This window comes from Thalassophryne amazonica, chromosome 9, assembly GCF_902500255.1.
Source record: "Thalassophryne amazonica chromosome 9, fThaAma1.1, whole genome shotgun sequence".
Classification (NCBI taxonomy): Eukaryota; Metazoa; Chordata; class Actinopteri; order Batrachoidiformes; family Batrachoididae; genus Thalassophryne; species Thalassophryne amazonica.
The window spans coordinates 106,506,006-106,578,094 of record NC_047111.1 but is presented as its reverse complement, the minus strand read 5'-3'; the positions used below and the strand labels follow the sequence as shown (position 1 = coordinate 106,578,094).

Sequence of the window (72,089 nt, the reverse complement as noted above, 5' to 3'; positions counted from 1 at the left end):
TCTCATGATGCACTGAGTGTTTCTTTCTCTTTTTGCTCTGTATGCACCACTCTGCATTTAATCATTAGTGATCGATCTCTGCTCCCCTCCACAGCATGTCTTTTTCCTGGTTCTCTCCCTCAGCCCCAACCAGTCCCAGCAGAAGACTGCCCCTCCCTGAGCCTGGTTCTGCTGGAGGTTTCTTCCTGTTAAAAGGGAGTTTTTCCTTCCCACTGTAGCCAAGTGCTTGCTCACAGGGGGTCGTTTTGACCGTTGGGGTTTTTACGTAATTATTGTATGGCCTTGCCTTACAATATAAGGCGCCTTGGGGCAACTGTTTGTTGTGATTTGGCGCTATATAAATAAAATCGATTGATATTATGCTTCCCTTTTGTGATAACTGCAGGAGAAAATAAAGCAGAAGCGGCGTGGAATGCTCTGATGAGGTGTGCTCTTTCACCAGGACAATGCTCCGGCCCACACGTCGGTCATCGCCAATGGCTGCCATTCAAGAATGTGGCTTTGAATTGCTCCACACCCAACTTATGCACCTGATTTGGCTCCTTCAGACATCCATCTGTTTCCAAACATGAAAAGGCATCTTACTGGAACTCATTATAATACTGATAATCATGTCATATCAGCAGTGGATGATTTCCTTGAGCTCCAGGATAAGATCTTCTACGATAATGGTCTTAAGTCACTGTGGTGGCACCTGAAAAAGTGTGTAGACTTACATGGGAATTATGCTGACAAATAAAGAATTACATTAATTCAGTCATGGTTTCTTCTTGGTTGGGCTCAAAACCTTTCAGTCACCCCTTGTAATATATTGGCAACATGATCTCATGCCCGTTCGTGAAGGCATCATGAAAAGTGAATTAATCTATTAGTTCATGATGCCGTCCCGAAATGTGCCACATTTTCACAAGAGCATCAGAAAATTGATTCGTGATTGTATCACAAAATTCAAGGTGACGGGGGGGGGGGAGGGGTTATTGTTAGGGACAGAGGTAGGGTTAAAAATAGTGAACCAAACTTGACCACATCACAAAAATGTGACACATTTTGTAACAATATCACGAAGAAAATAAAGCATGAGACTGGGCGGTATATTACACTTGTTAAAATTAAAAAGACATGACATGGACAAGATCAGTCAGAGAAGACACTTTGTTTTGCTTATGTAATATCCCATAGACCTGCCTGCTGCTTACTGAACAGTGCTACCTTCTGGATGCTGGAAATTAGGAGCAGCTGTAGTTGTCAGTAGCTCCATTTATACGACCATAATAATCCAATAACTGGGAGTAATCAAATAACGGTAATAATCTGATCTGATGCATTTAGATGCACTTCAGAAAGGCAATAATTGGAAAAACTGGTTCACATGATTTTGGTCCATTAGTCAGAAGTGGAGAAAGGAGACAGTGCAGCTCTTGAAGAAAAGACAACGCTGTGGAGGAAAAATGAGGTGAGGAGATGTAACGTCATGCTTTAGACTATGGCAAACTGTTCAAATCCACCTTATATGTTGATGAACAGTACAGACTGCCAAGAAATGTGCTCTTTAGGATGCTAAAACAACGCACAAGAGATGTTGAAGCACTTACTCAGAAACATGCTTATGCTTCATGGGACTTTCTGATCTGATGAAGGATTATGATCCCAGATGAGACAGCAGTGCACCCCGCTGTACCTCTGGAAATGTGAGTGGCAAGTGCTTTAATACATCCACAGAGGTTAAAAAAACCTAAATAAATCAGATTAATTGTATACATGTACCAAAGAAATCAGACTATGGGGAGAAGTCTCGGTGTGTTAATCAAATAACAGCCATTGTCCCTGAAGGAATAAATCCTAAATGTGCTTAAATATGCATTAACCATTTGTGCTTTTTTCCCCATTCAGAATCATCATATTATTATTTATCTTTTATTGAGCCAAGAATATATTGTTACATATATGAGTGTGTTCTAATGTTTGGAGGTGATCATTTATACATTAATGGAGCCTGTTGCTGTTGAAGAATATATTACTCATATGCTCATAGTGATCAATATTTATCAATGCTTATTAAACATGTAATCAATAGCTAAGGTTAATTACATAATATCTATATGTTCAAATACTTTTGAAATATATGTTTGTGTGCTTTTCAACTGTGTATTTTGTGTACCAAATTAAAGTTATGTTTATGACTATATTTGCTTTTGCTTTAAGTATTATTTTAGTTTCTTAGCATGCTGTTACAAAGATGATTTACTTATATAATCATTTTCAAAGTGTTGTAAAGGTGATGTGTCCCTTTTTCAGTGAGGCCCTGAAAGATACATTGAGAAACATCCATATGTTCCAAACAGCGTATGGAACAGGATGCCACTACTGACCACACTTAGCAAGATAAGGAGACTAAACTTGATACGCGGGTATGATTAGACTTCTTTGTTAGAATATTGTGCAATTTTGAGATGTGCCAATATTCTTGTGGTATAACCGCGGTGATGAGACTTGCCGACAGTCCTTCCGTTAGCAGTTTTCTGCCCAAAACAATTTCCTATCAGTTTAGGCGCAGGTGTCACTTTAGGAGAAAGAGGAAGTAAGAAGACTCCACGGCGCACGTGGGCAGGACCAATGCCACGAAGCAGAGGGATGGAGACCACTCAGATGAAGGACAACGCCTCAGATTAGCATGAATCATTGTATTAGCATAGGAAGACAGAGGAGTATAAAAACAGAGTCCAGCCAACTGTTTGGGGTTCCTCATTGCTGAGAGCTTGCTGGAACACGAGACACCATCCATTTTCTTCCGCTTTATCCGGAGTCAGGTCGCTAGGACAGCAGCTCAAGCAAAGCCGCCCAGACCTCCCGATCCACACACACCTTCCCCAGCTCCTCTGGGGGAACCCCAAGGCGTTCCCAAACCAGCCGAGAGATGTAGTCCATCCAGCATGTCCTGGGTCTTCCCCGGGGCCTCCTCCCAGTGGGACGTGCCCGGAACACCTCTCCAGTGAGGCGTCCAGAGGGCATCCAGAAAAGATGCCCGAGCCACCTCAACTGACTCCTTTCGACGTGGAGGAGCAGTGGCTCGACTCCGAGCTCCTCCCGAGTGACATTTAAATTCTGTTTAATAAATCTCTGAGCGGTGGTTTAGCCCTCAGGGTAATTCTGTTTAAATTTAAATAACTGGTCAAAACCTTCTTTCAAATCAGCGGACGCACAGGATAAGAGAGACAGGGGGAGGCGAGGTCCCCTGAGGGTAGACCCCTGAATTATCCCATAAAGCATATCACATTTTTCTGTTTACATGGCCACTTGAATAATCCAACAACTCCAGTAATCAGTAATCAGATTTTTAGTGTGCATGTAAACAGGGCCAGTGAGAGAGATAGACACAGTTTCTGCACAGCAAGGAACTAAGACAGAGAAGTAAACCAGTATTTGTGGATTGTTTCTCATTGGTTCTGTTACATAACTAAAATAAAAGCCATATCTGCACACAACCCTGCAGAAAGGAGTTTGTGTGAATTTAACCACAAAGAAAATGAGGGATGTGGTTGAGCGAGGGACACTGTAAAAAAGTCTGTGAAATTAATGGTGAAATTCTGTGAAACCACAACATAAAGAAATTGTTAAATGAAAAACAATGGAGTGGTGTTTACTTTACAGCAATAATGTGTAAAATGTGGAACTAAACTGTACTGTGAATTTAACAGTACAAATATGTCAAAATAATCATATACCATTGTAGAATTTACAAATGACTGTAGTTTAAAAACAGAAAAACGATAATACCAAAAACTGTACAAATCAGTTAGATTTTACAGATGAGAATTTTCACAAATACAGTAAAATACTGATAATTAATGGTTTGAAACAAGAGGTGATGTGTCTGTTTAAACTACATTTAGAGGAAAATAAAACATGAGGTGGCCGTTTTGCAGAGATCTCATCTTCTAAATAGAAAATAAAATTACAAGAGGTTTACTCTGTAAAATTTACATATTTTATGTAAAATAATTTACACATTTACCGTAATTTTTACAGAATTCTCCTGGTAACCACAGCTGCCAGGATTTTTCCGTAAAAACAAGGGAATTTTTTTTCACAGTGATAGTGAATGGGGTCAGTGAGAGAGAGATTCTTTGCAGACAGAAATGTTATCAATCAGGTAAATATACCATTATATTTCTGATTGTTTTAACAGCAGTTACATTGTTAAACTCAGTAGCATGGTCACAGGTCCACACACAACCCTGTGGAAAGAATTTTGTATGAATGTATGAATTTTGTATGAAACAGACACATCTTCCTTCTCGCTCTCTGTCTCTCTCAGTCCATGTGGATTCGAGCTGACATGCAGCTTATTCACCAGTTTCTTACATTTCCAAAGCCTAGATCCACTGGTGACCACTGCCTGTTTGTTGGCACTGTGCACTATATAAAGTGCAAAGAGCCGGCACATGATTTTTCAGTGTTGTGGTTCTGATGCAGTATTCTACCATATGAATGTAACATCTCAAATCTTACAGCTAAATTCAAAATATAAAAAAGATTTAATCGTTACAACAAGGACTAAACTTGTTTGGTCATTTCTGTTGGTTCTATAGGACTGATACTATTGAATGCTTTGGGTCAATAAACCATTTCTGAGTAAAAGGGCCAAAGTCATACTCTAAGGCAGACCTGGGCAAACTGCGGCCCGGGGGCCACATGCGGCCCTTTGCATGTCTATGTCCGGCCCTCATGAGGTCTGTGATTATTATTACATATATTAAAAATGTCAAGCTTGTGTATTGCAAATCATTCGAGACGTTTATTTAGGTATATTTAAATATTTACATATTACAATAATAAAAATTACCTATAAAAGCTATTAAATAGGTAATTTTTTGTAAAAGTTCTAATGGGAGACAGCTGAGTTATCAATGTGTGGCCCTCGGACATAATTCAGGTTCCCTATGTGGCACCTTGTAAAAATTAATTGCCCACCCCTGCTCTAAGGGCTCCTTCACATATAGCACGAATAGATACGAATCAGGGCGAATCATGGCAAAACAGCCCGAATGAGCAAACCACGAAAACATTGAGCTGACACTGAGAGGGACACACGGTCGGGCAGGCGTGAATGATCCCAGTGCAATGGTTTTGTGCACACTGGCAATCTCAATGTCATGTGTGAGCTTGAAATTCATATCACCAGCTGAGTGTACACATGAGCTGATGGTCCATTTCTCCTGGCACAGCCTGTCGAGATAAGCGCTGTGCGGCTGCTGCAGCCCGTCACAAAGGCGATATGTTTTTATGTATTTCCACGTGAGGACAGCAGGCGCATGCATGCACGCACCTCACGGTGGACAGTTGTAAGGTCATGTCCTTCAAAACACGGTACATGTTCTCCAGCTGTGACGTCCAGGACCAGAGATCTCAACAGCAGCAGCTCGCGCGAACATGCCCATCTGTTCTATCAGCCCACAGAACAAAGTGTCACTCTCCTTTTCTTTGCTCTGTGATTATTTATTTTAGTTATGTGTTATGTAATTGTGTATGTAGTTATTATAGTAATTATTTATATACCTGTCCTGGCTGTGTTCCCTGTGTTTGTAATGTAACACCTCGTGTGCACTGAGCCATCATTTCCAGTTGTCAGTGTGTGGCTGGGTGGCGATCAGCTGAGAGGTGACTTGCTGTGCTGTGTGCGCTCAGACGTGGCTGGCCGGGCCCCATGTGATCAAGTCTTTACATACATATCAGCATTTCATGCAAGTGTGCCTCCCCTCCCCCGCATGCCACATGCGCTCCTGGGGGGCAGCACGAAACACACGCACACCACATGTGTTGCTGGGGGGGGGGGGGGGGGGGGGGCGTGAAAGACACGCACACCACATCTGTTGAGGGAGGAGCCAACAGTCTGGCACGCCACATGTGTGTTGTTTGGCAATGCCACACTGGTGGGGCACTTGGACAATTTTCACAGCCAGCTCGAAAGTGGTTGCCTGCTCTCTATTTTTATGCTGGCTGCACGAATGGCCCCAGATTTCCTAAGTGCTCCGCGAGTGGTGAGAGGGATCGAATGGGCACTCACAGGGCACTCGCTGTCTTTCGGCCGCTGGTGTGCGTGAATGGTTGTGGCGACAGGTGTACGAGATGTTAGAAACGGCTCAGATTTTTCATGAATGGCCTGCACTTCCTCCTTTGTGCATCAATCGGCCTCTTTCGTGCTATGTGTGAAGGGGCCCTAAAAGAGGAAATACATGAGTAAAATGCAGTTTTATCGACACTCAAACTGGGTACTACTACGTTTTCAAATTGGGTTCAGGCTCATATGGGCTATGTGAATACAGCTGCCTATAAAGGACGAGCCCCAACCACACCACCACCCCCCTCCACACACACACACACACACACACACACACACACACACACACACACACTCATTGCTGCTGCCCTCAAGCTATGCAGAGAGGCCGAGCAGACTGCTGAACTCCTGCAGCATCCTGCCCTCCTCCTGTCTCTGCGGCGGCACGCCGAGCCGACAACAGCAGCTGTTTAACCAGAACACTGAGACAGAAGGAGCAGCAGGAGGAACAATGCAATCTAACTGTGTGTGTGTGTGTGTGTGTGTGTGTGTGTGTGTGTGTGTGTGTGTGTGTGTGTGTGTGTGTGTGTGTGTGTGTGTGTGTGTGTGTGTGTGTGTGTGTGTATACACTTTCCTGCTTACTGAATTACGGATGAGGCTCACACACAGCAAAATCCTGAGTATTAAATCAACACTTTTGCTGAGTTTATATCTTTCTCAGTGGTTTTGACAGTCATGTATCAGCTCTTTTGTAGCGTTATATTTTTGCAGCTAATTAGCAAAGCTAATGTTTTCCATTAGCAAATTAGTTAATGTTGAAAAACATTTTCTTTCCACCTTTCCCTTTTCACTCGTGGTCACCACAGTGGATCCAGTTTGGATCTGCGTGTTGATTTGGCACACATTTTACCCCGGATGCCTTTCTTGACGCAACTCAACATGACATGGAGAATGGACACGGGTGGTTTTGAATGGGGAATCTTGTGTTTTGGAAGCAAGCGCACTAAATGCTTAGTCACCACGGCCCCTATTAGCTGACTAATTAGCGTCCACTAAATTTAGTCAAACTAATTACATCAGTGAACTTTTATATATATATATATATATATATATATATATATATATATATATATATATATATATATATATATATATATATATATATATATATATATATATATATATATATATATATATATATATATATATATATATATATATATATATATATATATGACATGTTTAGCCGCATGTTTTCCTTGAATTGATGGCTGGGGAAGCTTCTGGGGAAAACCTGGTCTTGTTAGGAGAGACGGCATCCATCCCATTTTGGATGGAGCAGCTCTCATTTCTAGAAATCTGGCCAATTTTCTTAAATCCTCCAAACCGTGACTATCCAGGGTTGGGACCAGGAAGCAGAGTTGTAGTCTTACACACCTCTCTGCAGCTTCTCTCCCCCTGCCATCCCCTCATTACCCCATCCCCGTAGAGACGGTGTCTGCTCCCAGACCACCAACAACCAGTAAAAATCTATTTAAGCATAAAAATTCAAAAAGAAAAAATAATATAGCACCTTCAACTGCACCACAGACTAAAACAGTTAAATGTGGTCTATTAAACATTAGGTCTCTCTCTTCTAAGTCCCTGTTAGTAAATGATATAATAATTGATCAACATATTGATTTATTCTGCCTTACAGAAACCTGGTTACAGCAGGATGAATATGTTAGTTTAAATGAGTCAACACCCCCGAGTCACACTAACTGCCAGAACACTCGTAGCACGGGCCGAGGCGGAGGATTAGCAGTAATCTTCCATTCCATCTTATTAATTAATCAAAAACCCAGGCAGAGCTTTAATTCATTTGAAAGCTTGACTCTTAGTCTTGTCCATCCAAATGGGAAGTCCCAAAAACCACTTTTATTTGTTATTATCTATCGTCCACCTGGTCATTACTGTGAGTTTCTCTGTGAATTTTCTGACTTATGTTATGGAAATTGAAGACTTAACAGTATTCCCTGAAAACTCCCTTCTGTCTGATCATTTCTTAATAACATTTACATTTACTCTGATGGACTACCCAGCAGTGGGGAATAAGTTTCATTACACTAGAAGTCTTTCAGAAAGCGCTGTAACTAGGTTTAAGGATATGATTCCTTCTTTATGTTCTCTAATGCCATATACCAACACAGTGCAGAGTAGCTACCTAAACTCTGTAAGTAAGATAGAGTATCTTGTCAATAGTTTTACATCCTCAGTGAAGACAACTTTGGATGCTGTAGCTCCTCTGAAAAAGAGAGCTTTAAATCAGAAGTGCCTGACTCCGTGGTATAACTCACAAACTCGCAGCTTAAAGCAGATAACCTGTAAGTTGGAGAGGAAATGGCGTCTCACTAATTTAGAAGATCTTCACTTAGCCTGGAAAAAGAGTCTGTTGCTCTATAAAAAAGCCCTCTGTAAAGCTAGGACAACTTACTACTCATCACTAATTGAAGAAAATAAGAACAACCCCAGGTTTCTTTTCAGCACTGTAGCCAGGCTGACAAAGAGTCAGAGCTCTATTGAGCCGAGTATTCCTTTAACTTTAACTAGTAATGACTTCATGACTTTCTTTGCCAATAAAATTTTAACTATTAGAGAAAAAATTACTCATAACCATCCCAAAGACGTAATGTTATCTTTGGCTGCTTTCAGTGATGCCGGTATTTGGTTAGACTCTTTCTCTCTGATTGTTCTGTCTGAGTTATTTTCATTAGTTACTTCATCCAAACCATCAACATGTCTATTAGACCCCATTCCTACCAGGCTGCTCAAGGAAGCCCTACCATTAATTAATGCTTCAATCTTAAATATGATCAATCTATCTTTATTAGTTGGCTATGTACCACAGGCTTTTAAGGTGGCAGTAATTAAACCATTACTTAAAAAGCCATCACTTGACCCAGCTATCTTAACTAATTATAGGCCAATCTCCAACCTTCCTTTTCCCTCAAAAATTCTTGAAAGGGTAGTTGTAAAACAGCTAACTGATCATCTGCAGAGGAATGGTCTATTTGAAGAGTTTCAGTCAGGTTTTAGAATTCATCATAGTACAGAAACAGCATTAGTGAAGGTTACAAATGATCTTCTTATGGCCTCAGACAGTGGACTCATCTCTGTGCTTGTTCTGTTAGACCTCAGTGCTGCTTTTGATACTGTTGACCATAAAATTTTATTACAGAGATTAGAGCATGCCATAGGTATTAAAGGCACTGTGCTGCGGTGGTTTGAATCATATTTATCTAATAGATTACAATTTGTTCATGTAAATGGGGAATCTTCTTCACAGACTAAGGTTAATTATGGAGTTCCACAAGGTTCTGTGCTAGGACCAATTATATTCACTTTATAGATGTTTCCCTTAGGCAGTATTATTAGACAGCATTGCTTAAATTTTCATTGTTACGCAGCTTTATCTATCCATGAAGCCAGAGGACACACACCAATTAGCTAAACTGCAGAATTGTCTTACAGACATAAAGACATGGATGACCTCTAATTTCCTGCTTTTAAACTCAGATAAAACTGAAGTTATTGTACTTGGCCCCACAAATCTTAGAAACATGGTGTCTAACCAGATCCTTACTGTGGATGGCATTACCCTGACCTCTAGTAATACTGTGAGAAATCTTGGAGTCATTTTTGATCAGGATATGTCATTCAATGCGCATATTAAACAAATATGTAGGACTGCTTTTTTGCATTTGCGCAATATCTCTAAAATTAGAAAGGTCTTGTCTAAGAGTGATGCTGAAAAACTAATTCATGCACTTATTTCCTCTAGGCTGGACTATTGTAATTCATTATTATCAGGTTGTCCTAAAAGTTCCCTGAAAAGCCTTCAGTTAATTCAAAATGCTGCAGCTAGAGTGCTAACGGGGACTAGAAGGAGAGAGCATATCTCACCCATATTGGCCTCTCTTCATTGGCTTCCTGTTAATTCTAGAATAGAATTTAAAATTCTTCTTCTTACTTATAAGGTTTTGAATAATCACGTCCCATCTTATCTTAGGGACCTCATAGTACCATATCATATTTCATTGATTTGAATTAATTTGATATATATATATATATATATATATATATATATATATATATATATATATATACACTCAACAAAAATATAAACGCAACACTTTGGTTTTGCTCCCATTTTGTATAAGATGAACTCAACTTTAAAACTTTTTCCACATACACAATATCAGCATTTCCCTCAAATATTGTTCACAAACCAGTCTAAATCTGTGATAGTGAGCACTTCTCCTTTGCTGAGATAATCCATCCAACCTCACAGGTGTGCCATATCAAGATGCTGATCAGACACCATGATTAGTGCACAGGTGTGCCTTAGACTGCCCACAATAAAAGCCCACTCTGAAAGGTGCAGTTTGTTTTATTGGGGGGGATACCAGTCAGTATCTGGTGTGACCACCATTTGCCTCATGCAGTGCAACACATTTCTTTTGCATAGAGTTGATCAGGTTGTCAAGTGTGGCCTGTGGAATGTTGGTCCACTCCTCTTCAATGGCTGTGCGAAGTTGCTGGATATTGGCAGGAACTGGTACACGCTGTCGTATACGCTGGTCCAGAGCATCCCAAACATGCTCAATGGGTGACATGTCCGGTGAGTATGCCGGCCATGCAAGAACTGGGACATTTTCAGCTTCCAAGAATTGTGTACAGATCCTTGCAACATGGGGCCGTGCATTATCCTGCTGCAACATGAGGTGATGTTCTTGGATGTATGGCACAACAATGGGCCTCAGGATCTCGTCACGGTATCTCTGTGCATTCAAAATGCCATCAATAAAATGCACCTGTGTTTTTCGTCCATAACAGACGCCTGCCCATACCATAACCCCACCGCCACCATGGGCCACTCGATCCACAACATTGACATCAGAAAACCGCTCACCCACACGACGCCACACACGCTGTCTGCCAACTGCCCTGAACAGTGTGAACCGGGATTCATCCGTGAAGAGAACACCTCTCCAATGTGCCAAACGCCAGCGAATGTGAGCATTTGCCCACTCAAGTTGGTTACGACGACGAACTGGAGTCAGGTCGAGACCCCAATGAGGACAACGAGCATGCAGATGAGCTTCCCTGAGAGGGTTTCTGATAGTTTGTGCAGAAATTCTTTGGTTATGCAAACCGATTGTTTCAGCAGCTGTCCGAGTGGCTGGTCTCAGACGATCTTGGAGGTGAACATGCTGGATGTGAAGGTCCTGGGCTGGTGTGGTTACACGTGGTCTGTGGTTGTGAGGCTGGTTGGATGTACTGCCAAATTCTCTGAAACGCCTTTGGAGACGGTTTATGGTAGAGAAATGAACATTCAATACACGAGCAACAGCTCTGGTTGACATTCCTGCTGTCAGCATGCCAATTGCACGCTCCCTCAAATCTTGCGACATCTGTGGCATTGTGCTGTGATAAAACTGCACCTTTCAGAGTGGCCTTTTATTGTGGGCAGTCTAAGGCACACCTGTGCACTAATCATGGTGTCTAATCAGCATCTTGATATGGCACACCTGTGAGGTGGGATGGATTATCTCAGCAAAGGAGAAGTGCTCACTATCACAGATTTAGACTGGTTTGTGAACAATATTTGAGGGAAATGGTGATATTGTGTATGTGGAAAAAGTTTTAGATCTTTGAGTTCATCCATCCATCCATCATCTACCGCTTAGTCCAATTAAGGGTCGCGGGGGGCTGGAGCCTATCCCAGCAGTCATAGGGCATGAGGCGGGGTACACCCAGGACAGGAAGCCAGTCTGTCGCAGTGCCACAAATAGACAAACAGACACACTCACACGCACACCTAAGGACAATTTCAAAGATTCCAATCCACCTAACCCGCATGTCTTTGGATGTGGGAGGAAACCGGCGCACCCAGAGGAAACCCACGCAAACACAGGGAGAACATGCAAACTCCACACAGAAAGGCCACGGGAATTGAACCCATGACCTTCTCGCTGTGAGGCACTGTTGCCGCCATCTTTGAGTTCATCTCATACAAAATGGGAGCAAAACCAAAAGTGTTGTGTTTATATTTTTGTTGAGTGTATATATATATATAAATTTTGAGTCCAAAATGTCTATAAACCCTAAAATCACGTTTGTTCCTGTAGGAGCTTATACACATATTCAATAAATGAAACTGGCTGACGTGTGAAGGCATCGAGGAGACGGAGGAACAGGAAGTCAAGCCAGAGTAAATGCATTATTAAAATTATTTTTTAATTAGTTTGTAATTTGTCATTTGTTTAATACTTTCTGGGCTGTGAATAAATTGTATGTTGAATGTAACCTGACTAATTTAATTTGTTCACTAATTATATACAACATGAGCATTGTATATACAGACGGTTGCCCAGTTCCGGATCACCTTTTTTAAAGTCCCGCTATATGGAGCCATAATGCAACTGAATGTGCTTTAATTGTGTATTGTTGCATTGGGTATTTGGATGTTATTTAGCTGAAAAAGTTTGGGTGGAGTAGCGCTTCTACTTAAAGTGTGAAGCCACATTAAGTGGGGTGCAAACATTTGCCAGTTCCGGATCACGACACTCTGCGTCACTTTGGGTTCATTCCTGGCATCTGGCTGGAGCCCTTCTAATGCAGAATGATACACACTGTGCCCGAGAATGTGTTTTGAACACAAAATGATAGAAATAATACTTATTAAATGAGAATTTACTTTGTTTCGAAAAGCGCCGTTATACGTTTTTACGAGCAAAAAATGACATGTGGAGGTGAGATTTCTCCCGAATTAAAAAGTAAAAGCCCCCACATTCATGTCCATTCGTGATGTCGAGATGACCCCAAGTCCACAAGGCTCACACCTACAGACACGAGGCTGCTGCTTCAGTGATCCGCAACTGGCAAATTTTCGCGTCAGAGATAAATGTGCGCAGCAATTAAACAGCAAGACATAACACACTGACATTTTCTACCCAAGTAAGTAAGTATTTTCCCACTCTAGAACCAAAAACACCGAACGGCTAACTCACCTTTGCTACGTTTTAGAGATTGTTACTTTAAAACTTGCAGGAATGAGTGAGTCAGAAAAAGCGCGCACACCACAGACACTGGGATGTTTTGATTCCTCTGCTGATCACAAGGATGACTGGATCCAGTCGAGCTTGTGGTTGTTTGTAGACAAAACATCAATCTTTCCATTGGTACCAAGTATTAGCTTATTAAACGGCAGCACAAAAACTACAGCAGTGATCCTGAACTGAATTAATATGCTAAACCTTTTTTGGGAACCTTCACTATTGTGCTTCAACATATTCAAATTTCAACTCGTTAGATCAGTTTTTCAGTATTTTAGAGACAAAAACCCAAACCGAAGCTAAACTGATCTCATAAAAGTTAGCAGTTAGCAGTAGCTTTGGCTAAATGTCTGAGCGGTTTAGCATTTTCAGTTAGGTGTTTAGTGATTAAAAAAACTTGTTTTTGACACACTGTTAGTCTATAACATGTGAAAGCGTATTTTCACTAGAGAAAGTGTTGAACTTGTAGACATTCACTGAACTCAGCAGTGACATTTGTGTCTTTGGGTCCTCAGCCTTTCAGACAGAAATGCCTGAGAAGAGCCTATGGAGTCATGAATTTGCTGGACAGAGGTGCTTGGTGACGCCGATATCTTTGCATCAGAATGAAGGTCCACGTCTCCTCATGCTTCCTATAGTTGTGAGAGTTGGATGCTAACCAGTGGCCTAAGGCAATGCCTGAATGTCTTTGCAAGTAGATGTCTTTGAAGCATCCTTGGGTAATGCTGGAACAACTTTGTCAAAGGACTGGATACATAGGGAGACTCAGATGAGGAGTATCACTTGTCTACTATAACATTTTGGCCGTGTGATGCATTTCACCATGTATGATTCAGCTTGCAGATGCCTCCACACTGAGGGCTGAAGCAGCTGGAGAAAACCAAGGGGACAACTACATTTGGCTGCAGCAGATGGTTACTTTCGAGAGGCAGGGATGGATTAGTTGTCTACTAGAGTGGTTGCCATCAAGGACCCAGGGCGTTTCTTTTTTTCTAACCCCCCAACAAAAGAGTTATTTTGTTGGTTTTTAGAAGATGCTTTTAGTAGAGGAAAAAAAAAAAGGAAACTCATTGTGTTATGAAGAAAAAGTCATCTGAAGCAAGAACCTGGAGAGCATTTGTCTTGCAGATGTACAGCGTTCAGCAGCTGCATTGTTCTTCACCACATTCATTATTAAATACATCTGCAGTTTAACTTTCACATCAACGGTGCAACGTTACATTTTAAAGTTAGCACCTTCATTTGATTAATCCAATTAACACACCCAACTGTTTAGAAATCAATAGCTCTGAAAGCATATTTCCAAAAAGATGGGATTTTCAAATGGTTCAAAACGGAAAGTCAAGTCATCCTTAAAACTCTGACAGAGTGTCACCCTGCACAATAGCTTCTGACAAACCTTCTGGATAACCTTAAATACAGCACAGTGAGACATCTCAGACTCTGCAAGGCTGCCCCCTAGTGACACCTCACTGCAAAACTGACAGAACGTATTTCTATTTATAATTCATAGAGGCTGCAAATCCTCTTAGTACCTTGTGTTTACATGTTTACGATTCTTGCAGATATACAGCCTGCGGTACTCAGTATAGAACAAAGCTGCAGAGTCGTCACTTTTTTAACCTACTTTTAACTAGTAGCCTGCCACTGTGAATATTTCTTTCATGGTCACATATCACATAGTCTGGCAATTTTTTCTCGTGACTGATTTTTCCTATAAGTATTTTTTGCTTGATGGCCCACTTAGATTTGAAAACCATCAGGCCTGAAATTTTTGGAAAGTGCACATTAAATAAGCACCTATAGTTATTAACAGTGCTGCCCATCTCTATTGCTGCAGGTAGTTACAGTGCATCCACATCCATATTCACAGCGCCTCACTTTTTCCACATTTTGTTACAGCCTTATCCAAAAATGGATGAAATAAATTTTTTTCCTCAAAATTCTACACACAGCAGTTTTTTTTAAGATTTCTGTTTGTTTTATTAAAAATAAAAAACTAAGAAATCACATGTACGTAAGTATTCACAGCCTTTGCCATAACGCTCAAAATTGAGCTCAGGTGCATCTTGTTTCCACTAATCGTCCTTGAGATATTCTGCAGCTTAATTGGAGTCCACCTGGAGTAAATTCAGTTGATTGGACATGATTTAGAAAGACGCACACCTGTCTACATATAAGGTCCCACAGTTGACCGTGCGTGTCAGAGCACAAACCAAGCATGAAGTCAAAGGAATTGTTTGTAGACCTCTGAGACAGGATTGTCTCAAGGCACAAATCTGAGGAAGGGTACAGAAACATTTCTGTTGCTTTGAAGGTCCCAATGAGCACAGTGGCCTCTATCATCTGTAAATGGAAGAAGTTCGGATCCACCAAGAATCTTACAACAGCTGGCTGGGGGAGAAGGGCTTTAGTCAGGGAGGTGATCAAGAATCCAATGGCCACTCTGTCAGAGCTCCAGCATTCCTCTGTGGAGGGAGGAGAACTTTCCAGGACAGTCATCTCTGCAGCAGTCTACCAATCAGGCCTGTGTGGTAGAGTGGCCAGACGGAAGCCACTTCTTAGTAAAAGGCACATGGCAGCCCACCTGGAGTTTGCCAGAAGGCATCTGAAGGACTCTTAGACCATGAGAAACAAAATTTTCTGCTCTGATCATGAGACACTGAACGCTTTGGCATGAATCCCAGGCGTCATGTTTGGAGGAAGCCAGGCACCATCCTACAGTGAAGCATGGTGGTGGCAGCATCATGCTGTGGGGTTTGTTATTCAGCAGCAGGAACTGAGAGACAAGTTAGGCTTGATGGAAAGACGAATGCAGATTAATGTACAGAGACATCCTGGTTGAAAACCTGCTCCAGAGCGCTCTTGACCTCAGACTGGGATGACGGTTCATCTTTCAGCAGGACAATGACCCTAAGCACACAGCCAAGATATCAAAGGAGTGGCTTCAGGACAACTCTGAATATCCTTGAGTGGCCCAGCCAGAGTCCAGACCTGAATCAGGCTGAACATCTCTGGAGAAATCTGAAAATGGCTGTGCACCGACGGTCCCCATCCAACCTGATGGAGCTTGAGAGGTGCTGCAAAGAGGAATGAGCAAAACTGTCCAGATAGGTGCACCAAGCTTGTGACATCATATTCAAGAAAACTTGAGGCTGTAATTGTTGCCAAAGTTGCAGCAACAAAGTATTGAGCAAAGAGTGTAAATTCAGTTACTCAGAATTATGTGCAACATTGTCGTACATCTTTGTGCAAATGTCTTTAAAAAAAAACATTGTTCACTGTTTAGTGTCACCATTTCTGTACTCTGGCATAATAATCAGGGGTGAGATTGGCAAATTCGATTTTCAGAGGAAAGTAAGCCAGGCTCCAGGGGCCGCATGCCAATTACAGAAATACGTTCTGCAAGCCAAAGCATTTTTGCTGTTTTAAAACATGTAAATTGCACTAAAATGATATTAAAAACTACTATAAATGCTAGGTGTTCATATCTATAATTCAAACTGTAAACCCTTACTAAGACCATCTACTGTACTGTGCATTTTGTGACCAAAATATTTTTTCATAACTAGACTTACTTGATTTTCAGCATTCTCCACTTTCAGCATGGCACACTTGTCAACAAACATACATGTAAGGGCAGGAGAAACGCATATATAACCTTTGCGGATTGGTCATAAGCTTTGTAATAACCAATGAAAACGTGCACAAGTAGCTTCAACTGCGCTTCGATATCGATATATGATTTGTTGGAGGGAAAACTACAGAATATTGGAAGTTGAAAGACTACACAGTTACCTCCCTTACACTACATGCTCATTGTGCACCTACTTCATACTGGTCACTGATCAGCACAGCGTTACTTCCGCGTTCGGCTGACTGACGGACTGACTGAACTTGCTGCGTCAGCGATAACAAAGACCACTCAGTGTTCTGAACAGATGACAATTTTATTAAACAAAGGTACTCTTGGCATTAATTTTTTTTGCATTCCCCCCCCAAAATTTTCTCAACGGATTTGGACGTTTCACAAAATCGACCCCCGGGACTGTCAAATCCACGGAAATCCGCAGAAAAATCTCATCTCTGAATAATTTCCTTCAGAATAAATAAAGTTGATCTTATTCTTCCTTATGTACATGTGATTTCTCAATTTTTAATAAATTTGTAAAAATTAAAAAAACTTTTTCATGTTGTCATTATGGGGTGTTGTGAGTAGAATTTTGAAAGGAAAAAAGTAATGTACGTCATTTTGGAATAAGGCTGTAACATAAAATGTGGATAAAGCGAAGCACTGTGAATACTTTCCGGATACACTGTAACTTAATCGTATAAAGCTACTGTTAAAAACTCAACAAAAACATTTTAACTTAAAAGCAACAGCAGCCTGGGCACACAGGGAAATGTTTAAGCCTTCAACATGCCTGACAGGACAAGAGCATCACAACAGAAATACTGGAGTTATGATGACCAATTATTTAACAATCAAAATGTCAAACTGTAGCAAATTTTTAATTTAAATGAATAAAAAATAAATAAATAACCCGTGACTTCAGATGAACTCACACATTTGACTTTTAAGTTACACCCACAGCAGCACTTCACAGACTGAGAGACAAGACAGACTTGCTTAAAAACATGGCATTTATTCATTTGAAAGGAAACTGTCAAAATTTCTTATGTTGAAGTGCTTATAACGTGTAAAAAAAAAAAAATATATATATATATAATAATAATCAACAATCACCAATTATTCAATTACGAGTATTTTTTTAAAGGTAGCAACTCATATTTTTGAGCATCCAGACACGGAGACCATATAACGGTCACTGACTGTTACAGTACGTGCAGTAACCTCCAAACACTGATACAAGAAAAACTCAACTTAGACAAAGACTCAAATTCTGACTTAGTTAAACTAAGTTCTTGTACCAACATTAAAAGTATCTGGAGTCTATGCAGCGGGTGTACTGTTATAAGAAAAGATTTTAATCAGTTCGTATGAGTCTCACTTTCAGTAGCAAAAAGTTCTCTGCATGTTTTTTTTGTCTCAAACCATTATCTTTTAACCGCACAGACAACAACTCCATCAGTAAAATGCTTCTACAATTACAGCTTTAAGCTAAAACCACAGAAAACCAGTTCAGTACTTTCAAAAATACAGTCAACCAGCAGTATAGTTCAAAGGAATTTAAAGGCTGTTCCACCTCCAACAGTTAGTGATCCGTCGCCGCTCATCTGACATCTTGTTGCTATAACGCCGGACGTCCGTTTAGTTTGTCATGCATGAGGGCGATGGCTCCACCAGTGAAGTCTCTGAGAACCTGCACCATCTCCCGTTGGAGAAGCAACGACTCGCGCACAAACTCCTGCTGAGTCTCCGCCAGCTGCTGCACCGACTCGGACACGAGCTCCAGCGAGCGTGAAACGGTTTCCAGCAGGACGTTGGTGGCGTGCTGCTCCTGGAGGCTTACCGCAGCACTGTGGAGCATGCTGTCTCTCATGTTCTGCGGGGGCTGACCCAGCGCTGGAAGTGCTGAGGATGACGATCCAGAGGTGGATGTCTGAGGCCCAGCAGCAGCAGCAGGCTGTTTCTGGATGCCATTGTTTCCCTGGTGATCGTCTGTGGATTTCACCGCTGGTGTGGATGGCAGCGAGTCATCCCTTTGTTCATCTTCTGAGTCTGTAAAAAGGAGCTTCAACACCTTAATTCAAAGAGGAACGCACATTTGCGGAACATAAATTCATGGTTTTTCATTATTATCACACGTTTCTCATAAAACCCACCTTCTGTTGAAGGTACTTCATAGTGCGTATCAAAGATGGCCTGTGATGACTCTCCTGTAACATATAGACAGTTTAAATCAAGTCAGTGATGATGGAGCGTTAAGAACAAATTCCAACAACATGGGCAAAAATGACAGAGAACATTTCTGATTTTTTTTTTTTTTTGTAAAGGAGGCTGTGTGTGATTGTACATAAAAGCAACTCAGCACTGGACGTTTTTGTAGGAATTAGCAGGAGGTGGTAATGGTAGAAAATATATATATTTTTTTCAAATATGCTTACATCCACTTCAGAGATTGTGCATTGTGTAATTTGGGAGATATTTCATATAGGAAGTGGGTGTCTACCATGACAAAAAAAAAAAAAAACACCCCATGCAAAAAAGAAAACTGCAATATATACTGTAATTTTAACATCTTTTGAAATATTAGAATAATTGTTTTGACTTCATGATTGGTTTTAATGAACCCTGCATTGAACACAACATTCAAGTTTATGATATATAATGCCCCTGACTTGGTAGTACTTGTTTTAGAGAAGTCACAAAAGCTACATAAGTACTGATATTATTACAGTGATCATGCAATTACACATGTAATTTTAAGTCATAGCATGGCAAGTTGTAGTAAATCAAGTGTCATGGCCAAGCCAAAAACAAGATCTCAGGCTAAAGAATTTGATAAAACCTTTGACAATGGTTTATGTTTTTAAAGTTTTTGAAGAGCATGGCCTCCTCCTGAGTTCTGTTATTCACACAGTGTGACTGAAATAAAACCTTTGACAATGGTTTATGTTTTTAAAGTTTTTGAAGAGCATGGACAAACTTTACACATTGCAGAATAGCTAGATACTTGAAAATAGACCATACTTTGTTACATTCAAGGGGTGGGGGGTTATTTTCAAGATATAGGATTAATTTTGATGCCAAAATGCTGGTATTAATATTGTGAATCATTTCCCAAGTGGATGTATTGAAATTCTGACTTGTGATTTTACCACCTCCTGCTATCTGAATGAGTATTAGTCTGGCCTAAAATATATTCAGTGTTCCCCCTAGATTTTTTTTCAGGCCTGGTGGTACTAAGTGAAAAAGAGCATAGAGCAGTAACAAAAACGTGAGGCGCTCAAAGGTAAGCAGTGAGCAAAAAAAAAAAAACAAAAACCTTCACATAAAACAATTCTAGACATATATGACTTTATAAAAAATAAACTGTGTATCCTGTAAACTTCACAAAAATGGCACATCGTGAACACAGTGAGCATGATGCATTGCTGCACTACAAAATATATTTAAACATTTTTGTTGTTGTTATTACCTTGATTAAGGTGGTACTGCATTTTGATGGAGCAATTTTTCAAGTATTTGGGGGTATTTCTTAAAATAGCTTTTATTTCCATACATGCAAATTCATCGGGGACACTGTACATTCTATTCCGAATCACAACATGAGGAAAAATTTATCTAATTTGTTATTACTTTACAGAAAACGACAAAAAAATGAGCATGAGGTTGTTCAATGATGAAATGAAATGATGGTTCTTGGTCCAGTGAGACATCGGCATCAATTTGACCAGTTAACGCTCAGCCTAGGCTTGTGTGTCATACATCACACTGACAAAGTGAGGAAAATTGGGGTAATTTTTGATCCTTCGTTGTCCTTTGGTCTCTATATTAGAAATATTACTAGGACTGCTTTCTTCCACCTGCAAAATATAGCGAAGATTCGCCCCATCCTGTCTATGGCTGATGCTGAGACCCTGATCCATGCGTTCATCTCTTCTAGATTGGACTACTGCAATGTTCTATTTTCTGGTTTACCGCAGTCTAGCATTAGGGGTCTCCAATTGGTTCAGAATGCTGCAGCCAGACATTTGACACAAAGCAGAAAGTTTGACCACATTACACCCATTTTGGCGTCTCTTCACTGGCTTCCTGTCCCAGTGAGATCAGATTTTAAGGTTCTGCTACTAACCTATAAAATTATTCATGGACTGGCACCTCCCTACCTAGCTGACCTAATTAAACCTTACGTACCGGCCCGGGCTTTACGTTCTCAGGGTGCAGGACTACTTTGTGTCCCTAAGGAGAATAAGAAGTCTGCGGGTCACAGAGCTTTCGCTTATCATGCCCCTGTTCTGTGGAATGATCTCCCTGCGTCAATAAAACAGTCAGATTCTGTGGAGATTTTCAAGTCCAGACTTAAGACGCACTTATTTTCCCTTTCATATGGCTAGCATACTGGTGCAGTTTTGTTTTACGCTTTTTACTCTTTTATTTCATGTTATTAGTAACTGAAGTGGGCCGCGGCCTCAACTTCACCTAAATTCTCGGTCTTTTAGTGAAGCTTAGGACTAGTGGCCGGCGATCACCTTAGTATTTCTTCTGTTTTTCTTGTTGATTAATGCGGGCAAATTATACAGTATTTTTTGTCTTTCTGATGCCTGATTCTGTTTTTTCTCTGTTTAAGGTGCAGCTCCATCCAGAGATGGGAGTTGTGTTTGTGTTGGCGATCCTCCTGTCCTGTGCACCAACAGCAATTCTTGTATATTCGTCAGTGAATTGTTCTGTGAATTATTTCTGTAATTTATGATTGTAGCATGGCCCAAGCAGAGGGTCACCCCTTTGAGTCTGGTCTGCTTGAGGTTTCTTCCTCAGAGGGAGTTTTTCCTTACCACTGTTGCTCTGGGGGTTGGTAAGGTTAGACCTTACCTGTGTGAAGCGCCCTGAGGCAACTCTCTTGTGATTTGGCGCTATATAAAGGAAATAAACTGAAATAAATTGAATTGAATTCAAAAATAATAATAGCAGTGTCTGCATTTTCCCACCAAATGTTGCACATGCTGGTTGTTGTGCATTTGTCTCAGAAAAGCTGAATAAAATGGGTTGTTCCAGACATTGTTCAGTAGAACAGAGTAGTATGTTTAAAAAGTTGATTGGACAGGGGAAAACATATAACGAAGTGCACAAAATAAAAGGCTGCTCAGCTAAAATGATCTCAGATGCTTTAAAATGGCAACAAAAACCAGAAAGACGTGGAAGAAAATGGAAAACTGCCATTGAAATGGATCAAAGAACAAACAGAATGGCAAAGTCTCAGCCAATGATCAGCTCCAGGGTGATCAAAGAAAGTCGAAAGTTACCTGTGAGTACTGTAACAATGAGTTAGGTTACAACTGGCTGAATAACACAATGAATGGCCTAAACAGAAATGGCACAACATTTTGTAGACTGATGAACGCAAGATTGTTCTTTTTGGCTCTAGGGGGTCCACTGACCGATTGTCAGATGACCCCCAAAAACTGAATTCAAGCCACAGTCCATTGTGAAGTCAGTGAAGCATGGTGGAGGAAGCATCGTGATATGGGGATGTTTCTCATACTATGGTGTTGGGCCTATTTATGGCATACCAGGGATCATAGATCAGTTTGAATACTTCAAAATACTTGACCAGGTCATGTTGAGGGTGGCCAAATGATAAGTGCACTTTTTTCCAGTGCTGAAGATTCCTGGCTCAAACCCCACCAACCCTGCCCATTCTCCACTATGGAGTTGCATCAGGAAGCGCATCCGGTGTAAAACCTGTGCCAAAACAACATGTGGATCCATCTTGGATCTGCCGTGGTGACTCCAAATGAAAAAAAAGAGAGATGCCAAAGGGACCTACTTACTTGAAGAGGTACTTAGTTGCCTTATGCCGAAGAAGAAACACCCCCTTGAAATGGGTGTTTCAGCAAGACATTAACCGCAAACACACCAGCAAGTGAGCAGCATCTTGGTTCCAGATCAACAAGATTAACATTAGGGAGTAACCAGCCCAATCCCGGTGACGTCAAACATGCAGTTTCTGAAGCAAAGCCAAGAAATGCAAAGAAACTGTGGAATGCAGTCCAGCAGTACTGGGCTGGAATACCTGTTCACAGGTGCCAGAAGTTGGTCGACTCCATGCAACACAGATGTGAAGCAGTTCTCAGAAACAGTGGTTACACAACTAAATATTAGTTGTGATTCACAGGAAAGACAAATCTTCAATCATTTTTCAGTTTATACAGTAAATGTTTGAGTTTGTAAGGAAAAAACAGGTTGCTATTTTTTTGAACAACCTAATATTGCTTTTTCTTTACTTTCTATAAATAAATAAATATAAATTAGATTTTTTTTTTCTTCGTGTTTTGATTTAGAATAGAATCTGCAATGTTCTCAATACACATTTGAGCATTACTTTTTTAAAAACACATTGCTATTATTTTGAACGTAACTGCAAGTCACAGAGATCTCAAATTAGCATTATCAGGCCTGAATGATGTTGACAACAGGAGAATGTCTGCAAAAAGACTCATAGAACTGTGGGACTTTGGAGACATTTAACATTAAATCTCAAACATGAAAATAAAAAAGTAGATTAAAGGGAAAAAAAAATGGTTTTGCACTACATAATTCCTTTAATAATTATATTTTTTATCAGGACAATTTTCAAATCTGCTGCTTGAAATTTAAAGAGATGGAAACTGGATGGAAAAATTCATGAATCAAAACATTTTCACAATTTTACGTTTCACGTACTGGCTGTGTTTAACTGATGAACGTGGAGGCTTAAACAAGCATACACCCAACTCACAAAACAGAATCACACTTGAAAGAAAGTTACTTCTTTAAGAAAAAATGATGAACAGGTGTTTTGACCCACACATGGAGCGCAGCACAGCAGGAAACAAAACCTGAACTCTGTGTCCGTTGAACTGTCTCAGCATGGAAGACTGATAAGAGCGCTGTAGATAAACCAGAATGATTTATAGACTTCCAAATGAATGCATATTTGGACTTACTTTCCCATCATTTCATGAGTTATTTTTTGTTGGCCTTATTAAAATATATATATATATATATATTTCTGGCCTGTGGTGGCCTCTCGTTGGCTGGGCCTATAATATATTAAAGTAAACAATGATGCTACAATTGTATTTTTTTAATGAAGGCATCTGACAGCACAACTCTTTGTGCCACAAATGTCGTCTAAGTACCATTCATCTTTCTTACCCTTCAAGCTTTTGTCCACTCCTACTGCACCAAATCGTTTATACAAAGAACAAAAACTGCGGTTTTGACATCAGCTAAAGTCTAGTTCTGCTTCCGCTTTCATTTTCTGGTCCATGTTTAACACGTGAGACTCATAGGATGCTTTCGTAGAAACCTTGGCCCGTATCATTCCTGACCTTGGACAGCAGGAATACTGCCTTTTTCAGCACTGCTGAAATTGCCGGAAATTGTTCAAAAAAGGAGCCATCTTGTTTCCAAATTTAATGCATTATGCAATAACAATAAGCTGTTGTTACTCTTCATGGATTCATCAGTGGGTGTAACACAGTTAAGTAGATTCACTCGATCATATCAGAGAATGCCTAAGCAGATGACGAGCTTTTACCTTATGTTATGTGCTCACTGCAATTTTGCAATTCATTGCAGCAGTATAACTAAAAGAGATCTATAATTTTTCCATCTTTACAAAATTACCTGCTCAAATAATGTCGGGGGGGCAGCAGTTCTTGAAAAATGTGTAATGTTTTACAAGATATTAGGCCGAATGTAGTAGTATCTGTGAACAGACATCTACAATGCCGGCTGGGGCAAGCTGAGGATGGCTACAGTACAGACTTTTGATGGTCACTATGGTTCAAATATAAATACTGTGGTGACACTTCTTTTGAAACTTAAACCAGATTTATACATTTTCTGTCATGACCATCATTATCGTACTATTAATTAAGCTCTAAACCAATTGCAGATACATCACTGAACATTCTTTGATTACAACTAAGCCCACTTGATCTTTGATACAATTAAGACCACGAATGAATGAATAAATAAATAAATATCACAAAACAGCCCACATTTGTCACTGTTTAAAATACTAAAATTAGAATACGTTGTTGCCTGGCAACAGGGCATGTGTCAATAAAAATATTGACAGATAATGAAATTTTCATTTGTACTTGTTGTATTTACCTTCAAAAATGGTTTACTTATCATGTAAAGATAAAAAATACATATTTAAGTTATAAATGCATGACATATAGACCAAACTGTTTAGCTGGGTTGATATTCACCAGCCACAGAGTCTGGAGGTTTCAGACAGCAGACTCCTAAGGCTAATAATGTAAAGAGAACACATGCGCATGTGTGGATCCTATTGAGACAAGCAAGACCCATAGTTCAGTGCACTGCTTTGGCATCCAAATCCTGAGTTATCATGACTCTCAGTATGAAGCTACTCCAGCTGAAACACAACCATTTATTAAAACTGGTTTCACATAACCTAACTTAATGTGTTAAGAGTCATACAGTTCGACCCAATATTTCCACTTACATGAGTAGAATTGATAAATTAATGACCATTTCATTTTTGGGTGAACTAAACCTTCAGGCACTTACGTGATGATCCACTATAGCTATGCGTGGACTGGTCCTCTTTAGCACTTGGCTGAGAAAGCCCGCTTATGCTGTAGGAGGATGGCGGTGGCATCGAAGTGTCCAAGCAACCATTTGGAGAATTCTGCATTCCAATCATATCCTCCTCCTCCATTTCTTCTTCCTCATCAGGCACATCATCGTCATCTCCCAATGGGCCAAAATCACTCGTGTTCTGGTCTTCATCATCCATCTCAAGGATCTGGAGCACTATTTTCTCGGTTGGGTTAAGATCTCGGGACAGACGTGAGTTAAGGCCTCTGTTGGGCACAGTCCCTGAACGCATGGCAGCCACCTTCCGCTTTGTGTCACACTTTAGATCGGACCACTTTTTGATGACCTCAATGACCTCACGCTGGCACTCACCAATCTCATTGACACGGGCAGTGATCTCCGCCCATGTGCGCTTCTTAATGTCTGTTGGCACACCTCGGTTGAATTTACCTTGAGGAAAAAAGAAGAAGAAGAAAAAAACAAACCAAAACAACAACCATAAATTGCACTTTTGGTGGTCATAGTTTGCATACACAATGAACAGCCCAGTCTAACGTTCTTTTCTTTTTTTTGTGCTCCCGTCACAAAATGAGTCAACTTTTTGTGACAGGTTTCTTTTTTTAAACTCACTATTACTAACCCTACTCCTACCCCCAACCCTAACCTTAACCATAACCTAACCCTACTCCTTCCCCCAACCCTAACCATAACCACCTCGACCGCCCCCCCGCTTCACTTTTAATTTCGTGCAGCCATCACGGAATGAATGAGAATGAATTTGTGCTGCATGACGAAAATGAGGCGCCTTTCGTCACAACATCATGAACCAATAGATTAATGTATATTTCATGCTGCTAAATCACGACTTGCCGTGAGACCAGGTTGCAAGAAACAAGTGAACAGTGGGAAGACAGTTGCAATAATTTATTAGTTTAATACAACACACATTCTCTGACTTAAGGTTCGCACATGTGGTGATTTTCTGCTTTTCTGTTTTAATTTAATAATTCAGTGTTGGACTGCTAAGAGGACAAAATATAAGACTTTATCTTGAGCTCTGGGAAATTGTGACTCTGTTCCTCATTTTTTAATGCTGTACTGACTAAATGATGAACTGACAAAAATAAATCCACAAATCAATTGTAAATACCAATGATTCTTGTATACATGTGGTTTGCTATTCCTGTGTTACTCAACTATTTCTACAAGTGATTTTTAAATGTATGAATCTACTTAATCCATCAACCTTATACCACAACCCTATGCACCCCTGGTTCCCAATCTGTGGTCTGAGTCCCCAGTTCTGTGGGGCAAGAAATCACAGGGGTTGTCTGAGGTTTTGTCTGCCGCGAAGTTACCAAAATTAAAATGTCACATATTAAATAATAACACACTTACTTGACAATCCAAACCAATTAAAAAGATAATTTACTGTGGATGAACCAAAGAGAAAAAGGGGAAACCTATCATGTCTATCCCACCCGACCCAAACTTTTTTGGGAGGAGGGCTCAGTCTTTCTTTGATGCAAGTGTGTGTGTTGTTATACAAACAAACCTTCCAAACCTCCTCTATCTATAGACACTGAATGAAACAACTCTGAAAGGAGTTACTAATTAAAAACACATACCCACAACAACTCCCCGATGTTTCCTCACTTCATCCAAGAGTATGTGGACTTCACTGAAAGTGAATCTGGCTTTTCGTTTCTTGAAGCGAGTAGCACTGTCATGGTTGTAATACAGCGGAGAAGACATCATCTGCACAAAGTGCAAGTAACTTCCAGCTGCTTGGTGGTCGCTGTGCTGCAACTCTGACTAATCACACAATTCAAAGAGCTTGAAGGAGAGAGAGGAAAAAAAGAAAAATTAATGATCATTCAAAGTCATTGCACACAAGAATCACAGCTGTCCTTATGCTTGTCTTTTATTTTTTATTTTTTGCAAAGCTCTAAGTAAGTCGTCCTCACATGGAGGAAGTTAGAAAGGGTGTATTGAAGTTGTATTTTAATTTTTGACTAAATGTACTGATCCCTCAGGCCTGCTGAGGTAATAACGCTGTAATTGTTACCACCGTAGGTGTAAAAACCTTGGTGACTAAAACAATAAAGACAGCTTTGCAATGTGATAAGCTGCTATACAACAGCCCTGTAATAAACAGTACCTTTTAAAATGTTCAGTTTTGTGTTCTGACTGCCATCTGACAGTCATTTGATTACTGACTCAATTTTGGGTCATATTTGCCTTACCTGCGTCTATATCATTTACATATCTATTCACTCATCTTCAACTGCTTACTCCAATTAGCAGCAGTCATAGGGCGTGAGGTGGGGTACACCCTGGACAGGACGTCAGCCTGCCGCAAGGCCACATACAAACAAACACAGAGTCGAAGTGCTGTTGTGATTATCCTGGATGCAGGCTTTCAAATGTATCCGTGTACAATGAAACTGTCATGTGTAGAGTGATTCACTTATCTCGGCAATGACACAAGTCTCAGAGTCGTCGGGCATTAAGATTAAGAGATGATGGAGTCCTGAGGTCACTGGGAAAAGGTGTTTGGAGATGTTGACACCTTTGCCAGAGAAAAAAGATAGTGCATTCTGTCTTACTATATGGTTGTGAGACTTTGATATTAACCAGTGACCTAAGCGACGGGATGTCTTTGGTTCTATGTCCCCTCAGAGGATCCTTGGGTACTGCTGGAGTAACTGTGTCAAACAGATACTTAATGGAGACGCAGTTGGGGCATATTACTTACATTGTCATGGAATGACAACTAACATTTTGGCCAGCAACTGGAAATTGGCAAAAGGATGCCCATGTTTCATCTAGCTGTGACAGACAGATAGATGAAACAGGGGGCGGTGGGGATGGGGATGTTTTGCATCCAGGATTCAAAGCAGTTCCGTAATGGATGCAACACGGCACCAGCACATTCTCTCAGACCTGACAGACTACAGAAACTGCAGAGGTGACTCAACTCCTTTGCAACAGTGTCAACAACTACAAATGACTAGGTTCATACAATAATAAATATTTATTACAGGACTGTTGGTATGTAATCTATTACCTTGAGAACATGTGCCTTTTTTTTGCTCAGTGAACGGCAATATTTAGAACATTTCCATTAGGATATTACTAAAACACTGTTCGTGATTTTAATATAATATATGACTATCGGTTCATAACATGAGATTTGTGAATAACTTTCAAAATCGAGGGCTTTTTATTTACAAAAGGCATAACATATGGGGCTAAATGCTAAGGCTTACTTGTCTTGAAAATGAATCGATATTTAGCGTGATCGTTATCTGGTTATAGGCTTAAAACGTGCCGTACTTCACCGTTAAAAATAAACTAAATAAAGATGTTTTTCGCAAGTAAATCAGTGCTAATCGTAAAAGAGTGAATGAACAATGGACCATGCTAGTCACTAAGCTAGCTGTAGCTATCTAGTTATATTTCAGTAACCAAAGTAAAATGCTGGCATTAAACCTGTTGCTTTTTTAACGAATAACAGCTTACTAATGCGCTTTATTCGTTGCATGGAGCACTCAGACAGTTTTCTGTGAAAGTTTATACGACAGCACAAATTAACTTCGTTAGCTCCCCATAGCGCTGAGCCACGTTAGCTTGCTAATACTAGCGATGGAAAGGCTAATGCTAATTAAGCACTACATTCATTTTAGCGCACTTCATTTTCTTATAAATTAAGAGTACAAAATAGATAAATAGAGTATAAATATACCATCAATCAAGAAAGTGTGGAATTGTTCCAAAAATAAGCCGGAAAACCTTCCTTCGAAACAAAATAGCGTTATACGGCAGTGTCAAGTTAGCCACAGTATAAAATATGTCCGGTTAAGTCGCTGCTAGTTGAAAATGTAGTCCACAAATTTTATTTTGCGAATTTTATGTCATTTCCTGTGGACGTTAGCTTCGTGTGTATTATAATAATGAATTACTCAAACCATTTCACGAGTCAGTTCGTTTTACTTTGTTTCCCCAACGATAATAATCTGTGCTTTAATTTTGAAATACCACAACAACTTACGGTTCTCAAATGAGGCCGGAGCCCGATGTTGACAGGAAATGTATATAAATAAAATAACGCTGAGACACAATTCCCATCATTGTAAATTTATCAGAGGTGTCAAAAGTACACACATTTGTTACTTAAGTAGAAGTACAGATACTGCAGTTTAAAAACACTCTGGTAAAAGTTGAAGTATCAACTTGACCTCTTTACTCAAGTAAAAGTGAAAAAGTATGTGCTCCAAAACCTACTTAAAGTATAAAAGTATAAAGTAACCTTTAAAAAAAAAAAGGTAGATGCCACTATATGAATTGAAAGCTTAATTTAAAAACTGATTCGTTCTACATGTGGCCCAAGACCCAAAACCCCAAATTACCCCCCAAACACCACCTGCACGAAAATGTTTCAATTCTAGAAGCTCTGAAATGCAATCTGGGACTATTCCAGACAATAAACTGCAGTGAGTGCAGCATCCATTTAGTGAAGAAAAAAAAAAAAAAAAACTTTCCTTATTCAAATTCATTCCAGTAGTATTCTGCTCTTACAAGGACGCAGCAGTTTTCTAGTTTGGCAGATAGTTCTGGAGGAAATCACTGAAGAAATTAACACATTGAAAATATGGTTTGACCGAAACAAATTGTCATTAAATAAGACAGGGATGAAGTGGAGGTGTAAAAGTCACTAGGTGTTCACAGGAAACATTTATTTATTTCTATATGTATGTATGTATGTATTTATTTATGTATGATCATTAGTTGCTTTTATATTTTCTGTTGTGTTTCTATTCAGGTTCTTTTTGCCTCTTTCTCTAAAATTGTATATAATAATCATTAGATTATTAATATATAAACAAAAATAAATTTAAGAAATATTACAATTTGAAAACAAATGCACCCGAACGTTATGAGAGCTGCAATTGCTTAATGCTAACTTTTAACATTGAAAATGCCATAGACATGCTAACGCGTTAGCGTCGCTCCCGTTTTGAAGTTATAAAATACATCTATCAACTGTTTCAGAAGACCATAACAGGTCGGTTTAACATAGAAAAGGTAAATAATACTCACAGACGTATGCTCTTTAGGGTTTTAGCGGGCGAAAATTAAGCGAAAGAAAGAAGGAATAAACGAAGCAATAGGTCGAAGCATTGCTTCAATCTGCGAACCACTGCTTGGATTGGTTCAAGGTTCAAAGCAAAGCCGTGCCGCAGAAAAGTTGATTACAGGCGCACATGACGTGAAATATATATATATATATATATATATATATATATATATATATATATATATATATATATATATATATATATATATATATATAAACTGAAGCCAAGAGTAACGAGGCTTTGTTTTAAAAAATGTAAGGAATAGAAAGTACAGATACTTGTGTGAAAATGTAATAAGTAGAAGTCAGAAGTAGGCAGAAAAATAAGTAAAGGAGTAAAGTATAGATACCTAAAAAGTGTACTTAAGTACAGTAACGAAGTATTTGTACTTCGTTACTTGACACCTCTGAAATTTATGTATATATATTTTTTAAAAATTGTCAGTTCAATACCAAAAATAAATAAACTGAAGTTTAGAATGCCAAATCCCCACACCAAAAGGAAAAATTCATCATACTAGATCCATAATATTCAATATATTGGCGCACCCCCAATGTTAGACGTTTTCTAAGTTTTACCAAGTATCTCAGTGGTGAATGACCACGTAAAGATTCCAGTCCTCAATTCTCCCAAAAATCTGCTCATTCTGCCCTAATAAGTTGCACAAAATTGAGTGAAAATCCAAATAAAAATTAACTATCCAACATAAATCTAGATAACTTGAATTGCACATTAGAATATAATTGTAATAGAGTATTCTGTTTGGAGCTAAAACTCTGATCCAGATCTTGGCTCCCTGGCTCCTTATCGTAGGGCTGTGGTAAGGAACCTTGGTGTGCTGTTTGACGACTGTTTAAAATTTGAGAAACAAATTGACAGTGTGGTAAGAGCCAGTTTTTTCCAGCTGAGACTCTTGGCAAAAGTCAAACCTTTTCTAAGCCAAAAGGACCTTGAAAAGGCTATGCATGCTTTTATCAGCTCTCGGATTGACTATTGCAATGCACTGTTGGTATCACTCAAGGCTCCCTACACCGACTCCAACTGGTCCAGAATGTTGCTGCTCGCCTGTTGACCAACACCAGGAAGCACAGCCACATCACTCCTGTACTTTACACCCTGCACTGGCTTCCAGTCCGTTTTAGAGTTGATTTTAAACTGTTAATGTTTGTTTTTAAAGCTGTAAATGGCATTGCACCTTCTTATTTATGTGACCTGTTAAAAACACACAACCCTGTCAGAGCACTTCGGTCTGCTGACCAAAACTTTCTGGAGGTTCCCAGGTCCAGGTTCAAACAATGGGGTGACCGTTCTTTTGCAGTAGCAGGTCCTAAGTTGTGGAATGCATTACCTCATGAACTGAGGTCCATTAATAGTTTGCCTCTGTTTAAAGCTAAGTTAAAAACGTGCTTGTTCAGGGCAGCTTTTTGCACATAATTGCTTTGACTTTTTTTTTGTCTATTTTTATTCTATCTGGATGCTCTTATTATGCTTTTACGTGTTTTTCATACTGTTCTTTTTATTTTATCTTTAGTTGGTGCTATTGGAAAGCACTTTGGTTCAGTGAAAACTGTTGTAAAGTGCTATAGAAATAAAACTTGATTGATAATTTGAAATGTGCTTATGATGAAGAGGACAGGCAAAAAATGATCTGTGAGCTTAAAGCCCTTTGAAGCTGATAGATCTAATGAGCTGGGTTGTTTGTTTGTTTTTTGGTTCAGAAAGCCGTCTCTTTATACAGCAGTGTTCAGAATAATAGTAGTGCTATGTGACTAAAAAGATTAATCCAGGTTTTGAGTATATTTGTTATTGTTACATGGGAAACAAGGTACCAGTAGATTCGGTAGATTCTCACAAATCCAACAAGACCAAGCATTCATGATATGCACACTCTTAAGGCTATGAAATTGGGCTATTAGTAAAAAGAAAAAAGTAGAAAAGGGGGTGTTCACAATAATAGTAGTGTGGCATTCAGTCAGTGAGTTTGTCAATTTTGTGGAACAAACAGGTGGGAATCAGGTGTCCCATATTTAAGGATGAAGCCAGCACCTGTTGAACATGCTTTTCTCTTTGAAAGCCGGAGGAAAATGGGACGTTCAAGACATTGTTAAGAACAGCGTAGTTTGATTAAAAAGTTGATTGGAGAGGGGAAAACCTATACGCAGGTGCAAAAAAGTATTGGCTGTTCATCTACAATGATCTCCAATGCTTTAAAATGGACAAAAAAAAAAAAAAAATGCATGGAAGAAAACGGAAAACCATCAAAATGGATAGAAGAATAACCAGAATGACACAGGCTCACCCATTGATGAGCTCCAGGATGATCAAAGACAGTCTGGAGTTACCTGTAAGTGCTGTGACAGTTAGAAGACGCCTGTGTGAAGCTAATTTATTTGCAAGAATCCCCCACAAAGTCCCTCTGTTAAATAAAAGGCATGTGCAGAAGAGGTTACAATTTGCCAAAGAACACATCAACTGGCCTAAACAGAAATGGAGGAATATTTTGTGGACTGATGAGTAAAATTGTTCTTTTTGGGTCCAAGGGCCGCAGACAGTTTGTGAGACAACCCCCAAACTCTGAATTGAAGCCACAGTTCACAGTGAAGCCAGTGAAGCATGGTGGTGCAAGCATCATGATATGGGCATGTTTCTCCTACTATGGTGTTGGGCCTATATATCGCATACCAGGTATCATGGATCAGTTTGGATATGTCAAAATACTTGAAGAGGTCATGTTGCCTTATGCTGAAGAGGACATGCCCTTGAAATGGGTGTTTCAACAAGACAATGACCCCAAGCATAATTTCATAGCCTTAAGAGTGTGCATATCATGAATGCTTGGTCTTGTTGGATTTGTGAGAATCTACTGAATCTACTGGTACCTTGTTTCCCATGTAACAATAAGAAATATACTCAAAACCTGGATTAATCTTTTTAATCACATACTACTATTATTCTGAACACTACTGTATATGTAGCAGTGTGTGGGTGACAAAGATACAACATAATAAATTAGAAACTAGCAGACCCGACCCAAGGTCTAAATCATCAAGTACACCTGTTGCTTGATTTTTGGTTGCTCCCATTTGTACAGGGTCACCACAGCAGATCCAGCCCAGATCCACATTGAGATTTGTCACACGTTTTACACCAGATACCCTTTGTGACGCAATTCCAGTATTGGTAAAGAAAAGGCCCTGGTCTTCTGAAGAAGTCTCCCATCCAAGTACTAAGGACCTACTCTGCTGAGCTTCTGAGTTCTGACAGGATCAGAGCAGACTGGATGCCATGTAGTCCTTTAAGGTTTAACAATAAATAAAACATTTCTCTGGCCCTGCTCCGGCATTTGTATATAATACTTTTAGGCCAGGCTCTAACATTTCAGTTTCATCATTTACCAATAATATATAGTTCCACCCCTTTGTCCTTAACTGATCCCAAACCAAGTGAGGCTCGAGTATAATTCTGACGACACACCAAATAAGAATGTGGAAAATTTTGTGTGGATAATCTCAGCAATGTTAATTCACTTCTCTTGCACACTCAGGACTTTGATTTGAATGTGGCTTACAAAATTGTATCCTGTATCACAAGAATTAACTGGCTGTTGGCTGGTTCTTGATCAGACTCCAACTTTACAGAAGTTTACCAGCCAATGCAACCATGGCTGCAGAATAGAAAAATAGAGTTTTTTGGTATCAACACCACTCGCCGTGTTTGGAGGATGAGAACAACCCCAAGAACACTGTCCCAACTGTGAAGGAAGGCAGTGGAAAAAAAACATTTTTGGAGTATGCTTTTCTGCAAAGGGTACAGGACGACTGCACAGAATGGATGGGGTCATGTATTGCGAGATTTTTGGCAAGCAACCTCCTTCCCTCAGTAACAGCATTGAAGATGGGTCATGGCTGGGTCTTCCAGCATGACAATGACCCAAAACACACAGCCAGGGCAACTAAGCAGTGGCTCAGTAAGAAGCATTTCAAGGTCCTGGAGTGGCCTGGCCAGTCTCCAGATCTGAACTCAATAGAAAATCTTTGGAGGGAGCTGAAACTCCAAACCTGAAAGATCCGGAGGAGATCTGTATGGAGCAATGGACCAAAATCCCTGCTGCAGTGTGTGAAAACTTGGTCAACAACTACAAAAAATGTTTGACCTCTGTAATTGTAAACAAAGGTTTCTGTACTAAATATTAAGGTCTGGTTTTCCTTTGTATCAAATAATTATTTCATGCAATCAAATGCAAGTTAATAATTTGAAATTCAGTGATTTCCTGATTTTTTATTTATTTTTTTAGATTCTGTCTCACAGTTGAAGTGTACCTATGATAAAAATTACAGACTTCTCCATTCTTTGTAGGTAGGAAAACTTGCAAAATCAACAGTGGATCAAACTTCTTAGTAGGACTAGCTGTTAAAAGATCCCAAATAGTCAGCAAATCAATTGCTGGAGGTACCCTCTTAAATGAGAATGGGATCAATGAGCACAAGGTGCCACCACCACGCCACATCTTCAGTTGTTTGGGGCGTGGTGGTGGTTGTTTGCCTCACTGTAATAACATTGTTTGGAGATTCTGTAATTATTTTGTCCAAATGGCAAATTAAATATCTTACAATACAATTATTCATGCAGAAAATGACTCCTATTGGTAACATACAGTACCCCTTTTATTGCAAATATGGCACAGTTACTTATCTTGCTATGCATTTCAGTAACATTTCTGAAAAAATAAGAAAGTAACAATGGCATCGCTCTCTGAAGCTGCATGCAATAGTGGCTTGAATATCTTTGTTACATTTTGTAAATTCACACGCTATGTTAGATTATCTGGTGCATACATTTTGAACAGGACAGACAGTGTTATGCAAAGCTCATCATATTCTGAGGCATACAGCAAAGGTCCACCATCAAAAGTAGACAGATGGCACATTTTCACAATCTTCCACGGAATCATTATCTCTCAGCATGTTCATTATACTCTAGATTTATCACGGACAAAAATTTTGATACACTAAGTACTTTAACATTCTACCATTTATTGTGCAGAAGTAATTTATTAGTGCTTCCAGCCGTAAAAAGCACTATAATCCCTGACATCTGAAGTAAAACGGTGTGCAAAAAAATCTGTTTGCTTGCTACAGCCTATAAGCAAACATAATTCATCTAACTCACGCAGGTAAACCTTTCTCCGAGTTTTAGCCACACAAAAAAAGAAGCCAAATCATCTCCCATTACTAACAAGTGCACCAGGGGCCGGTTTCATAAAGACACTGACTCACACTTAATATCTAGATAATCACATTCACAAAGCTGCTCCACCCACACAGATGTTTTCAGTTAATACCAAAGCCAGAACACGGGTAGGGTCAATAGATTCTGTAACTATGAGTGCATGTGTAAGGACGAACTGAGAACAGGACATTCGGGGATGAGGCTGCATAACGCTTTTAAACAGTGAATCCATTCTCAAAAACAGGATATGTGGAGGATATCTGAAGGACAGGGCTGGGCAGCACTGCTCTCAATGTTCCGAGATTTACTGACAGGGTTGGCTGGGTGTGTGCAAACCATGACCAACCTGTTTTACACTTCCGCTCATGCTGTTGCACCAGTTAAGGTACAACCTATAATTTACATGGCAACAGATTAAATGGCTCGATTCCCAGGGCAGGCTCAAGAAAGTTCAAATCAGAATAGAGGCTTTAATTAGAAAATAAGTTCTTCAATCAGGATTGATTTGAAAGTCTGCCAACAGTCAGAGTGAATTACACTACATGTCCACATCCGTGTTTTCAAACACCAACAATGGGTGCAGCAAAACTAACAGCAGCAGCATGGAGATGTTGCTCAACCAGTCTGTATGCAAACCACCGTAGTCCTTTGAAGAAGTTAAGTGATAACACGTGCGTGGGCGAAACACGATGCCGTCTTGGTTCCTTCCCTCCCAGCAGGTTGTATGGCTGTTAAAGAGGCCATTTGTGCTCCAGACACACAACAGTATGACAAGACTACAATTTTTGGTTTAAAAATTAGTAAAGGGGTTTTCTTTTCGTGAAACTGTCCACTTGTACTTTAGTGTTAAGACACTGTAAGTGCAAAACAAGTTAAGCCTATAAGTCAGGTGAGCATATCTTTGTGAAATCAGCCCCAGACACTGCAACAGAAGCTTGTTGCCGTCACCCCCCCCCCCCCCCCCCCCCCACCATTCTCACGCTGAGTGTGACCGAAAGAGGGACGACAAAATCAAATGGCACAGAGATAATATTGATTATATAATAATATGGTAGCGACCCAATACACAACAGCGTGTATCACGTTAAGAGCATTCATGAGCATTTGTGTGACATGCAGACACATGTCCAGCACTGAGAATGCTGGTTTATGCTTTTCTATGCAAACGATGTCACTCTGCTGAAATGCCACATTTCTAAAATGTTGAAAATAAACAACATGGTGCATAACACAAACTAAGAACAGACCAAAAAACCCAAAAACTTTATAATGTGTGAAGAAAAGGTTCCAAAAAACAAGGCAGGTGGACACAGTGAACTCAAGAGTACATGGTCAACTGCAGCCACTGAAAAGACAAGGACACAAGTTAGAGATATAAAGGCTTTCAAAAAACAAATTCTGGCTGAATCTACTAAAATGAAATATGTGATCTCAGTTTACCTCCTGAACATTGACTCTGATCGTGCCATCGTTATCCTTATCCAGGGTTTTAAATGCACCTGTACAACATAAAAATGTTTAAACTGTGCATTTTTGGTTGGTAGAAAAAAATGTCACAATCTATCATGTGATTGCCTGTCAAACTGACAAAGCTACTCAACTAATGAAGAAGCGATAGTTAAAACTTACGGCACATGGCATCAAGCCTCACAAGGCAGCCGACGTAATTGTCAAAATCCAAGTTACCGTTTTCGTCGCTGTATCTGCGAATTATCATCGCAAACAGACTGTCACTTAGCGGGAAGCCTAAGAACATGAAAGGATGAAACCCCAGTCACTTCACTGTTAGACAGCATTTAAAATTTTATTTACCGTACATCCGGAAAGTATTCCCAGCGCTTCACTTTATCCACGTTATGTTAGTCTTATTCTAAAATGGATTAAATTAATTTTTGTCCTCAAAATTCTACACAGAACACCCTGAATTCAATATCTGGATTCTGTTTTTTTTTCCTCCAGACATCAAGATATATGTGAGGAATGTTTTCGGATGTAGTTCGAGACTGATCCAATGAGGATGCTGCTTACAACTGAAGGGAAACTGGTGGAATTCTACTTTGAGACCAAATCGATCGTGCACATTCAACGACAATACCAATGTGATTTTACAGTTAGAAAACCTCCAGACAAAAAGACAATATGGAGGACTGTAAAGAAGTTTCAAACTGAGAATTGTTCACAATGTTAACAAAGGGAGATCTGGCTGAATCAGAGGAGCGGTGCACATATTGAGCACATTTTGTGAATGCCAAAACTCTTGTGAATTTAGAAATGAACACCACAGAAAAAAATTCCCTGAGATATGCTTCAAGATGACACATCACAGACATCAGTATCCAAAAGTGTATAGATTTTCTATGGTTTTATTTTGTAGTACTTTTTTGGGGACACCCTGTACATAAGTATTCACAGCCTTTGACATGAAGCTCAAAATTGAGCTCAGGTGCCTCCTGTTTCCACTGATCATCCTTGACATGCTTCTACAGCTTAACTGGAGTCCAACTGGGGTAATTCTGTTGATTGGACATGATTTGGAAAGCCACACACCTGTCTACATATAAGGTCCCACAGTTGACAGTGCATGTCAGAGCACAAACCAAGCATGAAGACCTCTGACAGAGGATTTGCCTCGAGGGACAAATCTGGAGAAGGGTACAGAAACATTTCTGTTGCTTTGAAGTCCCAATGAACATAGTGGCTTCCATCATCCATACATGTAAGAAGTTTGGATCCACCGGGACTTCCTAGAGCTGGCCACACGTCTAAACTGAGCGATTGGGGAAGAAGGGAAGTGACCAAGAAAATAGTGGTCACTCTGTCAGAGCTCCAGCATTCCTCTGTGGAGGGAGGAGAACATTCTAGAAGGACAACTATCTCTGCAGCAATCCACCAATCAGGCCTGTATGGTAGAGTGACCAGACAGAAACCACTCATTATCGTGCAGTGGATAACTGAAAAGAATCTTTTAAATCGTGGCGCAAGCACCACATTTGGCAGAAATACACCTCATATATTACCCTTTTGAAAAGGCAGGGTGTCCACTTGAATTTTCAATAGGCAGTCAGAAAGGGGCGTGTTAACCCCCAAAACGTGAATCATCCGCAAACCGTTAATTTCAAAACGTGAATACTGAAAAAATCTCCCAAAACGTGAACGCGGGTCTAACAAAACGTGAATATCATTCATAATATATATTTTTTAGTTGAAGTAGTTTATGGGTTTCAGTTGATATGATTTGTGATCAAGACTTCCTGCAGTAACTGATCTGTAAAAAGAAATCCATAAACTACTTAAACTGTATATTATATATATATATATATATATATATATATATATAATTATGATATTCAAATTTTGTGAGAACCGCGTTCATGTTTTGTGAGATATTTTTCAATATTCACGTTGTGCAATTAAAGGTTTCCAGATACAGTGAGGAAAATAAGTATTTCAACACCCTGCGATTTTGCAAGTTTTCCCACTTAGAAATCTTGTAGGGGTCTGAAATTTTCATCTTAGGTGCATGTCCACTGTGAGAGACATAATCAAAAAAAAAAAAAAAAAAAATCCGGAATTCCATGATTTTTTTAATTATTTATTTGTATGTTACTGCTGCAAACAAGTATTTCAACATCTGTGAAAATCAATGTTAATATTTGGTACAGTAGCCTTTGTTTGCAATTACAGAGGTTAAACGTTTCCTGTAGTTCTTGACCAAGTTTTCACACACTGCAGCAGGGATTTTGGTCCACTCCTCCATACAGATCTTCTCCAAATCTTTCAGGTTTGGAGTTTCAGCTCCCTCCAAAGACTTTCTATTGAGTTCAGGTCTGGAGACTGGCCAGGCCACTCCAAGACCTTGAAATGCTTCTTACGGAGCCCCTCCTTAGTTGCCCTGGCTGTGTGTTTGGGGTCATTGTCATGCTGGAAGACCCAGCCATGATCCATCTTCAATGCGCTTACTGAGGGAAGGAGGTTGTTTGCCAAAATCTTGCAATACATGACCCCATCCATCCTCCCTTCAATATGGTGCAGTCGTCCTGTCCCCTTTGCAGAAGAGCACCCCCAGAATATGATGTTTCCACCCCCATGCTTCACGGTTGGGATGGTTTTCTTGGGGTTGTTCTCACCCTCTAAACATGGTAAGTGGAGTTGATTCCAGTTGTTGTCTTCTACCAAGCTGCTCGGCTGTTGTCCTGTAGTCCATGCCAGCCTTGTGCAGGTCTACAGTTTTGTCCCTGGTGTCCTTAGACAGCTCTTTGGTCTTGGCTATGGTGGACAGGTTGGAGTGTGATTGACTGAGTGTGTGAATGTGTCTTATATACAGGTAACAAGTTCAAACAGGTGCAGTTAATACAGGTAAAGAGTGCAGAATAAGAGGGCTTCTTAAAGAAAAATTAACAGGTCTGTGTGAGCCAGAATTCTTGCTGGTTGGTAGGTGTTCAAATACTTATTTGCAGCAGTTACATACAAATAAATTATTAAAAAAAAAAATCATACATTGTGATTTCCGGATTTTTTTTTTTTTTTTTTAGATTATGTCTCTCACAGTGGACATGCACCTAAGATGAAAATTTCAGACCCCTCCATGATTTCTAAGTGGGAGAACTTGCAAAACCGCAGGGTGTTCAAATACTTATTTTCCTCACTGTAATTCACAATTTGCAGCTGATACACATTTTAGGAATGGCTTCACTGGAAGCGAATAACTCTACTCCAAGACTAAAACAAGTTCATTTCACTTGCTAATTTGTGAATGAAAAAAAGTATTAGATTCAACTTACTCTAGTTTTAAATGATCTGCTGCCAAAGTTTAATATTATTATTAGGCCAGGAGTAAATAGGGGCTTACATTAAACCTCCAGAGAGGCAACTTAAGCTCAATCCTCTATTTTCCCCTAGCAGATACAAACTGTTCACTTTGACTACATCAAGAAACAACAGCAAACACAACCAGACAGATGAAAGCTGTCTGACAGGAGTGACCCAACACAAAGAGAACAAGAGTGCTCTGAAAGCACAACATCCCCCACTGGCAAATGCTGCTTTTGTACAAGTGCTTGCTACGTTCTGATAACATTTCAAGATATGTGACAGCTGATTTCAAAATATCAGACACAAACTCATGAAACTGGCAGTCTGAGTTTAATAATCAAAAATGTGTTAATCTTGTACAATATTACAATATGTTTATTACCAACCTATAACGAGGAATTGTACCAATTTTCTTAAAAATTAACTCTAAAGGTGTAAGAGGAGCTGATTTCAGAATGCAGGCACCCACCCATGAAACTGACGGAGTCAAGATTTGTTAATCAAGGGCCATAACTCTAGAAAAATGGGCCCATGATAATATGCATGTTACCAACCTGCAAAATTTCTCCTAAAAGTGTGAAAGGAGCTAATTTCCGAATGCTTATACCCTTTTTGGGACGGACAACCAACAGACATAAATTGCCACGACATAATCCCCTGTCGGGCCTTCCACCAGCAGGGGATAAAAACCCAGACTACAGCTGCTGTAAAGTGTGACATTTTGTCATGTGGCACATTTTACTATAAAACTCAGGAAACACACAGTGTTCAATCAGTCTTCCAGTTACCCAGCCAAGGGGACCTGGAAGGTGCATTCTATGAAAGAGAATCCGGCAGAAGTGACACACTGTGTAAAGGGAAGCTGCATACCAATCCCAGGTCCTACTGCAGATACAGGAAGAACTGGTTTTCCATCAATGTTCAAGGTGATATAGTGCACAATGTAAATTGAAAACATTTCTGCACTTCAGACCCTTATTTCCACCAATCTCTTTACGCTCAGGTTGAAATCTTGATGGAATTTTCAGTTTTTTGGAACTACTCGGTCCAGACAGAGTTAAGTTTGAAGACTACCCCAGTCGTTTTTTCATGACTGCTACAAATATTCAAGTTCAAGATCTATTCAAAAACTAAGTGACAGTACAAGGAGGATAAAAGTGAGGGACGCAACCAAGACACCTATGACAACTCTGAAATTAGAAGTTTCTGCGGCTGTGATTGGAGAGAGCATGCACAGTACATTTTTTTTTGCGTGCTACACCACCAGTCATTCCACGTAATTTAGAGTTGTCAGGAAGAGCATCTGGTGCAAAATCAACATGCACATCCACCTCAGACCTGCTATGGTGACCCAGAATGAAAACAAGGGAGAAGCCAGAGGGACTTTACTTACACCACCTGTCACAGCTTCATGGAATGGCACAGAAAGAATTTCATACATGAAAACGGATCACATCTGGGCTCGCAGTCCCCCACATGCCTTCTGGCAAACTACAGCAGAAATTTCAAATCGTTTTAAGAAAGTCCTCCTCTGTGCCACTCCAACATGAAGCTATATAACTGATGGTGTCACAGACACAAGTTGTATGACCTAGTTTCTTCAATCAAGGCCACAAAAGCCTCTACCTCCTTTAGAGTTGCAGTGGGTGGCTTCCCTCACTTGTCTCCTAGCACAGACAGTGAGGGAACTGCCTACAGATTTATGATACGGTACCATACTGTTTGTATTTCTTAATGACTGATGTAAATGAAGTCTGAGACATATTCAGTGACTTGGAAATGTATAAGTATCCACCCCCTGACTTGTCTAAAGAAAAGTGGCTGTAAAAGTGATGATTTGTATGAAAAGTAAGCCTTATATTTCCTTTGTCAAATTACTTATGGGCTCTGATAATGGGGGCACCATGCATACAAATGGCCACACCAGTTTACATTAGACTGAAGTCAAGAGGATGAGCACTTAAATATCCCGAAGACGACATATGAAATCTATTTGCTTCTGACTAATGTTGATCAGACTGGCGTCTTGTCCAGGGTGTACCCCCCGTAATTGGAGTAAGTGGGTAAAGAAAGTGGATGGATGGGCAATGTTGTTGATTAGCAAGTTGAGCAAAACTCTCCCCCACACATAATGTATGTTTCATGGACATATACTTTTGTTTTGGCAGGTTCTTACTGTTAGATAAGCTAATATTTGAAGGAAAAAGTGCAACGTAATTTTAAAAATCTCACCTGCAGCTTTGAAAGCATTCGGCAGCTCGTCCGCACTAATAAACCCTGAGCGATCTGAGTCATAGGACCTGTACACGCCCTGAACAAGCAACAAAGACAAACATTATACACTTATATACATTCAATTTTACCCCATGAAATGCATATTGTACATAAAATAATTTAGCTAGGACATTAAAAGGTTTGGACCCAAGATCAAAGTGGCTTACACACAGGCAGGGCTTACTTAAAACATCTCAAAGTCATGACAAAGACAAGTTACAGCAAACAGGACATACTCAGGGACACTGCGCACAGACACATACACAGCAGAAATAAACATCATAATCATTATCCTATGTTTTTTAACATGCAAAACAGATAATATACTCAACACTTTTGGTTTTGCTCCCATTTTGTATGAGATGAACTCAAAGATCTAAAACTTTTTCCACATACACAATATCAGCATTTCCCTCAAATATTGTTCACAAACCAGTCTAAATCTGTGATAGTGAGCACTTCTTTGCTGAGATAATCCATCCCACCTCACAGGTGTGCCATACCAAGATGCTGATTAGACACCATGATTAGTGCACAGGTGTGCCTTAGACTGCCCACAATAAAAGGCCACTCTGAAAGGTGCAGTTTTGTTTTATTGGGGGGGATACCAGTCAGTATCTGGTGTGACCGCCATTCGCCTCATGCAGTGCAACACATCTCCTTCGCATCATCCGTGAAGAGAACACCTCTCCAACGTGCCAAATGCCAGCGAATGTGAGCATTTGCCCACTCAAGTCGATTACGACGACGAACTGGAGTCAGGTCGAGACCCCGATGAGGACGACGAGCATGCAGATGAGCTTCCCTGAGACGGTTTCTGACAGCTTGTGCAGAAATTCTTTGGTTATGCAAACCGATTGTTCCAGCAGCTGTCCGAGTGGCTGGTCTCAGACGATCTTGGAGGTGAACATGCTGGATGTGGAGGTCCTGGGCTGGTGTGGTTACACGTGGTCTGCGGTTGTGAGGCTGGTTGGATGTACTGCCAAATTCTCTGAAATGCCTTTGGAGACGTCTTATGGTAGAGACATGAACATTCAATACACGAGCAACAGCTCTGGTTGACATTCCTGCTGTCAGCATGCCAATTGCACACTCCCTCAAATCTTGCGACATCTGTGGCATTGTGCTGTGTGATAAAACTGCACCTTTCCGAGTGGCCTTTTATTGTTGACAGTCTAAGGCACACCTGTGCACTAATCATGGTGTCTAATCAACATCTTGATATGGCACACCTGTGAGGTGGGATGGATTATCTCAGCAAAGGAGAAGTGCTCACTATTACAGATTTCGACTGGTTTGTGAACAATATTTGAGGGAAATGGTGATATTGTGTATGTGGAAAAAGTTTTAGATCTTTGAGTTCATCTCATACAAAATGGGAGCAAAACCAAAAGTGTTGCGTTTATATTTGTGTTGAGTTTAGCTGCAGGTGATAAAGGTGGATACAGGAGGGAGGGGTACGAAAAGTGACAAATGTGCTGAGGAACATACGAACCAAAAAAAGTCCATCTAGTTATAGTTGTGCTGATACTTATTTCAAGATGACAAATACACAGACACAGAGGCTGGAAAAACCTCTGCACACTGGAGTCGCCATCAACCAACACGTGAAGATAAAAGGGCACACCACTTATTTTTTCACAATAAAAGCTCTAGCACTGCTACTACAGCAGCAGCAATAACAACAACAACAACCACCATCAGAAATGTGTGTGCTGCATTAAAAAAACCAAAACAACTGAGCTTCCTAAAATAATACAATAAAAGACTAGGAATGGGTATCAAAACCGGTTCCTGTTAAGAATCGATAAGAACTTATCCACTGACATCAATAGCCTTTTTGCTTAACCCTTACTGGTTCTTCAGTTTACATTACACCGACCACTCGCCATGGAGAAAACACATTTGTTTTTGTCTCGCGCACGCTCCACTGAGGAAATGAGATTAGCTGCACAACTGATGGGTCAGAGTCTGAAGATTTACCCAGACTGACAACCAATATGGGTAAATTAAATACTTTTATGCATTTTTTTTGTTGTTTCTTAAGACATTTTGTGAGCCCAGAAATGCGCTCTTGTGATATAAATCAAACGCACCCTCTCTTCTTATGTGGTGTTTAATGGCAGCCGGCATCCTTATTGTTGCATTGCTGCCACTTTCTGCATCAGTCTGTTTTAGCAGTACTAAATCCTCTCGAGTCCAGTGTCTTTCAAGTATTTAAAAAGACAACACTTCCCCCTCCTACTTGACTTTAATCTTTATTTAACCAGATTAGTCCCATTGAAGTCACCAAGGTGGTCAGAAAGCTCCTTGGTGGCAAGGCTCCTGGGGTGGATGAAATCCGTCCTGAGTACCTTAAGTCTCTGGATGTTGTGGGACTGTCTTGGTTGACATGCCTCTGCAACATCGTGTGGCGGTCGGGGACAGTGCCACTGGATTGGCAGACCGGGGTGGTGGTCCCTCTGTTTAAGAAGGGGGACCAGAGGGTGTGTTCCAACTATAAGGGGATCACACTCCTCAGCCTCCCCGGCAAGGTCTATTCCAGAGTACTGGAGAGGAGAATTTGACCAATAATCAAACCTCAGATTCAGGGGGAGCAGTGTGGTTTTCGTCCTGGTAGCAGCACACTGGACCAGCTCTACAACCTCCATTGGGTGCTTGAGGGTTCATGGGAGTTCGCTCAACCAGTCCACATGTGCATTGTGGATCTGGAGAAGGCGTTCGACCACGTCCCTCGGGGCACCATGTGGGGGGTGCTCCGGGAGTACGGGGTCCGGGGTCCTTTGCTAAGGGCTATCCGGTCCCTGTACGACCACAGCAGGAGCTTGGTTTGCATTGCCGGTAGTAAGTCAAACCTGTTTCCAGTGCACGTTGGCCTCCGCCAGGGCTGCCCTTTGTCGGTTCTGTTCATTACCTTTATGGACAGAATTTCTAGGCACAGCCAGGGTGTAGAGGGGGTCCGGTTTGGGAACCACAGAATCTCATCTCTGCTGTTTGCGGACAATGTGGTTCTGTTGGCTTCGTCAAATCAGGACCTTCAGCGTGCACTGGGGCGGTTTGCAGCCGAGTGTGAGCGTCCGGGATGAAAATCAGCACCTCCAAATCCGAGGCCATGGTTCTTGACCGGAAAAAGGTGCCTTGCGCTCTTCAGGTTGGTGGAGTGTCCTTGCCTCAAGTGGAGGAGTTTAAGTATCTCAGGGTTTTGTTCATGGGCGAGTGATGGATGGAGCATGAGATCGACAGATGGATCGGTGCAGCGTCTGCAGTGATGCAGTCACTGTATCGGACCGTTGTGGTGAATAGAGAGTTGAACAGGGGGCAAAACTCTCGATTTACCGATCGATCTATGTTCCGACCCTCACCTATGAGATTTGGCTCATGACCGAAAGAACGAGATCGCGAGTACAAGCGGCCGAGATGAGTTTCCTCCATAGGGTGGCTGGGCACTCCATTAGAGATAGGGTGAAGAGCTCGGACATTCAGGAGGAGCTCGGAGTCGAGCCACTGCTCCTCCATGTCGAAAGGAGCCAGCTGAGGTGGCTTGGGCATCTTTTCCGGATGCCCCCTGGAGGCCTCGCTGGAGAGGTGTTCTGGGCACGTCCCATTGGGAGGAGGCCCCGGGGAAGACCATGACATGCTGGAGGGACTACATCTCTCAGCTGGCTTGGGAACGTCTCGGGGTTCCCCAGAGGAGGTGGGGGAGGTGTGTGTGGATCGGGAGGTCTGGGCGGCATTGCTTGAGCTGCTGCCCCTGCGACCCAACTCCGGATAAAGTGTAAGAAGATGGATGGATAGTCCCACTGAGCTCAAGATCTTTTACAAATTCACCTAACCTGCTGACCTTATGTCTAAAATACTTCCAAAAGAAACTTAAATCAGACCTATTCTTCTAAATTCTGAGAGAAGCTCGTCTTTCTCTGGAATATTTATTACAATACATGAGGACATCCCTAATCACCAAAACAACGTCCTAAATAAGGTCTTGCCGACCGAACCTGTCCGAGAGATCTAGGATCCAGTGACCAATTTCATATTTATTTACTTCAAGACTCAACAAAATGTTGACATAGAAAACGTGTTAAGCCTACTTGTTGTACACAGAAAATTCGCAGGAGGTATTAATAAGGGACTCAAAGAATTGGATCAATAACCGGAACTGATAGATAAAATCTTATCAATACCTATCCCTATAAAAGACAAAAGCTTAGGTTTCAGTCATCATCAAGATACTCTACACACTATTACGTTACAGTGGATCCAGAAAGTATTCAAAGCGCTTCACATTTTCCACATTTAGCTATGTTACAGCCTTATTCAAAAATGGAGTAAATTCATGTTTTCTCATAATACCCCATAATGACAATGTGATTTTTTAATTTTTTTTTTTGCAAACTTATTAAAAATAAAAATTTACGAAATAACACGTACATAAGCATTCTCATACTTTAATACTTTGTTGATGCACCTGTCAGCAATTACAGCCTCAAATCTCCTTGAATATGATGCCACCAGCTTGGTGCACCTATCTTTGGGCAGTTTTGTCCATTCCTCTTTGCAGCACCTCTCAAGCTCCATTTTCAGATCTCTCCAGAGATGTAAGGAAGGTTCTGGAAGGTTCTCCTCTCTCCACAGAGGAATGCTGGAGCTCTGACGAGGGTCACTATCAGGTTCTTGGTCACCCATCCCCAGATTTGTGCCTCAATTTGACTTCATACTTGTTTGCGCTCTGTCAACTGTGGGACCTTGTATGTAGCCAGGTGTGTGCTGGACGTGATTCTCATCTGGTATGTATATGATAGCGCTTCAATTCCTCACAATGCGATATGATGCAATACGATGTGATTCAACATGATGCAAAGAAATTATACCAAAAAATTCAGTACGGTATGATGGTATTCTTCTGATTCTACTAGAGGCAGAGGATTTGTTTTGCTCCTTATGGGCAGCAAATGCACCAGATTCAACATTAAGGAACAGGAATCGGTTGCCTCATATTTTGAAACCTGTTTCATTACACTTTCAGAACTTAAACAGTGCAGTAAACATTAAGTTATCACTCTCAGTTAGTGACTTAAAGTGAGTCACTCATTGACAGAGTACCGCCTTGGCAAAAGTCACTTGAGATACTTTCACAAGTTTTGCTAAATATTAATCAATATGGAATTTTTTTTTTTTTTTTTGCCATATCACCCAGCCCGATCGCTGAGCACTGTTGAGGGAGAGATGGCAGGGAAGTGTAATATATTTGAACAAAAAGTTTTTTAAAAAAATATAAACAAAAACATAATTAAGAAGAAAATGTTTAAAGCCCAAATTGATCCATTGTGAACATCTTGGAAACAATGATTCACAATTAAGTTTGTTATATTTATATTTATATATATATATATATATATATATATATATATATATATATATATATATATATATATATATATATATATACATATACACACAGTGAGGAAAATAAGTATTTGAACACCCTGTGGTTTTGCAAGTTCTCCCACTTAAAAATCATGGAGGGATCTGAAATTTTCATGTTAGGTGCATGTCCACTGTGAGAGACAATCTAAAAAAAAAAAAAAAAAAAAATCCGGAAATCACAATGTATGACTTTTTAATAATTTATTTGTATGTTACTGCTGCAAATAAGTATTTGAACACCTACCAACCAGCAAGAATTCTGGCTCACACAGACCTGTTAATTTTTATTTAAGAAGCCCTCTTATTCTGCACTCTTTACCTGTATTAACTGCACCTGTTTGAACTTGTTACCTGTATAAAAGACATGTTAACACACTCAGTCAATCACACGCCAACCTGTCCACCATAGCCAAGACCAAAGAGCTGTCTAAGGACACCAGGGACAAAACTGTAGACCTGCACAAGGTTGGGATAGACTACAGGACAACAGGCAAGCAGCTTGGTAGAAGACAACAACTGTTATGATTATTTATTAGAAAGTGGAAGAAACAAGATGACTGTAAAATCTCCCTCGGTCTGGGATTCCATGCAAGATCTCTTTGTGGGGTAAGGATGATTCTGAGAAAGCTCAGAACTACACAGGAGGACCTGGTCAATGACCTGAAGAGAGCTGGGACCACAGTCACAAAGATTACATTAATAACACATGATGCTGTCATGGTTTTAAAATCCTGCAGGGCAGCAAGGTCCCCCTGCTCAAGCCAGCACATGTCCAGGCCCGTTTGAAGTTCACCAGTGACCATCTGGATGATGCAGAGGAGGCATGGGAGATGGCCATGTGATCAGATGAGACCAGAATAGAGCTTTTTGGAATCAACTCCACTTACCATGTTTAGAGGATGAGAACAACCCCAAGAAAACCATCCCAACCGTGAAGCATGGAGGTGGAAACATTATACTCTGGGGGTGCACTTCTGCAAAGGGGACAGGACGACTTCACCGTACTGAAGGGAGGATGGATGGGGTCATGTATTGCGAGATTTTGGCCTTTAAGAGTGTGCATATCATGAATGCTTGGTCTTGTTGGATTTGTGAGAATCTACTGGTATCTTGTTTCCCATGTAACAATAAGAAATATATTAATCTTTTTAGTCACATAGCACTACTATTATTCTGAACACTACTGTACACATACACACACATTATATATATATATATATATATATATATATATATATATATATATATACACACACACACACACACACACGTAGACAGAAGCTCTGGCCTGTTTTGTTTTTTCCAGTTTGTGATCGTCTTTGAATTCACCCAGCAGTACTTGCGGTGCTTAAACTCAAAACCGCCGACAGTGTACCAAGTCAATACTAAAAGTTAGCTGCAGCTTCTGCTAATTTTTTTTTTAGCAGTTTATCAGTTTAACATGATAGAAGTTAACTTTTCAGTTAGTAGATCAGCGATTATCGAAGCAAAATTTTTGGTTAGCTCTGCCCATCACTGTATAAAATACATCTTTCAACTGCTTCAGAAGACCATAACAGAACAGTTTAACATAAAAAGGTAGGTATTATTCACAGACATATGCTCTTTAAGGTTTAGCAGGGAAAAATTAACAGAATGAGGATCGCGCCCATGGCTCAAAACCCCAGAGGGCCCTCTAACTGGCCAAGGTACCTGATATATAAAACAGTAAATTCAGCACTGAGCGCTTCCTACTGATCACCGATTTAAAAAATGACCCAGGCAACTGGCAAAAAAGTGGAAATCCACCAAAAAGCAGAGAGAGAGATTTTTCATTAATGTTAAAAATAACAACAATGCACACCATCATTAATTTTTTTTTAGAACTAATATATATGGGTGATTCTTTAACTACGGGCACTATTGGCCTTGTAAATGTAATTTCCACCATACCATTGCCTTACAATATAAAGTGCCTTGGGGCAACTGTTTGTTGTGATTTGGCGCTATATACATGTGCTCTGATGTCACTGTTTATCTCTCAAACTACCCAAACAATCTTTCATACAAACTGTTTAGGGACATTACAGTGTTGTGGTGGAAATTACGGCAATAGTGTGGGACAACTACATTTTATTTAAAAAAATCACAACAGTTGTATGACATTGAATACCCCAATTATGTTTTGATTATTTTACTGATATTTTATTCAGAGATATTTTAAAACATTAGAAAAAACGTTTCTTTACCATTCATTTTTATCATTGAAGATCAAAAGTCTGGGTGTGGGACAAGCACAAAACGGCAATATTTGCATATAATGATGCTGAAAAAAGGTGAAAAAGTCATCATAGACTACTAGAACAAATTTCTTAACACACTTTCATTGTAAAGATAACTATAAAAGTGTGAAATTTCCCTTTTTTTCTGTTTTTCATACAATATGATCAAAGGACATAAGTGCCCGTAGTCTAAGAATCAACCATATCTAAACTCTGCATATTTTTTAAAACACACATTTACTTGACAAAAAACAAACATGCAGTTGCACACACTATGCATTATGTTTGACTATCAGGAAACTGTATTGTGATTTAATTATGTAAAAAATGAGTTAATCGAGTGTAGAACAATCCTTCCTGGCTTTTATATATAACAAACAGCACTTTTATGGTTTTGTTGCAGTTGCTTGACTGCAATCACCTTCCCGAGAGGTAATTGAGACCAAACACAGAAACGCAACTGTACAACACTGTAAAAGCTGCACAGGCAGGATGCAATCAACATGCTGTACTTGCCTGCCATTTCTTGATGTTGTTCCAGAGGTATTTGAATTCATGAAAGCCGAGTTTCCCAGTACTGTCACTCTGAAACAGCATTCAGGATGATAACATTCGGGCTCCACCTTCGACAAACCGCTGATTTAAACTGAACACACCTGCTCTATTTGTTCAACATACATTTAAGCAAGTTCATCATCCCTATCTTCTAGTCAAACCAATGAAAGAATGTCAGCTCTTAGATACTTGTACTGTAGCTGGAATTGGGAATATTAAATTACTAAATATTAAGTTAGTACTGATGAGAATTTTTTTTTTTTTTTTTTTTTTTTTTTTTTTTTTTTTTGAGAACGGAGCACATTTCCACACTGTCCAAAAAAAAAAAAAAAAAAGCAGGAGTGGACAGAAAAATAGCATGCGAGCTACATACATGGAAGTAAGCAACTGAAAGCAAGACTAGGAACGCAACCACATGCAGCCTACACAGAGCCTACGCCAAAAGCTGTGCAATTTTCCAGCGTACTCCACATGCATCGCAACGCAACTGTATGCAAGCCCAGTGTGAAAGGGGCTTTAGCAGTGTCAGATCTGAATTAGACTCAGCTGGACAATTAACTGGCCTACTGTGATCAAAACTCTTTATATGCTTTGTTTTAATATATTACGCATAACCAACTGCTACTGTCTACAGTAGCTCGGAGTTTACAGCACAACTGCATGGCTATTCAACTTACAAACATGATGATCAGCTGTCAAAGAATCATATAACTCGGAGTTTATAGCACAAGTGCATGGCTATTCAACTTATAAACATGATGATCAGCTGTCAAAGAATCATATTCTCAATCAGTAATATGTATAATCAATCAATTGGTTTTGAGACAAAAATATCCTTGTCATTGTCAATGATGTCAGCAGATCTTACATTGTAATTACATTACAATTCTGTGACAAAACCAGTTCTTAACATTATCAATGATCTGCGGTCGTGGTTAAGGATCTGCTGAATATCCTGCATGATTCCTAGCACAACATTTTCTTGGCAACACCCCCCCCCCCCCCCCCAAAAGCTTTTTATTTGGGGCCTAGAATTTTATGTGTTGTATTGATCTGAAACAGTAGGTGGTGCAAAACAGCTGTGACAAATGCGTGCCTCAGGACGATTATATAGCTATTTTGACATGCACATAAAGCAGCTCCAATTTTTGTTTAAACAGTAGACCCACATTCTATTGGTGGTTCATGCACATTACAGAATAGCTTTTTTTTTTTTTTTTTAATGGCTATCAAAACGACCCCCCCCCCAAGGCAAAATAAATAAATAAATTCTTAGTTCCCTTACCTCCTTTGTCCTATCACGAGAATCTCTCCTTATACAAACTAGTCTCAATTCTGGATCCCTTCATAATTACAGACTTTTCTTTTTTGTATTTGGGAATAAAGTATTGTCAAAACAACACTAATTAATTTTAATTTATGACTGATCATAAATGTGGAACTTTTAAAAATTAATCACTGCACACAATGGTTAGACTACGAAGTTATTCTGGCATTTCTGGTCTGGTTGAGATTTGGATAGAACAATCAAAGTGTGTCTCATAACAGTGTGCGTAAATTTCCCTGAAGGAGACATGAGGATCCCCAGGGCTCAGTTCCAGGCTCTTTGTTACTTGTGTAGTATAGGCATTCACAATTAGGCCAATTTAATCAGTTTAGAAACAATTTTGCACAGTTACTATGAAATGTCTACATTCCACATTTAGTGGTCAGAAATGGCAGAACCTCTGTTCTTGAACATGTAAATACAAAATAAGTGACACTTTATTGTCACAACATAAGAATTGGAGCAAACACTGCTGACACATGGAGTTGTAAAAACAAATAAATAAATGAATAAAATCCTGCAGATCCAATGCAGTTATATTAGTTTCACTGAATGCATTTTTTAAATGACTCTGTGCTTTGGACTGTCACCTAGTTCAGACATCACAAACAGTGGTAATTACAGAAAGGATACATCCATGACTGCAACCATGCTCCTGCAAGACTCAATGCTGAATCCATCAGTCTTCAGGTCTTCATCTAAAGCATAAGCACAACAATGATAAACCATGATCTCATGAAAAACAAAAATAAATGTGTATCAATATATACAGAACTGAATCACAATAGAGCTAAGACAGACTGTGAAACAGAGTTGTAACTCTGAATGCCCAAGAACAAACCGCCAAGAACTTTCAAACTTTTAAAGTTCAGTCCATCACAGGTACTAGGTGTTATGACAAACTGGCTCAACTGCTTAATTTTATGAATGGAATTGGAGACCAAATAATTTGATAAAAACTTTCATAAACATATCAAACAAAAACAGTATAGCTTGTGAACTCTTCAATTAAAAATGTTTTGTGTGTAACAAACCCGCTAATAAACAAATTATGAACAACAGACATGAATTTTATTAAATCATGCTACCACTTTACATGTCATTATTACTGTATTAATGTATGTCTTTATAGGCTTGGAGCAAACATATACACTACTCTGCAACGCTATTAAAAATTAAAAGCAATCCTTCAAAAATACTGTGCATCTGCAACCCGAATAATCAGAAAAGGTTAGGACGTTTGGAAAATGCAAATTAAAAATAATTATTTGGTTGAATATAACTTCTATGAGTATTTCATTGCAGGATGTATGAACCAAAGATATTGTGGTTAAGTTCATTTCATGTATTTATATATAGTCATTACCAGAGGTGTCAAAAGTACACACATTTGTTACTTAAGTAGAAGTACAGATACTGCAGTTTAAAAACACTCTGGTAAAAGTTGAAGTATCAACTTGACCTCTTTACTCAAGTAAAAGTGAAAAAGTATGTGCTCCAAAACCTGCTTAAAGTATAAAGTAATCTTTAAAAAAAAAAAAAAAAAAAAAAAAAAAGGTAGATGCCACTATATGAATTGAAAGCTTAATTTAAAAACTGATTCGTTCTACATGTGGCCCAAGACCCAAAACCCAAAATTACCCCCCAACACCACCTGCACGAAAATGTTTCAATTCTAGAAGCTCTGAAATGCAATCTGGGACTATTCCAGACAATAAACTGCAGTGAGTGCAGCATCCATTTAGTGAAGAAAAAAAAAAAAAAAACAACAACTTTCCTTATTCAAATTCATTCCAGTAGTATTCTGCTCTTACAAGGACGCAGCAGTTTTCTAGTTTGGCAGATAGTTCTGGAGGAAATCACTGAAGAAATTAACACAATGAAAACATGGTTTGACCGAAACAAATTGTCATTAAATAAGACAGGGATGAAGTGGAGGTGTAAAAGTCACTAGGTGTTCACAAGAAACATTTATTTCTGTATGTATGTATGTATGTATTTATTTATGTATGATCATTAGTTGCTTTTATATTTTCTGTTGTGTTTCTATTCAGGTTCTTTTTGCCTCTTTCTCTAAAATTGTATATAATAATCATTAGATTATTAATATATAAACAAAAATAAATTTAAGAACTATTACAATTTGAAAACAAATGCACCCGAACGTTATGAGAGCTGCAATTGCTTAATGCTAACTTTTAACATTGAAAATGCCATAGACATGCTAACGCGTTAGCGTCGCTCCCGTTTTGAAGTTATAAAATACATCTATCAACTGTTTCAGAAGACCATAACAGGTCGGTTTAACATAGAAAAGGTAAATAATACTCACAGACGTATGCTCTTTAGGGTTTTAGCGGGCGAAAATTAAGCGAAAGAAAGAAGGAATAAACGAAGCAATAGGTCGAAGCATTGCTTCAATCTGCGAACCACTGCTTGGATTGGTTCAAGGTTCAAAGCAAAGCCGTGCTGCAGAAAAGTTGATTACAGGCGCACATGACGTGAAATATATATATATAAACATTAAACTGAAGCCAAGAGTAACAAGGCTTTGTTTAAAAAAATGTAAGGAATAGAAAGTACAGATACTTCTGTGAAAATGTAATAAGTAGAAGTCAGAAGTAGGCAGAAAAATAAGTAAAGGAGTAAAGTATAGATACCTAAAAAGTGTACTTAAGTACAGTAACGAAGTATTTGTACTTCGTTACTTGACACCTCTGGTCATTACTGCATTTCAACCCTAAAAACATTCCAAAAAAGTTGGGACACTAAAGCATTCACTACTTTGTAACATTGCCATTTCTTCTCACAACACTTAAAAGACCATTTATGACAAGCAGGGATGGAGTCACCTTGCCCAGATTAGAGATACTGTGGCCTCCTCCTGGTGCCAGGCATGGCGAGCTCGAAGGCAAGTGTCTGGTGGCCGGGTCTACAACCATGGACTTGGTCAGGCTCAACCCCCCAAAACAAAAATAAAACACTGCATCACCTCCATGTTGGCTCACCACCCACAGGGAGTCTGTAAAGAGTCTGGTGTGCTCTTTTTTTGGGGCAGTGGACAGGGGAAAATGCCAACATGAACTGACACTCTGTTATGGGACTTAACTCTTGGAACATCAGCCCTCTGGTGGGGCAGGACCTGTACGGGAGTTTGAGCTGCCCTCCACGCACATCGCAGGCTCTGGAACCAAACCCATGGAGAGGGGCTGGACTGTCTGTTTCTCCAGAGCACAGGTCGTCCATCCATTTATTTAAAAAAAATAAATAAATAATCTGACCACAACAAATGTTTCCACTGTGTCATGGTCCAACCCAGATGACCCTGAGTCCAGAGGAGTCAACTCCTCTTATGAACATAGTTAACGTAAAGCCCCTTTCACATCAGGGCTGCTCCCAGTTGCTTCCTGTGGTGCCATGACGACGCAGGAATTTCTGCATCAGGTGCGCGCAGCAGGAGGCAGAGAGTAGGTGAGAACGCAGCCTCAGGTTCTCTGCACAGAGAAGTCAGAGTGCATAGTTTGGCTGCAGACAGACTGTGCACTCTGACTTCTCTTCTACTTGTTGTGCTGAGCTGCAGAGCTGCGCTCTGAGTTCTGTTATAGTTTATCTTTCCTCCCTTGACCGTGAGATGCATGCGTCCTTGAGCAACTGTGGAGATGTCTGGAGTTCTACTTGATGTTGATGTTGACATGTCCTGGACTTATGTCCTTTTTTAACTGTGATGAGAGAGTCTGAGGAGAGAAAAGAACAAACTGCCTGCAGACAATTTTTTTCTTTTCTTTCCTCCTTTGACCGCAAGAAAACCGATGTCTGGAGTTCTACTTGATGTTGACTACCTAAAACGTGAATTATCTTCGGTTCATACAGACTGACTGCAATGAAATAATGAAATAGAAGCCAAAGTAAAAGTAAGAATTAATGCGGGGGGAGGGGGGCTGTTTTAAAATTTCCATATTATCTCAATTTTTTATGATTTGGGGTTATACCAGGTACCATTTTTATTATGTTCACAAATGAAATCACTCCCTTAATATGTATATTTGTGGCCAAAATACCAAATTCTAGTCATCTGAGCCACACCTCAGGGGGTAACTATGTTGAAAATGAGCTATCACGTTGGCAAAAAAAGTATAGCTACACAGATACACAGAACCAAGCACAATGACATATCAAACACAGTATGTTGATAGTTTATAACAAAAAATAAAAACAAAAGCATACCCAAATTTGTGCTACAAAGTACTATAAGAAGTATCCATATACACTCAACAAAAATATAAACGCAACACTTTTGGTTTTGCTCCCATTTTGTATGAGATGAACTCAAAGATCTAAAAATTCTTCCACATACACAATATCACCATTTCCCTCAAATATTGTTCACAAACCAGTCTAAAGCTGTGATAGTGAGCACTTCTCCTTTGCTGAGATAATCCATCCCACCTCACAGGTGTGCCATACCAAGATGCTGATTAGACACCATGATTAGTGCACAGGTGTGCCTTAGACTGCCCACAATAAAAGGCCACTCTGAAAGGTGCAGTTTTATCACACAGCACAATGCCACAGATGTCGCAAGATTTGAGGGAGCGTGCAATTGGCATGCTGACAGCAGGAATGTCAACCAGAGCTGTTGCTCGTGTATTGAATGTTCATTTCTCTACCATAAGCCGTCTCCAAAGGCATTTCAGAGAATTTGGCAGTACATCCAACCAGCCTCACAACCGCAGACCACGTGTAACCACACCAGCCCAGGACCTCCACATCCAGCATGTTCACCTCCAAGATCGTCTGAGACCAGCCACTCGGACAGCTGCTGAAACAATCGGTTTGCATAACCAAAGAATTTCTGCACAAACTGTCAGAAACCGTCTCAGGGAAGCTCATCTGCATGCTCGTCGTCCTCATCGGGGTCTCGACCTGACTCCAGTTCATCGTCGTAACCGACTTGAGTGGGCAAATGCTCACATTCGCTGGCGTTTGGCACGTTGGAGAGGTGTTCTCTTCACGGATAATGCGAAGGAGATGTGTTGCACTGCATGAGGCAAATGGTGGTCACACCAGATACTGACTGGTATCCCCCCCCCCCCAATAAAACAAAACTGCACCTTTCAGAGTGGCCTTTTATTGTGGACAGTCTAAGGCACACCTGTGCACTAATCATGGTGTCTAATCAGCATCTTGATATGGCACACCTGTGAGGTGGGATGGATTATCTCAGCAAAGGAGAAGTGCTCACTATCACAGATTTCGACTGGTTTGTGAACAATATTTGAGGGAAATGGTGATATTGTGTATGTGGAAAAAGTTTTAGATCTTTGAGTTCATCTCATACAAAATAGGAGCCAAACCAAAAGTGTTGCGTTTATATTTTTGTTGAGTATAAATGTAGAGGAAGTATTATTTACACTGAACAAATGTAAAGATGCCTTACGCTTTGAAATGATTCTGTTGAGAACATTCATCAGCTCAGTTGGGCTGATTTCCATGTCCTGTAGGACAAAAACGCACATACAAAATTAGAGCCCTAAAAAATACATAGAAACAATCTGAAAATTTTGATTTTGACCTTATTGGACTAAGTTGAAAATGAAATTCCTACAAAAATACAAAAACGTGGCACCCACATCTCCAGCAAGCTGCTGAAAGACTCTTCGGAATTGTCTGTCCTCATCACTCTCATTCTCTCCAGCATATACCATCGGCCTGTGAGGTGGAGGCTGAAGGGCAGAGTGATCAACAAACAGTATAGGCGCAGTCGTCAATCACATTAAACAACAATCAGCACATAGAGTTGATAGTGTAGCGAGTAACACTCACAGGATCAGAAGGGATAAACATGGCAGGGTCGATGTTGCTACAAAGACAAAATCAGATAAATCAATTAAACCACAAGTTAGTTTTCTTAATTTAGTTTGCACATTTACATGGAGAATCTTTGTGTAGCTTCTCACCTGACAATTTTAATTATATTATTGAGCCACGACATCTTTGTTTCAAACTGTGAATGCAAAACACAAATGAGCCAAGACATTTAAAATACAGATGCGAACAGTCTCAAAAATTTGTCCTGAACATAGTCTTGAGCAGTACAGATTCATATACTCATATGTGACCTCCAAAATACAGTAGTTTGAAATAATTCAACATCATTTCTGTAGTGAGACAGAAATTAAGATGCATAATACAACCGTGATTACGCACAAACCTACTACTTTTTGAGATACAACAATGACAATTACAGCAAGCTATTTTTTTATGAAAAAGTTTTTAAAAATATTTCACTGAGCAGGAGAAAACACTAACGAGGCTGTTTCATTGCCCACATCAGTAAACAACATAAAGCTAATCCTTGTGCTGCAGATGTGCTGATAGTATTATTTTTCATTGGCGCTATTTAAAAAGTTTTAAATACACCTTGCAGTGCTGTGGGACCCAGAGCAGTAAATTTAGCCCAACCGCCTACTTCCAGCAGACAAACAAACAACCTAAAACAAACAAACAAACAAACCACCTGGTCTGGTGCTGTGGTTTAAACCATACCAAAAAAAAAAGAAGCATCCAAACCAATTATTGCTCCCCAAAACAAACTTTATTTACTGACTAAATCAGTGATGTCAAATCACAAAGGATCAAAGTGTGATTATTCAAAATTTACAAGATGAATTTAAATACATTTGAAAAATAATGCATTATAGGTGCTGTAATTAATTAATCTAAATTAACACGTTACTTTGACAGCCATAATGAAAACCCTTCTATGTGCCATGCGGCCATGAATCAACAAATGTTTAACTGAACAATTCTTCTAGTCACAGCTAGATTAGCCAAAAATGTGTTCATAGTTGTCACAAGAGTCTGAAATGTATGGTACCAGATTTTGAGAACTATCTACTCAAGACGGATTTGCCACAAAATACAATGTTTTTATTTCATGAAAATTCAGTAAGGTATATCTTATATATTATATTCTAATTCTAAGGTGGAACTATGCCAGTATACAAAGGTATAGCTAAATATCTAAAAAGGAAGAGTAAAATAGAGTAGAAAAGAGTAGAGTACAGCCACTTAGGTGCCAGGTCTTGAGAACCAGGGATGGTAGGTTAAAAAGCTTTTTTATCCCATGGGAACTCTCCCTACCCACCCAAGCAGCTCAAGAAAAAGGTATATATAATATAATAAGTAATAAGACATAAGAAGGATAAGACATCACAGGAGAAGATTGTTATCAAACACAAAAGAACCAACTATTTTGTAAGCTACGATGAACGTTGCTAAGGCCGGCTAGATAAGCTAATATTAGCTGTTAGGTATAACTAATTGTACCCCACTCCTCCAATATCATGTATATTAAGTCAGAGACATTCAGCAACTTGGAAACATTCATGCATCCATCTCCTGACTTTTCTGAAGAAAACTGTTGCCTATGTGCTTGCTCAGAGGGGTTGGTAATAGGGATGTGGAGATTAATCAATCCGAATCAGTATCTAGATACAAACGTATACGATGTGAGTGTACTGATTCATTCACTGTGCATCAATTGACTTGTCGTCTGAAATCGCGATGCATTGGGCGCTGCATGCTTGCATCGATTTTTTCCGAACCATACTGAATGCACCATCACTGCTTTGACCATCGACAGAAGCCTGGAAGCACATTTCTACCGCAACAAATCTATTTCAAAATGGAGATCCACGAGAACAGCAGCAAGCAGTTGGAAGATGTTTTGGACACACCTAAAACATTTAAATCAGCTGTTTGCATCATGTTGAATCGCATCTTATTGCACCAAACGCATCATATTGCATTGTGAGGAATCGAATCGCCATCAAATACATATAAAATCGCATCGAATCAGGAACAGGGGTGAATCATATCGCATCATCGGTATCATCATGTATTGCAAGATATACCATATTGCTGGTAGGATATCGAGATCAACTCAATCAATCAACTTTTTTTTTATATAGTGCCAAATCACAACAAACAGTTGCCCCAAGGCGCTCTATATTGTAAGGCAAGGCCATACAATAATTATGAAAAACCCCAACGGTCAAAACGACCCCCTATGAGCAAGCACTTGGCTACAGTGGGAAGGAAAAACTCCATTTTAACAGGAAGAAACCTCCAGCAGAACCAGGCTCAGGGAGGGGCAGTCTTCTGCTGAGACTGGTTGGGGCTGAGGGAAAGAACCAGGAAAAAGACATGCTGTGGAGGGGGGCAGAGATCGATCACTAATGATTAAATGCACAGTGATGCATACGGAGCAAAAAGAGAAAGAAACAGTGCATCATAGGAACCCCCCCACAGTCTACGTCTAAAGCAGCATAACCAAGGGATGGTCCAGGGTCACCTGATCCAGCCCCAACTATAAGCCTTAGCGAAAAGGAAAGTTTTAAGCCTAATCTTAAAAGTAGAGAGGGTATCTGTCTCCCTGATCTGAATTGGGAGCTGGTTCCACAGGAGAGGAGCCTGAAAGCTGAAGGCTCTGCCTCCCATTCTACTCTTACAAACCCTAGGAACTACAAGTAAGCCTGCAGTCTGAGAGCGAAGCGCTCTAATGGGGTAATATGGTACTACGAGGTCCCTAAGATAAGATGGGACCTGATTATTCAAAACCTTATAAGTAAGAAGAAGACTTTTAAATTCTATTCTAGAATTAACAGGAAGCCAATGAAGAGAGGCCTACACGGGTGAGATATGCTCTCTCCTGCTAGTCCCCGTCAGTACTCTAGCTGCAGCATTCTGAACCAACTGAAGGCTTTTTAGGGAACTTTTAGGACAACCTGATAATAATGAATTACAATAGTCCAGCCTAGAGGAAATAAATGCATGAATTAGTTTTTCAGCATCACTCTGAGACAAGACCTTTCTGATTTTAGAGATATTGCGTAAATGCAAAAAGGCAGTCCTACATATTTGTTTAATATGCGCTTTGAATGACATATCCTGATCAAAAATGACTCCAAGATTTCTCACAGTATTACTAGAGGTCAGGGAAATGCCATCCAGAGTAAAGATCTGGTTAGACACCATGTTTCTAAGATTTGTGGGGCCAAGTACAATAACTTCAGTTTTATCTGAGTTTAAAAGCAGGAAATTAGAGGTCATCCATGTCTTTATGTCTGTAAGACAATCCTGCAGTTTAGCTAATTGGTGTGTATCCTCTGGCTTCATGGATAGATAAAGCTGGGTATCATCTGCGTAACAATGAAAATTTAAGCAATACCGTCTAATAATACTGCCTAAGGGAAGCATGTATAAAGTGAATAAAATTGGTCCTAGCACAGAACCTTGTGGAACTCAATTAACTTTAGTCTGTGAAGAAGATTCCCCATTTACACGAACAAACTGTAATCTATTAGACAAATATGATTCAAACCACCGCAGCGCAGTGCCTTTAATACCTATGACATGCTCTAATCTCTGTAATAAAATTTTATGGTCAACAGTATCAAAAGCAGCACTGAGGTCCAACAGAACAAGCACAGAGATAAGTCCACTGTCCGAAGCCATAAGAAGATCATTTGTAACCTTCACTAATGCTGTTTCTGTACTATGATGAATTCTAAAACCTGACTGAAACTCTTCAAATAGACCACTCCTCTGCAGGTGATCAGTTAGCTGTTTTACAACTACCCTCTCAAGAATCTTTGAGAGAAAAGGAAGGTTGGAGATTGGCCTATAATTAGCTAAGATAGCTGGGTCAAGTGATGGCTTTTTAAGTAATGGTTTAATTACTGCCACCTTAAAAGCCTGTGGTACATAGCCAACTAACAAAGATAGATTGATCATATTTAAGATTGAAGCATTAAATAATGGTAGGACTTCCTTGAGCAGCCTGGCAGGAATGGGGTCTAATAAACATGTTGATGGTTTGGATGAAGTAACTAATGAAAATAACTCAGAACAATCGGAGAGAAAGAGTCTAACCAAATACCGGCATCACTGAAAGCAGCCAAAGATAACGATACATCTTTGGGATGGTTATGAGTAATTTTTTCTCTAATAGTCAAAATTTTGTTAGCAAAGAAAGTCATGAAGTCATTACTAGTTAAAGCTAATGGAATACTCAGCTCAATAGAGCTCTGACTCTTTGTCAGCCTGGCTACAGTGCTGAAAAGAAACCTAGGGTTGTTCTTATTTTCTTCAATTAGTGATGAGTAGAAAGATGTCCTAGCTTTACGGAGGGCTTTTTTATAGAGCAACAAACTCTTTTTCCAGGCTAAGTGAAGATCTTCTAAATTAGTGAGACACCATTTCCTCTCCAACTTACGGGTTATCTGCTTTAAGCTACGAGTTTGTGAGTTATACCACGGAGTCAGACACTTCTGATTTAAAGCTCTCTTTTTCAGAGGAGCTACAGCATCCAAAGTTGTCTTCAATGAGGATGTAAAACTATTGACAAGATACTCTAACTCCCTTACAGAGTTTAGGTAGCTACTCTGCTCTGTGTTGGTATATGACATTAGAGAACATAAAGAAGGAATCATATCCTTAAACCTAGTCACAGCGCTTTCTGAAAGACTTCTAGTGTAATGAAACTTATTCCCCACTGCAGGGTAGTCCATCAGGGTAAATGTAAATGTTATTAAAAAATGATCAGACAGAAGGGAGTTTTCAGGGAATACTGTTAAGTCTTCTATTTCCATACCATAAGTCAGAACAAGATCTAAGATATGATTAAAGTGGTGGGTGGACTCACTTACTTTTTGAGCAAAGCCAATAGAGTCTAATAATAGATTAAATGCAGTGTTGAGGCTGTCATTCTCAGCATCTGTGTGGATGTTAAAATCGCCCACTATAATTATCTTATCTGAGCTAAGTACTAAGTCAGACAAAAGGTCTGAAAATTCACAGAGAAACTTGCTGCTAATCCTCCGCCTCGGCCCGTGCTACGAGCATTCTGACAGTTAGTGTGACTCGGGGGTGTTGACTCATTTAAACTAATATATTCATCCTGCTGTAACCAGGTTTCTGTTAGGCAGAATAAATCAATACGTTGATCAATTATTATATCATTTACCAACAGGGACTTAGAAGAGAGAGACCTAATGTTTAATAGACCACATTTAACTGTTTTAGTCTGTGGTGCAGTTGAAGGTGCTATATTATTTTTTCTTTTTGAATTTTTATGCTTAAATAGATTTTTGCTGGTTATTGGTGGTCTGGGAGCAGGCACCGTCTCTACGGGGATGGGGTAATGAGGGGATGGCAGGGGGAGAGAAGCTGCAGAGAGGTGTATAAGACCACAGCTCTGCCTCCTGGTCCCAACGCTGGACAGTCACAGTTTGGAGGATCCAAGAAAATTGGCCAGATTTCTAGAAATGAGAGCTGCTCCATCCAAAGTGGGATGGATGCCATCTCTCCTAACAAGACCAGGTTTTCCCCAGAAGCTTTGCCAATTATCTATGAAGCCCACCTCATTTTTTGGACACCACTCAGACAGCCAGCAATTCAAGGAGAACATGCGGCTAAACATGTCACTCCCGGCCTGATTGGGGAGGGGCCCAGAGAAAACAACAGAGTCCGACATTGTTTTTGCAAAGTTACACACCGATTTAATGTTAATTTTAGTGACCTCCGATTGGCGTAACCGAGTGTCATTACTGCCGACGTGAATTACAATCTTACCAAATTTACGCTTAGCCTTAGCCAGCAATTTCAAATGTCCTTCGATGTCGCCTGCTCTGGCCCCCGGAAGACAATTGACAATGGTTGCTGGTGTCGCTAACTTCACATTTCTCAAAACAGAGTCGCCAATAACCAGAGTTTGATCCTCGGCGAGTGTATCGTCGAGTGGGGAAAAACGGTTAGCGATGTGAACGGGTTGACGGTGTACACGGGAGATGCATATTGAATCATTATCAGTGATGAGATTCACATCCCTAGTTGGTAATAGGGCTGCCACAAATGACTATTTTGGTAGTCGACTAGTCAACGATTATTTCTGCGATTAGTCGACTAGTCGGATCATACATAATTTCCTAAATTAAGGCCTGCAGCATTTTCCGAGAAATGTCAGGATGAAAACATGAACATTTCCAAATCAGTGACTATTTCTTACACTTCATTTACAGCAATCATTCAGAAATACAACCAGTGTGGTACTTCATAGTAAATCTGTGTCAAAATCCATGCTGGAAGGAGAAAAGTGAGGGAAGCCAACAAGACACAACTCTGGAAGAACTTTTGACTTCTGTGAGTGGAGAAACTGGGAATGGTGCAACATTTTTAATTTTATCTTCATTTTACTTATAGTCCCAACTTTTTCTGATTTGAGGTTATTTCTGTTGCATTTCTGAAATTACAGAACTGCTAGAGAGAAAAGTGTGAACATTTTATTGTGTTTTAAAACTTTGTGGAGCAAATGCAAACACCAAACTATTATAAAGAAGGAAAAAATACACAGACCTGCAGGAAAACTTTAATATAAACTGAACAGAACAATGCAGGCTGATTTGACTCCCCATATCTTTTGTATAAATAAATCAGAATAAAGTAAGAGGTAACTCACTTTGAAATAATTAAAACATATAGCTGCAACTTATAATAACTTTGAAAAATAACAAAAATCAGCAGCTTGCATTTTTATTGACTCCAGTTCATTTTAGTGTGAAGTCATTTTTTTCTCCTCAGTCACATTTTGTGCTTTAACACTACATTAAGAGTGAACAAATAAATACCTCTGTAAAATAACAGCTGTTAAAGTTCAGAGTTCTCACCTGCTTTTTGTGATCTGTGCCTGTGAACATCACTGCAGCTTCTCCACAGCAGGGTTTTTTTAACCAGTGAATGTGTAATTTTTCCTCATTTCATTTATATATTCTCATTTTTAAGGATGTTTAAGGATATTTGACCGTTTATTTCATCTCATGATCTCATAAATTCAGTATATGACGCACACATGGTGTGAATAGGACGATGCCATTAGCAAAACACCGGTAGAGAAAGAGCAGAGAAAAGTAAAGGCAGTTCCGCATTTTTTTTTTTTTTTTTAAACGTTCACTCAGGTTAAAATCCTCTCTCTCTGCTCCGCGCTCGCTGTGTCATGTGCACTGATGGTTCTCAGCAGAATGTAACGTTGCCTGCCTCTGTTCACCGTCTGCAGCGAGTTCACACACACACACACACACACACACACACACACACACACACACACACACACACACACACACACACACACACACACACACACACACACACACACACACCTCCTCCGGTAAACTGCGCATTTTCGATGGCTTTGGACAAGACGGCCACTGTTTTAATCGGCTGTCTTATCCAAGTTTGAACGTCCAAATGACGGCAGGATGGCTCGCTGCCTAAAACTATGAATTGAGAGAAAAACAAAGACTTAAATAAAATAAACGACTCATCGACTACTAAATTAGTTGTCGACGGTTTCATTAGACGACGTTGTCGTGACCAGTCGACTATTTGTGGCAGCCCTAGTTGGTAAGGGTCAACCATACCCTTGTGAAGCACCTTGGGGTGACTTGTGTTGTGCTGTAGCACTGTATGAATAAACTGAACAACTGAACTATCTGTAAGAGTGACTCATTTTGAATTACTAGTTTGTCCTGTGTTTACGGCCTGCAACGGCCTGTACAAAAATGACAGATTCCTAAATTGTGTGAACGCAAAACATTGTAATTGCCCTGAATTAAAGCTGAAAGTCTACACTACAAGTGCATATTGTTTAATTTCATCTCCAATGTAGTGTTGCAGAGAGGCAAAATTATTCAAATTGCATTCCTGTCCAAATACTTATGGACTCTACATCAGATCCAGTGGCCCCTGTCAAATTGGCAGATGAAGGGCCGCACTCATCCAGGAAAAAGACAACCAAAGGTTTACACTACAACAGCTGGAGTTGTTAATCTTTACTAATGGAACAGTCTGGTAGCTGAAGCATAAACTTTAGGAAGTGACTCCTCAGCTATTAAACCATTATAATAATAATACAATATAATATAATATACATCTCACAGTGAAAGCCACACCTCTAAGAAATAATGAGATTTTGTGGGATTTGAAACTTCAACTGATTGCCAGCTACAAATAGAGTGTTGCTTTCCATAGCCATTTAACAGCAACAAAATCTCGGCCTAAACTTCAAAGATCGTCTTCAAGCATTTTCAGTTTGAGAAGTGGGAGGGGGAAAAAGTGGGCACATCCACCCAGTAAACTTAGCAAACAGTAAAACAAAATTCATTAAAAGGGAAAAAAAAAAAAAAGAAAAGCTGACTAGCTTTTATTAGGGGATTGTACCTAGTGCAGCAGATAACAAAACAATCCTTCAAATGGTGAAAGAAGCACCAAATTTGGGACAAATACTTTTTAGACACTGCTCTTTTCAAAAAACCGACTGGCCACTTGAACTTTCAATAGGCAGCCAGGTAGGGGTCAATGAAAAATTACAGAGGTCACACACACACACACACACACACACACACACACACACACACACACACACACACACACACACACACACACACACACACACACACCTTCAACCACTTAGTCCAAGTAAGGGTCGCCTATCCCAGCAGTCATAGGGCGTGAGGCGGGGTACATCCTGGACAGGACGACAGTCTGTCACAGGGCCACAAACAGACAAACAACCACAGCCACATGCACACCTACAGAAAATTTAAAGATTCCAATCCACCTAAGCTGCATGTCTTTGGATGTGGGAGGAAACCAGAGCAACGGGAGGAAACCCACGCAAACACAGGCAGAACATGGAAAAACCCACACAGAAAGGCCACGGACGAGAATTGAATCCATGACCTTTTCACTGTGAGGCAACAGTGCTTGCCACTAAGCCACTTGTTGCCCTGGTAGAAACTATTCCCTTTTTAAACCCAACTAACTTATCCAATATGTTGTACCACTTTTTTTATACCAAACTTTAACTTCTGACCCCTGTACAAACTGAAACAGGCTCAGGGAAATAACGTGGTATAGTATTCAATATGATCGGAGCATTTTTACATTTTGACTCCTGTGTAATTCTTCAATTGACCCATACCTGGCCGCCTTGTTATTGTTTTTTTTACCCCCAAAAGTAATGTCTAAGGAGTAACTTGGTGCTGAATTTGTTGCATGCATCACAATCTGTAAATATTCTATTATCTGCTGCACTAAACGTAGTTTAGAACGTTTAGCTTGCTAATACTAACAGATTAAAAGCTTTACCGTCACGTAAGCGTGAAGCTGTGACGTTAGCATGCAAAGCAGCTAACTTTGGCTAAGCTAACATTAGGAACCTGAGCTACGATAGCTAATCTGCTAAAACCCCAAACAGACATGATTAGCATCTAGACAACCGTATATTAGATCAATTTATGTAATCTTAATCGAAAACTAACCTTAACAACACGATGTAAAGTTGAAAGAAAATATTTAGCAAAAATCTCTGCCAGGAATCCGTCAACACACGCCCAACCTTCTTCTTCTTTAAGAGGGTTGGTTGGTAGCTAAAGTAATGGTTAGGCTTATTACCGCCACCTACTGCTCTGGAGTATCGTCCTTGATTGGACTGTCAAATTCGGCCGTTGTCTTCTTAATCATGGAGCAAATCCGTAGCGTCTATAGCTTCTTCTTCTTCTGCTTCTTCTTCTTCTTCTTCTTGCATATTATTCTTCAACTCAATATTCTAGAGATGTTGCGCCCATCTTCTTGTATGCCATGATTTGATTGGACAGTTTGAAACTGGCCAGGGATTATTTTGCATTCCAGACCATTTGGAAGGCCAGATGTAAATATAAACAATAATGCAGTATTGGGCTGGAGGCCTTGAGGCCAATGTGGACAATATTCAACCTTGTGGACAATATTCAACCTTGACTTAGATCTACAAGGGATGCATCCTTGCTGCAAAAGAAATCCCTAGAAATTTACAGAGCTCAGTGTTGTTCATTGCATAGAGACAATTTTTTGCTCTGTGACCTTCAAAACTACGTGGTCATTCATAATCAAAATTGAGCTAGACCTTCAAGAAATGTATCATTGCTCCCAATTTGGTAAAACGGTGGTATTCCTTTGGAAGGTTATTGAGAGTATGGTGCACATATTTTTGGCCTTATGACCTTCAAAATTAGGTCAAGGTCAGTCATCATTGACGTTGGCAAAGACCTTGGAGGGATGCATGTTTGCTTTGATGAACCTGTGTGAAATCCTTGAGAAGTTATTGAGAGTACAGTCTTCATCAAACACAAACAGTAGTTTTGGCTGTGTGATCTTCAATATTTGATCAAGGTCACTCATCATCACCCTGCTGCAAATTTGTTGAACTTATCTCAAATTTCTGAAAAGTTATAGGGAGTACAGAGTTTCAGATGGATGAATGAAACAAAGATTGTTACTTTAGTAGCCAAAGTTTGTGCATAAAACTTTTGAAATGCTTGAAAAGTTATGAATTTATTAACTTTGCGGCAGAGTCACTTATCACTTTTTTAGTAATCAAATCTACCTACCTGGTTTACACAGCGCACACAGATATCTTCTTACAGTGGACATATATGTAATGAAATGGATATTGACACGGTAATGCATTCCTTTTTCTCGTACAGCATCCAGTTCTAAACTGCTGTGATTATCATGACATAAAGAGGAAGAACAATTACAAAATTTCAAGGTCAATACTTAGGGTTAGGGTTTTGCATGAACTGTGAGGCTGTGCAGTTTAAATATCAATGGGTATCATACTATTAGCAATTTGTGGTTTACATACGGTACCGTACCAATACCATCGGCCTCTATGTAATTTGAAATATCATCTTTTTCAGTCTTACTCTGGAAAATACTTTTATTTGGCTGTTAGCTCTTTCACAAACTCTACAAACAGGTGTAGACTGGTTTGGTCCAAGTTTGAACTTGAACTGTAGTCATTTCAATCACTCAAGATAAAGCAGTCAAGATCTGTAAGTACAACCCCAATTCCAATGAAGTTGGGACATTGTGTAAAATGTAAATAAAAACAGAATACAATGATCTGCAAATCCTCTTCAACCTATATTCAATTGAATACACCACAAAGACAAGATATTTAACCCCTTAAGCCCTAGAGCCTATTTCACCAAACTCACATACTCGTACATTATGATTTATTTCTCAGCTTGTACAAGGTCAAAAATGCAAAAGTGTGGATCAGCTAAAAGACAGGTCCTAGAGGATGTTGTGGATGCAAAAAATTGAAAGTAAATAATACTTGGTAGGAGTAAATGAGTTTTTGTTCCCAAAAAATGAATTCCGATTTATGTCTTTATTTGCTTGCCGTTTCAGCTGTCATTAGTTGATATGTGATTGAAGTAGATACTTTTGTAGAGGAGACTTCACTTAACATTTTGATGTATAATAAGTGTATGTTGGTGTCAGCATTGGTTAGTTATGAGTGTTCAAATGTTCCAAAACAGGGCAAGTCCCTAGATTTGGGGACTCTAGGGTTTAAGAGGTTAATGTTCAAACTGATAGACTTTTTTTGTTTTTGTGCAAATATTTGCTCATTTTGAAATGGATGCCTGCAACACATTTCAAAAAAGTTGGGACGGGGCAACAAAAGATTGGAAAAGTTGATGAATGCTCAAAGAACACCTAATTGGAAACAGGTGAGTGTCATGATTGGGTATAAAGGAACATCCCCAAAAGGCTCAGCTGTTCACAAGCATAGATGGGGCGAGGATCACCACTTTGTGAACAACTGTGTGAAAAATAAGTCCAACAGTTTAAGAACAATGTTTCTCAAAATTCAATTGCAAGGCATTTGGGGATTCCATCATCTACAGTCCATAATATAATCAGAAGATTCAGAGAATCTGGAGAACTTTCTACACATAAGCGGCCAGGTCGAAAACCAACACTGAATGCCTGTGACCTTCGATCCCTCAGGCGGCACTGCATTAAAAACTGACTTTGTGTAAAGGATCTTACCGCATGGGCTCAGGAACACTTCAGAAAACCATTGTCAGTTAACACAGTTCATCTCTACATCTACAAGTGCAAGTTAAAACTCCACCATGCAAAGCGAAAGCCATACATCAACAACATCCAGAAACACTGTTGCCTTCTCTGGGCCCGAGCTCATTTGAAATGGACAGACACAAAGTGGAAAACTGTGCTGTGGTCTGATGAGTCCACATTTCAAACTGTTTTTGGAAATCATGGATGTTGTGTCCTCCAGACAAAAGAGGACAAAGACCATCCAGATTGTTACCAGCGCAAAGTTCAAAAGCCAGCATCTGTGATGGTATGGGGGTGTGTTAGTGCCCATGGCATGGTCAACTTACACATCTGTGATGGCACCATCAATGCTGAAAGGTACATCCAGGTTTTGGAGCAACACATGCTGCCATCCAAGCAACATCTTTTTCAGGGACGTCCCTGCTTATTTCAGCAAGACAATGCCAAGCCACATTCTGCATGTGTTACAACAACGTGGCTTTGTAGTAAAAGAGTGCGGGTACTAGACTGGCCTGCCTGCAGTCCAGACCTGTCACCCATTGAAAATCTGTGGCGCATTATGAAGTGCAAAATACGACAACGGAGACCCCGGACTGTTGAACAACTGAAGTCGTACATCAAGCAAGAATGGGAAAGAATTCCACCTACAAAGCTTCAATAATTAGTGTCCTCAGTTCCAAAACGCTTATTGTGTGTGTTTTTTTTTTTATCTGTTTTTTTTTTTTATTATTATTATTATTTTTAATTCTGGATTTTTGTCTGTTTTATTTATTTTATATGTGCATTGTTTTTGTACAGTTTTGGCAGCCGTTCTGCTTTTTGATCCTGTCACAGCTCACAAGCGAAGCAGAGTAGGTCCTGATTAGTACTTGGGAGACCAGGGGCTGTGTGTCTTCAGGTAAAGCTAGAGATGCACCAGGAAGGGCATCTGATGTGAAATTTGTGTCAAAGCTAGATCGGACCCATACTGGCTCCATTGTGGCGATCCTGGAGAAAAAAAAAAGTGGAGGGTGAACACTGATATATCGCAGTTTTATTTCTGGGGTTTATCTTGTTCCGTGCTTTGATTTTTGGAAAGCACTATACAGTATAAATAAAGTTATTATTATTATTGTTGTTAAGTCACTAACCCTCAACTTGAGTTGAGTGTTGTATCCACAGTGTTCAAGTCCAAGTCACTAAAGAAGAGTCTGAGTGGAATCCCCATTACAGTATTTGGATTCATATAGCAAAATCTTATTTAAACAGCTGACTGTGAACAACCAACATCTTTTGCAACATTGCGTGATGATTTACCCTCTTTTAAGAGTTTGATAATCCTCTCCTTTGTTTCAATTGACATCTCTCGTGTTGGAGCCATGATTCATGTCAGTCCACTTGGTGCAACAGCTCTCCACGGTGTGATCACTCCTTCTTAGATGCAGACTAACGAGCAGATCTGATTTGATGCAGGTGTTAGTTTTGGGGATGAAAATTTACAGGGTGATTCCATAATTTTTTCCTCAGAATTGAGTGAGTCCATATCTTTTTCCCTCTGCTTGGTCTAAAAAAATAACCGTTACTGACTGCCACAAATTTTTTTCTTGATTTCTTATAGTGTTTCTTAAAGCCAGAAAGTTGCCATTTGAAATGACTTTAGTTTTGTGTCATGTCTGTGATCTGCTTTTTTTCTACAAAATTAAACAACTGAATGA

General features: G+C 39.8%; 2 protein-coding genes across 3 annotated transcripts; both read right to left on the bottom strand.

The window, feature by feature from the left end:
• Positions 1-18,119: 18,119 nt before the first annotated feature.
• On the bottom strand, positions 18,120-29,293 carry zgc:153990 (uncharacterized protein LOC768125 homolog). Of its 2 annotated transcripts, XM_034178920.1 has the most exons (6): positions 29,151-29,289; positions 27,649-27,974; positions 27,031-27,238; positions 25,373-25,852; positions 18,946-18,999; positions 18,120-18,841 (listed from the first exon to the last, which is right to left on the bottom strand). In XM_034178920.1, exons 3-6 carry the CDS (start codon positions 27,158-27,160, stop codon positions 18,411-18,413), a joined length of 1,095 nt encoding a protein of 364 aa, XP_034034811.1. In that variant the 5' UTR covers positions 27,161-27,238; positions 27,649-27,974; positions 29,151-29,289; the 3' UTR covers positions 18,120-18,410. The 2 variants fall into 2 exon arrangements, with proteins under 2 accessions (XP_034034811.1, XP_034034810.1); XM_034178919.1 differs by lacking the exon at positions 27,649-27,974 and having other exon boundaries at positions 29,151-29,293.
• A 5,896-nt stretch (positions 29,294-35,189) lies between these two features.
• Positions 35,190-67,928, bottom strand: capns1a (calpain, small subunit 1 a). The gene is made up of 11 exons (XM_034178918.1): positions 67,806-67,928; positions 58,383-58,429; positions 58,249-58,285; positions 58,056-58,148; positions 57,863-57,920; positions 53,059-53,123; positions 51,060-51,128; positions 42,817-42,895; positions 37,402-37,518; positions 37,213-37,271; positions 35,190-37,117 (listed from the first exon to the last, which is right to left on the bottom strand). Exons 2-11 carry the CDS (start codon positions 58,415-58,417, stop codon positions 37,091-37,093), a joined length of 639 nt encoding a protein of 212 aa, XP_034034809.1. The 5' UTR covers positions 58,418-58,429; positions 67,806-67,928; the 3' UTR covers positions 35,190-37,090.
• Positions 67,929-72,089: the final 4,161 nt, after the last annotated feature.

Coding starts and splice junctions, on each gene's coding strand:
- zgc:153990 (XM_034178919.1), bottom strand. CDS start 27,160: ATGATGTCTTCTCCGCTGTATTACAACCATGACAGTGCTACTCGCTTC. Junction 25,853..27,030: donor ACATCGGGGAGTTGTTGTGG/GTATGTGTTTTT, acceptor TTTTTCCTCAAG/GTAAATTCAACCGAGGTGTG. Junction 19,000..25,372: donor TAGCTATAGTGGATCATCAC/GTAAGTGCCTGA, acceptor TATATGTTACAG/GAGAGTCATCACAGGCCATC.
- capns1a (XM_034178918.1), bottom strand. CDS start 58,417: ATGTCGTGGCTCAATAATATAATTAAAATTGTCAG. Junction 58,149..58,248: donor TGTTTATCCCTTCTGATCCT/GTGAGTGTTACT, acceptor TCTGCCCTTCAG/CCTCCACCTCACAGGCCGAT. Junction 37,519..42,816: donor GAATGCTTTCAAAGCTGCAG/GTGAGATTTTTA, acceptor TCATGTTCTTAG/GCTTCCCGCTAAGTGACAGT.